This window comes from Solanum dulcamara, chromosome 2, assembly GCF_947179165.1.
Source record: "Solanum dulcamara chromosome 2, daSolDulc1.2, whole genome shotgun sequence".
NCBI classification, from domain to species: Eukaryota; Viridiplantae; Streptophyta; class Magnoliopsida; order Solanales; family Solanaceae; genus Solanum; species Solanum dulcamara.
In genome coordinates this window covers 16,512,832-16,584,920 of record NC_077238.1, presented here as the reverse complement: position 1 = coordinate 16,584,920, position 72,089 = coordinate 16,512,832, and the positions used below count along the sequence as shown (strand labels likewise).

The following is a 72,089-nucleotide window of genomic DNA, read 5'->3' as shown; positions in this document are numbered from 1 at the left end:
TTTCTAATCAAGCTATTCAATCATTTCAGTGAGAGTAACCAAGCAAGTTCTAACTTACATATGCATTGTTCGAACTAGGTAATTCAGCTCACACACACATGGCACATATGTTACACTACTTGGCACCAATCAACATAATCATGTTCTAGCTTGCATTAGATTGACAAGTCAATAAGTACAATGTCCTATAAAGATCCTAATAATTCAGTTTTCTCTGTTAAGATTCAATCACATAACATTTCAAATTTTTCAACTGATGTCATTTTTTTCCAGTTCAAAGCATTCAAACTTCACAGGCTACTACATACTTCTATAGACTCTTGTATTTGCAACAAAAAAAACCTAAACATGTCAGTTCTACTAGATATTACTTGAAAGAAAAAAAACATGGCAAGAAAAACTCTCAAGAAGCTAGGATGCCCCATTCCCCATTAAAAAGTTGTGTATTGTCCCCAATGCATGCCAAAATATCAAAAAGTAAATACAAGGGAGACGATCGTACTTACGATGCCCTAGGAGTCATTCTATGGCTCTATCATGGACGGTATAATGTAGGTCACTTAACTAGTGAGACTTCATCAAGTTTCTACATGGGTTACCTCCCATTAAGCACCTTATTTAATGTTGCGGCACGACATCATTAATTTTCACTAGTTTTCCAGCCTTGGGTTCTGAATGGTGTCATTGGGAAGTGTACCATTCTTTTTCTAAGTCAAAATGACTAACAATTGTCCCATTTGATGCTCCAACTGTTTGCTAGAAGTAAAGTGTGAATCCACCGACTAACTCATTTTGGACATGTAACTCTTTGACACAAGCTTTTGTAGATTCAACCTTTTATATCACCTTAACCAGCATCTCTTCCATTCTTGAGCTTCTTATTCTAGTTCAAACCTGATCTCTATTTCCAAGAGGCACTGAATACCTCTTTGATCATTTTTTGTAGTTATCCTTCTTATGCCAATTTGCTTGATCGCGGTTTTCTGCCCTATCATAGTATCCATCCCTCTGATAGTTCCTACCTTGGTTACTTAAATTGTAATTTTGAAAACCTCCCTGGTTATTCAAGTACTTGTCTTGCTCATCGAGGTCAAACTCTGGCTCATCATACCTATTTACACTTCAACTACATTCACCTTCTTAGCACCTCTAGATAATAAGTCTTTGGTCAGTAAATCCATTTGGGTTTTGATGTGGGCCATATCCTTATCTCACTTTTCTTCTCTCTTTCTCTGCTCTGCCAATATCTGAATGTATAGCCTGGACCTCTTGTCTCAAAATCTCTTGTGTGCCATGCCCTGCTGGTCTTTGAAACCCATTCCTAGATAATTAATGCTTCAGTGAAGATTTTAGACATGAATAATTAATCACAAGCTTGATCAACAATCAGTTTAGTTACAAAGCTGCAAGATTGGTAGAATTGATCCATCAAGTGCTCATCTGTGAGATTATTATTTAGGAACAGTTTCAACTTCTGACTGAAATGTGCTTCATGAAGTAGGTGCTTGTGTGCATTGATCTCATCTTTAATTTGTAGCCTTTGAAGATAGGAAGAATCGCTCCAGAAATACTTCCTTTAGCTCTCTCCTATTAGTGATTGAATTATGTGAGAGCTCATTTAGCCACTTGATTGCCTCTCAGATAGAGACAATGGAAACAAACTAGATGGATCATTATTTGGCTAACTCTAGGGATATGAGAAAATTTGCATATAGAAATGAATTTCATTAAGTGTTGATGAGCATCATCTCTATATTCTTCTTTAAAAAGTCCTTTCAGGTTCATGAGTTGAAGCATGGTACTAGTAATGGTGAATTTCACAGCTGGTGGTAGTAGAGGAAGAACTATAGCCCAGTGGCTCCAACTCCTCCATATCCGGATCATCATCCTCCAAAGTAAAGTCAATGGGCCATTGTTGAACTTTACCTCTTGGCACTGACAGAGGATATTGAGATTCATATTTCACATCTTCTTGATCATCCCCTAAATTATCATTATTACCATTATTGGCTCCAGATTGAGCCTCTACAAGTTATGTATCTTAGGATCATACGCAATCAGAGGTTCACCCTTACTTCAGGTATTTGGCATGCACAAACCTGTACCCTACAAAAAAAATAAGAAACAAAAATAAAATTAGGAAATAAAACTATGAACCAAGATAACCATTGATAGAGTATTTCAAAACTGTATTCCCTATCAATGATTCCAAATTTGATACGCCCAACTTACACTCCAATTAAGAAGTCTATATCGATCGTTGTCAAATATAAAAACCAACTAGGTTGGGGTCGAACCTATAGAGAATGCGGTGGAAATAAGTCTACTAGCAATTATGTTCAGTTGTAGTCACTAGTTTTTGAAAGTAAATATACATAAAGTAACCTTGGGGTTTAGTTGTTTGATTAGTAAAAATTATCAATATTTGCAGTAACAAAGTAAACTAGACTTTAGGTTTTAAAAAATATGAGAAGGTAGCTAGGACTGCGTTTCCCATGACATGTAACTCAGTAGTCGTCTTGTATTGATGATATCGTTTCAATGCGTCACATGAAAAATGTAGCAAGTTATGTACATTTAAACATCTTATGGTCCGATCTTTGAATGTTTATCTAACTAACTCTTGCTTTTGACCTTAAAAAACTATCCCCTCCTTAAGTTTTTAGACGAAGGTTTGGAACTTCAAATCTCCATTGTAGTTTTTTTTCTAATCACTACACCTCTCTCGAGAAAGTAATGAATATAAGTGTGTTTTAACTCGTGCACTCTCAGTCCTTTCTTCACAAGCAACATACATGAACCATGGCACTTTGCCCGTTCCATTGTTAGGCTCATGGGAATCTCCTTGGCTATCTCCTGAATCCTTCTCATCTCCTCATTCACGCACACATTTCATGGCTCGTACAATCCTTCACGCCCCGTGAAAGGTGTCATGGGGACTCACTTAGCAAAATGCTTCAGTAAAAATTCATAGCAATCGTTTAATGTCTAGTTTCCACGAAGTATGAAATTGTTCATGAACCATGGAGGCTTTCGTAAATCCACAACTATAGCCAATCTTCATTCCAAAATCACCTTTTAGCTTGACCTTGTGGAAAATCGAGTTTTTCTATAAAATAAACACTAATGCACATCATATTTACAAACACATGATTGAAACCTACACGAATTCATAGTTTTGAGAGTTAAAAGTGTTGTAAATACGTGATACATCAGTTATATGTGCATGTTAACTGCAGATGATAGTATTGCATGCATATATATGACTAGGGAAGATGTAATGGAATTGATAAAATGATTATTTATGAATTATTGCATGAGATAAACTTGTTACTTGATTGTATAATTATGTAAACTATTCATTACGACTGTGATAGTGATATTAGATTGGGTGTCACATTTCGACACATATACTGGATTTGGTGTCATATTCCAACACATATATTAGATCGAGTGTCATATTATGACACATATATTGGATCAGGTAACACGCTAGGATTGTGAGATCCCATGTATTTCTTTCTCTTCTTTTACATAATATATGTAGCGTGGAGTTGTTATATTAGGTATATAGGATTTGGTATAGTATAATGGGAGAATAAGACTGAAAATATATGGTAATATCAAGTAACTAAACTAAAGTTTTTGGTCAAAGGAATTCCTTAAAATAAAGGTTCGTGGTTAAAGAAATGGCTCAGGTAGCACCTCGCCCTCTTGGAAGGTTTAAAATAACTTGCACCTTCGGGATAAGACTAAGGGTGTCTAATATGATAAGAATAATGTGTTATGGGGTATTATAATATCACAATGGTCGTATGTTATATTTTGAAGTCAAGCTAGCTGTGCAATAAATATCGGAAAAAGTTATCATAAGTTTCTCTTATAATTTTTTTAAACTTTGGGGAAAATGTATCAGATCATTTCTCACAATATATAAAATTTTATGGGTCTCGCAACCTATCAAATCGAAGCTCTACAAGTCTAATTTTCAACCAAAAAAATAGCATGTCAAACCGACAGCAGAGTAAAATTGTTTTACCTCAGACTGTCCGGGCTAAAACTAGGTCATGAATCAGGTCAGATAAAAAAAAATGGTATAAGTCGGCAATTCGACTTTTAAGACACCAAAACATTTCCTTTTCATTTGAAAATAGTGATAGAGGTTAAGACAGGGTTTTAATGAAGTTCTTGGGTGATTAAGATTCATTTTTAGCAATTTTTACTGTTAAAGTTTGCCCCCGTGCCTAGAAATGCAATCTCCACTCTTTGCAATCATTTTCCCTTTCTATTAGTTGTGTTTGGAGCCATTTTTGGGAGATAGGAATTTGATTTTCTTTCTGGTTATTCAAGATTTACACTTGGTTTTTCAAGGCAATTATCTTAGGACTCTTTTATGAGTGTTTCCACGAAGTTCTACGGATATTTCATCAAGTTAGGATTATATGGCAAATTTTTCGATTCAATCTTACTTATAAACTATTTATTGTGCATATAAGATGCGCATATATATATATATATATATACATTGTTTTGGAAGGTATGTTGAGGATAAGCTTTGTCCTTCCTTTTAACATGAATTCTGAGATATTCCTAAAATGCAAAATGTGATATTTTACTATTCTATTTCTAGAAAGACTGTCTCTGAAAGGCAAAAGGATCGCAACTGAAGTATTTTCATGATGCTATTAGGTCGACATTTCACTCATTTGATTAAATAGAGTATTCGACATCTACATATGTCATTTTGTTGGCGTTCTTGAACATATGCCCATGTGTATGAGTTCTTATTTTCTTTTGGGTGGTGTGACTTAAAAAAATATTATGAAAGATATTTAGTAATTGCGAACAGTCCTTCTTCCTCATTAAAGTGTATTTTAAAAACTTTAAAGTAACACGTCAATTTCCAAAATTCTAAACTACTAATTTGAAAATACTTTCTTTTACTAATTATCAAGGAATCGGGTATAATAACTAAGTGAAGCACCTTAAGCTCCTTATGAATATCTTCAGGGTTAAGTTATCTTTTTTTTTAAAAAGTCGAGTTAACTTTTCAACCTTATTTGAAAAATATATGAGGTTCCACGAGACATTTGTATGTGATATGAAAGTGATTATGAGATTATGAGAATAAGAGTACTTAATGAGCTACGATTGACGAATTCCTTTTTATGGCCTAATATGTGCATTCAAAGTTCATTTCATACACGGCATGTTATGCATGGACTTCGAGCTATAATACGAGGTAAGGGGGCTATTTGTCCGAAAGACTACATATGTTGTACATATATTAAAATGCATGACATACCCATGTATGTTTGATTAATATGGGGTTGGATCTTGGCCATGGAGGCTATCAGAGTTTCAGTGTCGGGTGGTTTCTCGATTACCCTTTTTATAATAGATATTTATGATTCTACTTTCTACCTTACATACCAGTACATTTTTATTCGTACTGATGTCTCCATTTCCTGGGGACACTAAATTTTTGTTTCGTGTATGCAAGTCAAGGTAGGGATTCTAATCGACCCCTTTTCTAGAATTCAGGGTTCAGTTGTGAGTTGGTAAGCTCCATTTCTTCTTGGAGCTTTCACCGAATATTTACTTTTATTGTACAGTTTGGGTATAGTTAAGGATTTGTCCCGACAGTGCTTATAACACTCTTAGAGGCTATTGTGGATACAATATTCTGGGTTTCCTTCTTCCCACTTTCATCTCCAACCCATAGGCTTGGCATGTATATATGTGTGTATGCATGTATGTCTTAAGTTGCGGCCATGTTGGATAGCTAATACTTTATCATTTTGGCTTATCTACTTTTGTTTATATGACTTATTATAATTTAGGTTATGACCCTAACGATCCAGGATTAGTATTTTAGATATTGTAACCCAATCTTTTAGACCCCCCGTTTAGTTATCTAGTATGTTTTAGTGGCTAACTCGATCAAAAACTATATCGAGTGCCTGTTGCGCTCCCTTAGTTCTGTGGCATAATAAAAACAAACTAATAGTTTAAGTATAGGTCCCATGAAAGGACTATTATTGACTATTGTACTGAGATTGACACTGTGAAACTGTATAATGCTTATGAAATGATAATTGGTAATGTGTTTCCATATATGTTTGTCTTTACTATGTTATTGTTACTTTTGCATGTTTCACTTACATCGATGACCGCATGATCCTACCAGTACACCATTCTTTATGTGTACCGATACTATACTTGCTCTTTCCTTATTGACTGAAGGGTATCTTCAGGCGGCTACTGACAGACCTCAGCTAGGAGACCAGTGATCGTTTGAGTTCCAGGGTGCACCAACTCTTTCAGGCTATCGTGGATTCTTCTAGGATCATAGTCGACCTTTCAAACTTTATTTTAGATTATTGTTTTAGTGATTGTATTGCCTTACTATTAGACTTTCTATGAGTAGTTTTGGTACAATGATTTTTGGGTTCTAGGGGGTTGACTTTCGCATATTTTGACCATATTATGCTTGTGTTTGAATTTATTTCCTAATTTTATTTAAAATCTACTTAAACCTTATATAAAAACTGTTTCCATATCTTTTTATGCCTACTGTTATGTTAGGATTCTATTTTTGGGTGTAGTTTTGGTTTTACCACTGAAGAGTTAGTATGGGTGGCATTCACAACCCACTTTAGGTCGTGATAATATTGGTATTAGAGGCCTAGGTTCGGTGATCTAGTTGCACCAAAATGAGTCTATTAGAGTCTTACAGAATGGTACAAAGACATTTACTTTTCTTCGAGAGGCTATAGGACTTTGGGAAATCTCTCTATCGTTTTCTCTCTTCGTGTTATAACGTAATTCTAATTGGTATCTGGTGATCCAAATTGGTATCTAACCCAATTCACTCTTTTGTACACAAATGGTTAACATGCAGTATAATGATATCCAGCCCGTAGCTCCCCTTAATAAGCATGAAGAGGAGCCAATAATGAGAGGATATAGCCGAGGCAGGGATAGAAGAAGAAAATAGGACAGAGGATAAAGAAGGGCATCACCTACTAGGGGTGAAGCTCAAGCTAAGAATGTACCAATAGAAGAGACCCTTCCCTCACCCTCGAATGGAGTGGAAGAGACTGTAGAGGTAGATGTGGAGGAACATTCTGGGTAGGAGGAGCATGTAGAGGCTGAGACTGCAGAACTTCCCCCTTTAGACCCAACTATAGCTCAGCAGATTGTGACATTCCTGAGTGGGTTGGTCGTTACTATAGCCATTCCCACACTGCTTATTACTCAAGCTTCAATTGCATGTCTCGCTGCTGATAAGTTTTCTCAGATGGATGGAGCATTGGGCACTGATGTCTTATTCTATCCATTTCTAGGCCCAGTGATGTTTAGCACTAAGCATGAAATGCGGACCAAGTCTTTAAAAATAAAGCCTCCAGTATTCCAAGGGTTTGAGAGTGAGGATGCCTACAAGTTCATCCTAGATTTCTTTCAGAAACTTCACAAGTTGGGCATAGTTCACTAGCATGGAGTTGAGTTTGTGACCTTCCAACTTCAAGGTGAAGCTAAGCAGATGGGTAGAGCATTTGTGGAATGTTGAATGCTAGTTGTGCCTCCACTCACTTGGGTTCAGTTCCATGCCCTATTTTTAGAGAAGTATGAGCCCATAACATTGCCAGATCGTAAGAAAGATGAGTTTATGACTCTTGAGCATAGTGGCATGACTGTAGCAGCCTATGAGGCTAAGTTCCATGCATTGTCTAGATATGCTATGTAATTGGCGACTAGAGAGGAGGAGAGGATCCATTTGTTCGTCAAGGGATTGAATACCAAGTTATAGATATTGTAATTTCATATGACTTCTATAGTAAAAGCTTTAACGAAGTGATAGACTTTGTGAAGAAGGTAGAAGGAGTTCGACAGGATGGGTATGCCAAGGCTTTTTCTAAGAAGCCCAAGAATACAAGTAAGTTCAATGGATCTTACTCCTACTCTAGAGGTTCAGATAGGCCGGTATTTTCATTCCAGCTAATTTAGTCAGCCATGCCCGCTTCTACGGGTATAATCCTACTCAGGATGGTCAGGAAGCTTCTTTTGCATTCGGCAGAAGGCCATCCCTTGACCACAGTGGTTATATCTATGGGGATTTAGGACACATAAGGAGAAATTATATGCACCCCCACATGATTGATCCTGTGCAATAATAAACTAGAGTAGTGGTACTAATGGGTGGAGGTAATTATTATAGAGGACATCACTAAGGTGGCCAAAGAGGAAATCAAAGAGGTTGTGGAGGCCATGGAAATGGTAATACAGGTAGAAAAGCAGTGCATCCAGGTAGCCAGGTTTCCCATCAAGATGATAGGGCATAGTTTTCTGCTCTTCTCGGTAGAACAGAGGCTGAGGCATCTGATGTAGTGATCACAGATACTATTCTTATCTATGATCGGATGGCTACTATCTTGTTTGATCCTGGTTCTATTGACTCCTATGTGTTAATACAATTTTCCTTGGGTTTTGATGTGATTTTTGATATGGTTGATGCCCCATCTATGTTTCTACTCCAGTTGGAGAGTCTGTTGTAGTTACCCATGTCTGTTGTGCTTGTTCTGTAACATTTATGGGTTTGCAGACTTGGACTAATTTGGTGATCTTTGATATGACTGATTTTGATGTGATCCTAGGCGTGACTTACTTTTCCTCCTTTTTTGTTGTGCTTAACTGTAATGCTAAAACTATGACTCTAGATATCCCGAATAGGAAAAGGTTAGAGTGGAAAAGGGTGTACAAGTCTAAGCCAACTAAGGTCATATCTTTTATCAGGGCTAGAAGAGTGGTGGGGTGGGGTTGTTTATTATACTTGACTCATATTCGGGATGTTGAAGACGAATTCTTTTCTATTGAGTCTATTCCTTTAGTGTCTAAGTTTAAGGAGGTGTTTTCTACTGATTTGTCTGGTATGCCTTCAAATAGAGATATAGATTTTTTTATTAACTTTGAGTCAGGAACACGTCTAATCGGTGTCCCTCCCTATCGCATTGCTCTGGTAGAATTAATGAAGCTGAAAGCTCAAATCCAAGAACTCATTGATAAAGGTTTTGTCCATACTAGTACTTACTAAGGGGTGCTTTGGTCTTGTTTGTTAAGAAAAAGAATAGTAGTATGAGGATGTGCATAGACTACCAACAGTTGAATAATGTCACCATTCGAAATAAGTACCACTTGCCTTATATAAATGATCTCTTTGACCAGTTGTAGGGTGCATCTGTATTTTTTAAAATTAATTTAAGGTCTGGTTACCATCAGCTGAAAATTAGATCTGAGGATGTATCTAAACGACATTCAAAACTCGGTATGAGCACTATGAGTTCTTAGTAATGTTGTTTGGATTGACAAATGCATCTACTGCCTTCATGAGTTTAATGAATGGGGTGTTCAAACAGTTTCTGTATTCGTTTGTAATTATGTTTATAGATGATATTTTGGTGTATTCAAATAGTTAAAAAAAAGCATACAGACCATCTTCATTTTGTTTTAGGTATCTGGGGAAACATAAATTGTACGTGAAATTTTTAAGTGTGAATTCTAGTTGTCTTGTATAGCCTTTTTGGTGCATTTAGTTTCAAATGAAGTGGTAATGATAGATCTCCAAAAGATTCAAGCAGTGAAGAACTAGGTCTAGCCTAGTTCTTTGACTAAATTTACAAGTTTTGTGGGGCTTACCAGTTATTACAGGTAGTTTGTAAAGAAGTTTGCTTCTATTGCCACACACTTGACAAGGTTGACTTAAAAAGAGGTACCATTTGAGTGGATTGACAAATTTCAAGAAAGCTTCCAAAATCTCAAGACTCTTCTAGCCACGACACATAATCTAACATTGCCAATTGAACATAAGGATTTCATTATTTATTGTGATGATTCACATTCGAGCTTGGGTGTTGTGTTGATGTAGGAAAATAATGTTATAACCTATGCCTTACAACAGTTGAAGGTTCATGAGAGAAACTACCCGACACATGATTTGGAGTTGACAGTGGTAGTATTTGCTCTCAAGATTTGGTGAGATTACCTTTACGGTGTTAAGTTTGAAGTGTTTATTGATCATCACAGTCTACAACATGTGTTTACTTAAAAAGACTTGAATCTAATATAATGAAAGTGGATGAAATTGCTTAAATATTATGATGTCACCATCCAGTATCATCTAGATAAGGCTAAAGTGGTGGCAAATGCATTGAGCTGGAAACCGATTAATATGGGTAGTTTAGCTTATTTTGGTTGTCTTTAAATAATCCCTGGCTAGAGAGATTCAGGCATTGGAGACACATTTTATGAAGCTAGGCATCTCAGATAAAGGTAGAGTGCTGGCCAGTATTGAGGTTAGGCCAACCTTCATTGAAGAGATTAAAGACAAACAGTTTGAAGATAAGAAATTGAATGAACTTAGAAAGATGACATTGTCTGGAAAAGAACAAAATGTAACTCTTGATGCAGGTAGGGTGCTCAGTTTTAGGGGAAGATTTTGTGTTCCCTGAGTAGATGACTTGATTCAGAAAGTGTTAATGGAGTCTCATGGTTCACATTACTCTATCTATCCGGGTGTGACCAAGATTTGAAATGGCTCTACTAGTGGCCTAGCATGAAGAAAGACATAGTCGAGTTTGTGTCTAAGTGTCAAAACTATCAACACGTGAAGTATGAGCATCAAAAGCCTGCAGGTTAAATTTAGAGATTATCCATTCTAGAATGGAAATGGAAACGTATAGTCATGGATTTCGTGGTTAGCCTTTCTAAGACCTTGGGAAAGTTTGATTCCATCTGGGTTGTGGTTGACAGACTGACGAAGTTAACCTACTTTATTTCAGTTAGAGTGGATTATAATATTTAGCAGATGGCAAGGATTTATGCGAAGGAGATAGTAAGATTGCACAAGGTGCCCCTTTCTATCATCTCAGACCGTGGTACGTATTTTACATCCATATTTTGGGGAAATTACATAAGGAGTTGGGCACTCAACATATTTTCAATAAAATCTTCCATCCATAGACTAATGGAAAGTTGAAAAGAACAATTCAAGTGTTGGAAGATATATTGAGGGAATCTGTAATCGATTTTGGAGGACATTGGGATAAATTCCTACCTTGTGTGAGTTTTCCTACAATAATAGTTATCACTCCGATATTGATATGGCACCATTTGAGGCACTTTATAGGAGGGGACATAGATCACCTATAGGGTAGTTTGACGCTGAAGATGTGAAACCTTTAGAAGTTAATTAATTTGGTAAGGGTTCTTAGGATAAGGTAGGGAGTATCCAAGATAAGCTTTTAGTAGCCAGAGTCGACAAAAAGAAGTATGCAGATTGCAAGGAGAGGGATATGATATTCCAGATAGGTGAACAGGTTCTCCTAAAGGTGTCACCCATAAAGGATGTAATGAGATTTGGGAAGAGGGGCAAGCTTAGTCCTTACTATATTGACCTATTTGTGATTCTTGATTGTGTAGGGCCAGTGGCTTATAGGTTGGCTCTAAGACCTAGTTTATCTTGAGTTTATCTAATGTTCTATGTATCTATGCTAACGAAGTATCATGGGGATGGAGATTATATCATTATGTGGGACTCAACATTCCTAGACAAATATCTTCAGTATGAGGAAGAACCGATTGTAATTCTTGATCGTGATGTCCGTAAGCAGAGGAACAAAGATATTAAGTCAGTAAAGGTTAAATGGTGGCATCATCCTATTGAGAAATTGTTATATCCCGTACTTTTGTACCTTGGAAGGTTCCTAAGTTACATAAGTTTCTTAAGCTCTTAAGTTTCTTGAAAGGATCTTAAGCTTCTTAGAAGTCACCATGTGAGCCGGATAATCCATAACGTCATCAAATAACTTTAAGGAAGGGAGAATGAGATACCCTATAAAAGAGAAGATTGGAAATAGGGTCGTAAGAATTCGGAAGAAGTTGGAGACCAATTAATGATTCATAGGACTCGACTTACTTACTTAAGCTACCAACTTGAAAATCTTACATACTTAAACTACTTGAGTACACACAAAGCTTACATAGCAAGGATTACATAGGTTCGTAAAGTAAGACAAGATTACGAACCCACGAGGGGGAAAAAAGGTTACATGTGGCAGCAACTGGAGGTGCCACATGGCAGAAACTGGTGAAAGGGGTGGTCCCCCACATACCACATGGTAGCTCATAGTTGGAGGAGGTGGTGTGTTGGCCCAATGAGGGCTTGACATGTGTCACCACTTAGGGTTTGACACGTGTCACACCTAAAGTAGCCTATATATATATTTATATATATATATATATGTTATGACTTTTAGGTCATATTTATCCAAACAATTCATTCTTATCCAAGAAAATTCTAGAAAAAAAAAGAAGAGAAATCCTTAAGCTAGAGAGAAAGAGAGCTACGGATTTGGGGAGAAAAAAAGGTAAGTTATCCAATTTCGTTCCATGAATTAATTATATAGGGTATAACATGAGATTATGAACGTGTTATTAATGTAAATTTATGGTTTGGAGCAGCACCAAAAGGATAACAAACAACCATGAAGTTTCAGTTGCGCTGGAAGAACTGTTGTGGCGAGTTTTGGCATATTTTGGTGAGTTTCGGGCAAGGTAAGGCTTTCCCTTTCAAATCGGAGTTTATGATATTGTTATAAAGTATAATACATGTATTAAATGAGGCTAAAAGTAGAAAAATTGCATAAGGATGCTTGAAGTTAGAAATAAACTAAATTGAAGTCGTTACAGTTATATCGGAGTCGAGTAGTGTGCTGTGATTGTGGTGCTGCAGCTGAAGCTGGGTTGATTGTGTGTTGCAGGGATGGAAATTTTTCTAAAATGGGTGTGGGTACTGCTGGTTGTAGCCACATGACCCTCCATTTCGTATTGTTAAAGGTTTACGAAATAAAGGTTAAAAACTCTATTTTGGTATCGTAGTTTTGAGCTAGTTGTTTGGAGTTGTATTGAGTAATGTTGAAGTGATCTAATTTTATATAGAGCTTCTGGTTGTTGTTGGTAATATGGCTGCGAAAATTAGCAGTTGGATAGGGCAAGTTATAGGGAAGATGTTGCCCGATTTCCATCAACCTTGGAACTAGTAATAAACTAGTCGAGAGAAGTGGATAAGGAAACAATTTCTATGGATACTTGGCTGTGGAGTTGGAAAATGGAAAATGAAAGGATATTAAACTTAGTATTTCATTCATGTTAAATAGGTTCAAAAGAAGATGAGGCGAACGTGGTTAAGAGTAATCTGTAAGAGGTATGTGAAGCTACCTTCTTTCTTTTGGCATGTTTTTGGTATAAGTATGTGAAGCCACCTTCTTTCTCTTGGCATTTTTTTGGCATAAGTATGTGAAGCTACCTTCTTTCTCTTGGCATATTTTGGCATAAGTATGTGAAGCTATCTCCTTTCTCTTGGCATGTCTTTGGCATGAGTAAATAGAGCTATCCTTCTTTTCTCTTGGTATGCTTTTGACATAAGTATGATGCTATTATGCTATAATTATTCACCGAGCCTTGATGGGCCAGGTATAATATATGTATATGATGACTCCATGAGGGAAAGTAGAGAGTATGTAAAGCTTATTCTTTCTCTTCTTTTGGCATGTCCTAGATGTACGTAAAAGATGATACAATCTCGGAGGTTACTCCATTCCTAAGTGTTTCTCACTCATCCTCTAATGTTGAAACTCTTAAAATAATTGAGCTATTGATTCTCGAGTTTTTCTATACATTGGGAAGTAGTAAGTATGTAAAGTTAATCTTCCTTTCTGTTTGACATGATCTTTATGAAACAAATAGATGAAGTTTATACGATTCCAGGGAAGTTCCTCTTGTTAAAGACAATAAGATAGCCAACTTCTTGATTCCCAAAAGATATTTGATGAGGACTTAATACGGGAATATGATTCCAAAAGTTCCATTTTGACCTAATTCATAGTGGCAATCAAAAGGTACTTGATATGACTCTTGTCTTGGTTTTTGAATGATAGCACATTTTAAGTATTCCATTGAGTCTCAAATACGATCTAAAATGCATATGGTTACTCACTACTCTAATCGTGTATACGGTAACCCTTCTATCACCAAGTCCCGGGTCGAGTACGTTATCATACATAGTTCACTATATTATCTACCGAGTCCCTCACTAGAGGGTCGGGTACGCTATATGAGAACATGATAATGCAATGACATGAATAGCTCACCGAGTCCCTCACTAGAGGGCCAGGTACGTATGTATATATAATATATGGATTGGGTCGGACATTCCTTGGCATTACTATATAATATATAGATCGGGCTGAATATTCCTCAGTATTACTATATAATATATGGATCAGGCTGAACGTTCCTTGGTATTACTATATAATATATGGATCAGGCCAAACATTCCTCGATATTATTATATGATATCTGGATCGGGCCGAACATTCCTCGGCATTACTATATGGTATATAGATCGGGTCATATGTTCCTCGGCATTATTATATGAGATAGCACTAATAGTATATAGATGCTTATGATAACAGAGTGATATAGTTGTTATACCAAGTCCCCGAATGGGCCGGATACGGTACGGGATGATAGTATGTACGACTTTATGTTCTAAGAGATAGGTATAGTAATTTGTTAATTGTTATACTTGTCCCCTGCATTCCTATGCCAACTGTAATTTCCTTATGATATTTGTGGTGATATACTCAGTACATATGTCGTACTGACCCCTCTTTCTTAGGGGGTTGCATTTCATGCCCGCAGGTACAGATACACACTTTGGGCACCCATTATGACCTATAGGGTTGGGTCGTGACAGAAATGGTATTAGAGCGGTTTGGTCCTCAGAATGTCTACAGATCGTGTCTAGTAGAGTCTTGTTTATTGGTGTGTTGTGCACCACATCTATAAACAAGAGGTTACAGGACATTTAGGATGTTACCTTTCTTTCTTGTCTTAGATAGTGCGTTAGAGCGGTCCATCAGGATAATCCCTCCCTAGCAGACTACTATGTATGCGGCCATACCTATAAAGGAAGCTTGTTTTTTACCTCCTTTCTTGCAGGTAGGTACAGGCTGTGGTGGAAAATGAAGAGACCAGCTCTAGACAGTAGAGGGGGTGCAGAGAAGGCCCCAAGGGTACACATGGGACCTCAGGCTCTAGGACCAAGCAGGTGGATCCCCAGTTATTCAATTGAGACTGATCCCTCCGAAGACCCTGATTATGTTATGGAGACCAATTCCTCGGAAGGCCCAATGACAGGTTCCCTAAAGCATCTGATGACCAGGGAAGTGGTTCTGGAAGCTACGCGAATGGTTCTTATGATCAAGCACTATGTCAGGACGGCTCCTACGGTAAGTGTTACGGCATATTCGAGCTCTCTATCTTGGTCATTAGTGAACAAGGAATTACCTGGCTATTGATTTCTTTTGGATTCAAGCAAGGAAGACGATGAGGAATAGATAAGCAAATGGCAACCAGATAGAGACAAGGAGCGTACTTCACCTCTTAGGTCACCAAGTCAAATTAGGAACTGATCGACTACAAGTAGGAGAGTGATAGGTATAGTTTTCTTGGCTATATGAGGCAATTTGTTAGTTTGGTTTCGGCTTAATGTAGAAAGCCTGACGTGGCTGTAATATGAGATTCTATAAACATATATATATATTGGCCCTTTGAGGCATTTTGGCTATGATATGATATGATATGGATGTATATATACGTCGTCCTTGCATGGTGTTATTGGTATTTCTTGAGTGCAGGTTCGGGATAGTAAGGAATATATAGGAAACTCTGCCGAAATTTTCTAGAAAAAAAAGGGGAATGAACTATAAGTTTATCATACGGCTTGGAAGTTGATAACGAGTACCCCTATTTTGATGAACTAAAGCTATTGGGGTACCCTCCGTGTTGTTGGTAAGGGGGCCCCATGTTTACTTAGAAAGTTTTAGGTCGGAGGAAAACTCTTGTTGAAGGGCAAGGTGTCCAGCATTTGGGTTCCACTTTGGTGGGAAAGTACAGAACCCTCAACCAATTAGTGGTGAACTAGATAAGTTGTTCACAACTCAAGAATGAACCTAGAGGGAAACCATACGAGTTAGGTACTAAACAGTATCGTGGTTCTTATTGGATCTTAATTTCCTTCTGGTAGTGGTTAAAGGATGCTTTATGGTAACCTTTTATTGGTTATTAAGCGACTAAAATAACTTGTGGATGGAAGACATAAACTTATGGCTGTCCAGAATCATGTGCTTCATACATTGGATAACATACTAGAAGGATTCATAAGGGTCGGTGATACCAAGGAATGATTGGGGGTAACATGAAACTCCTCGGGCACCAAAAATGGCCATGGACTGGAAGAATAGAAGGACTACTACAGGGAGAACTCAAGATAGACGTGATCAATTAAGTACGAGTATAGGGCGAAAAAATAAATAGATACTACAAACTGAAGGTGTAGTATGAAAAGGCGAGAAGATAAGACCATTATTAGAGTAAAATTGACATGAGGCTGAGAAGAATTGGAAGTTAACTTCAGGTACCTGACAAGGATAAAAGCTTATGAGATATAAAGAAGTATTTTGGATATGTGATTCCGCCATGGAAAATATAAAGACCTCTCAAGGATGAGGGAGGTAGCTCTGCAAAATCATTGATGCATTGCGAGTCTTGCGAGTCCATTAAGAGGAACAAGTTGTATCCACTGGGATGAAGATAGTGTTATAGCATAGCTAGAAATACGGGTCACTAGAGTACAAGTACTTCCGAATGGAGAAGTTAAAATAATTAGAGGCACTAGCTAATCGCTGGTAGGGAAGAAAGGAATGTGGCTATGGATAAACTACTATATTAATTGTACGACTCGAGTACCAGTACTTGGACTAGATTGGGTACTAGTTATCAAGAATTCTAAGCACCCCATGTTTGTATTAAGGTTTCTTACAGGGGCAACCTAAAGTATAGGTGATCTAACAGAAGGTATACATATGGTGCCATTTGTCAAATGTGTTGGAACAGAATCATATGCGTATGAACAGTTGAAAATAAACAAAGGATGACATGGGTACACCCTAAAGGGGGGAAGTGGACAAGAGAAGTACAAATGTGAGATGAAGTCAACCGACACTATTACATGTTAACGGGAACGCTTAAACTTCAAGCGAGATCCCATGCAAGCATGAGTTAGCAAGGGCTAATGGAGAGCGATAAATGGACAGAAGCCATGATATCTAAGACCGTACGGAGAACTATTAGCAGAGACCCTAATGGATGGGTTCATACAAAAAGGGGTGAACATAATAAGAGAGTAAGACTGAGTGATCTAAGGACCGTGTAAAGGGTAGTAAGGCCATGGTTGAGTAAAGATTAAGATATAGAAACAGAGTTGTTGGCTACTGAGATATGACATACAAGTAGCAAGGAGAAAGAATAGAAAATCTCCTACGGTAGGGAATGATAAGACCAAGAAGTACCCGAAGGAAGGAAAAGAAAAAGATAGGACAGAATAGCGTTAGCATGAGGAAGTTCTAGTGTGAAAGTGATATGTAAAGCAAGATGGACCAAGAAACGAAAAGACTGCGTCTACCTCATACTAGTTGTATAAAAATAGTTGTGCAACGTACGAATATATATATATATATATATATATATATATATATAGCATAAGACCAAGTAGAGATGTGCATGAGGAAAAGGGGGTTATGACATTTTGGATACGTTACAGAGAAATGCAAAGAGAAGTTAAATAAAATGACCAAAAAGGACATGGTCATGGTTGAACTAAAGATCTACCCCGTTACCGGTTGTAAGATAAAAGGGAAGAGGGCAAGGCGGAACCTGAAGACTAGCAAGACAACGCTAAGGTAAATCTTGGGCTAAGTTGAGTGCCTTCGCACATTGTTGTAAGAATTGCAATGTAACGTGTGACAGAAAAATCGAAGCCAAGTCTGAGAAAAAGGACCATGGAAGAATCTGAACAAACGATGAAGCAACAACACGAGATTATGTACCTAGAAGTGTTATAAATAGGGTTAAGGGAGTTGTAAAAGGGATTAAGCAAAACCCAAAAGGTAAGGGTACTAGTTGATGTCATCTAAAGAAGACAAGAAGTAAAACACGAGGTCGAAGATTCCATAACACGACCTTGGCTATTAGACTCATTTTGTACTCCATGGACGGATGATTTTATATGGAATGTCATCCGTAGATTAATAATATCAGGCCGTATTCCTTCAATCAAGAACTACTTTTTCAGCCGAGATTGTGTAAAATTATATATCAAGAGAATGGTGAGACTTTACGGAGTTCCCATACTTATTGTCTCAGATGAAAGAGCCCGAGTTACAGTTAACTACTGAAAATCATCCCATAAAGAGATTGGGAACACAGACAGGTCTTCATATACCATTGTACCCTCAGACCAATGGACAGACTAAGCTTATTAGCTAAACGCTAGAAGATATGTTGTGGGCCTATACGGTTGAGTCCATAGGTAGCTCGGATAATTGCCTACTACCTTTCAATATTACTTACGATATTAACTATCATTATAGTCTCTAGATGGCCCTGTATAAGACTTTGTATGGCAGAAAATGTAGATCGCCATTAGTTAGTCTGATATTAGCAAAACACAACTAATAGGCCTAGACATGGTTTAATAAGCAGTGGAGGAGGTAAAGCTTATTGAGGAGAGATTATTAGTTTCCCAAAGTCAACAGAAGTCATATACAGATAATCGATGTCGACCTTTGGAATTTCAAGTGAGCGATTGGGTGTTTTTAATGGTGTCTCCCATGGAAGGAGTAATGAGGTTTGGCAAGAAGGGGGAAGCGGAGTCCGAGATATATTGGCCCTTACCTGATCCTTCGCCGAATAGGCAAGGTTGCCTACGAGCTAGACCTACCGGTGGATATGGAAGCAATGCATCCAGTCTTTCATGTATCAATTCTTTGCAAATGCATTGGTGATCCATCCCGAGTATATTCCGTAGATGATATCCAGGCCACATAGGAGCTATCCTACAAAGAGAAACCTATCGCCATCCTGGATTGGCAAATTAGAAGGTTGCGTACTAAGGATGTAGCTTCTGTCAAGGTGCTGTGGCAAAATAAGAATCACGAAGAAATGACCTGGGAAGCTGAAAAGGAAATGAAACACAAATACCCGTACCTATTCCCTACATCTACAGGTAATCCCAAATTCCGAACTCTTATATTAGTTATGTGAGGAAAGTATGTGCTATTATAATAGAAGGAAATTTCCCTGTAATCTGTATAAGATCTTGAGGAAGGGTCTTAGTTCACATTCAAGGATGAATGTTCTAAAGGGGGGAAGGATGTTATACCCCGTACTTTTATACCTTGGAAGGTTCCTAAGTTACGTAAGCTTCTTAAGCTCTTAAGTTTCTTGAAAGGCTCTTAAGCTTCTTGGAAGTCACCATGTGAGCTGGATAATCCATGATGTAATCAAATAACTCTAAGGAAGAGAGAATGAGATACCCTATAATAGAGAAGATTGGAAATAGGGTCATAAGAATCCGGAAGAAGTTGGAGACCAAGTAATGAGTCGTAGGACTCGACTTACATACTTAAGATAACAACTTGGAAATCTTACATACTTAAACTACTTGAGTACATACCAAGCTTACGTAGCAAGGATTACATAGGTTCATAAAGTAAGACGAGATTACAAACCCACGAAGGGGGAAAAAAGGTGACACATGGAATCATGGGATATTTCCACGTGGCAGCAGCTGGAGGTGCCATGTGGCAGAAACTGGAGAAAGGGGTGGGCCCCCACATACCATATGGTAGCTCATAGTTGGAGGAGGTGGTGTGTTGGCCCAATGAGGGCTTGACATGTATCACCACTTAGGGTTTGACACGTGTCACCCCTAAAGTAGCCTATATATATATATTATGACTTTTAGGTCATATTTATCCAAACAATTCATTCTTATCCAAGAAAATTCTAAGAAAAAAGAGAAGAGAAATCCTTAAGCTAGAGAGAAAGAGAGCTACGGATTTGGGGAGAAAAAAAGGTAAGTTATCCAATTTTGTTCTGTGAATTAATTATATAGGGTATAACATGAGTTTATGAACATCTTATTAATGTAAATTTATGGTTTGGAGTAGCATCAAAAGGATAACAAATAGCCATGATGTTTCAGCTGCGCTAGGAGAACTTTTAAGGCAAGTTTTGGCATGTTTTGGTGAGTTTTGGGAAAGGTAAGGCTTTTCCTTTCAAATCAGAGTTTATGATATTGTTATGAAGTATAATACATGTATTAAATGAGGCTGAAAATAGAAAAATTGCATAAGAATGCTTGAAGTTAGAAATAAACTAAATTGAAGTCGTTACAGTTATATCGGAGTCGAGTAGTGTGCTGTGATTGTGGTGCTGCAGCTGAAGCTGGGTTGATTGTGTGTTGCAGGGATGGAAAGTTTTCTAAAATGGGTATGGGTAATACTGGTTGCAGCCACATGACCCTCCGTTTCGTATTGTTAAAGGTTTACGAAATAAAGGTTAAAAACTCTATTTTGGTATTGTAGTTTTGAGCTAGTTGTTTGGAGTTGTAGTGATTAATGTTGAAGTGATATAATTTTATATATATATGCTGGTTGTTTTTGGTAATATGGCTACGAAAATTAGCAGTTGGATAGGGCAAGTTATAGGGAAGATGTTGCCCGATTTCCATCAACCTTGGAACTAGTAATAAACTAGTCGAGAGAAGTGGATAAGAAAACAATTTCTATGGATACTTGGTTGTGGAGTTGGAAAATGGAAAATGAAAGGGTATTAAACTTATTATTTCATTCATGTTTAATAGGTTCAAAAGAAGACGAAGTATGTGAAGCTACCTTCTTTCTTTTGGCATGTTTTTGGTATAAGTATGTGAAGCCACCTTCTTTCTCTTGGCATGTTTTTGGAATAAGTATGTGAATCTACCTTCTTTATCTTGGTATATTTTGGCATAAGTATGTGAAGCTATCTCCTTTCTCTTGGCATGTCTTTGGCATGAGTAAATAGAGCTATCCTTCTTTCCTCTTGGTATGCTTTTTACATAAGTATGATGCTATTATGCTATAATTATTCACCGAGCCATGACAGGCCAGGTATAATATATGTATATGTTGACTCCATGAGGGAAAGTAGAGAGTATGTAAAGCTTATTCTTTCTCTTCTTTTGACATGTCCTAGATGTACGTAAAACATGATACAATCTCGGAGGTGACTCTATTCCTAAGTGTTTCTAACTCATTCTCTAATGTTGGAACTCTTACAATAATTGAGCTATTTCTTCTCGAGTTTTTCTATACATTGGAAAGTAGTAAGTATGTAAAGCTAATCTTCCTTTCTATTTGACATGATCTTTATAAAATAAATAGATGAAGTGTATACGATTCCAAGGAAGTTCCTCTTGTTAAAGCCACTAGGATAGCCAACTTCTTGATTCCCAAAAGATATTTGATGATGACTTAATACAGGAATATGATTTCAAAAGTTCCATTTTGACCTAATCCATAGTGGCAATCAAAAGGTACTTGATACGACTCTTGTCTTGGTTTTTGAATGATAGCACATTTTGACTAATCCATCGAGTCTCAAATATGATCTAAAATACATATGGTTACTCACTACTCTACTCGTGTATACTGTAACCCTTCTATCACCGAGTCCCAGATTGGGTATGTTATCATGCATAGTTTACTGCATTATCTATCGAGTCCCTCACTAGAGGGCCGGGTACGCTATATGAGGACATGATAATGAAATGACATGAACATCTCACTGAGTCCCTCACTAGAGGGCCGGATATGTATATATATATAATATATGGATCAGACCAAACGTTCCTCGGCATTACTATATAATATATGGATCTAGCCGAACGTTCCTCGGCATTACTATATAATATATAGATCAGGCCAAATGTTCCTCGATATTAGTATATAATATATGGATCGGGCCAAACATTCCTCAGTATTATTATATGATATTTGGATATGGCCAAACATTTCTCGGCATTACTATATGGTATATGGATCAGGACGTATGTTCCTAGGCATTATTATATGAGATAGCACTAATAGTATATAGATGCTTATGATAAGAGAGTGATGTAGTTGTTACACCAAGTCTCCGAACGAGTCGAGTACGGTACAGGATGATAGTATGTACGACTTTATGTTCTAAGCAATAGGTACAGTAATTTGTTAATTGTTATACTTGTCCCCTGCATCCCTATGTCAACTATAATTTCCTTATAATGTCTATGCTTATATACTCAGTACATATGTCGTACTGACCCCCCTTTTCTCGGAGGGTTACGTTTTATGCCCGCAGGTTCAGATATACACTTTAGAGATCCGCCAGCATAGGAATTCCACTCAGTAGTTTAGAAGCGCTTTATTGTGCCGGAGCCTAGTTTTGGTACTAACCCTCAATGTATATATTTATTTTTTTACGGATACAGTGGGGGCCCTGTCCCGCCTTATGTTAATGTTCTTACTCTTAGAGATCTGTGGACATGTATACAGATTGTATATGTTTGTGTGTACAATGGTGCCTATAAGACTTATGTTTTGAGATGTTCCCTTTGTCATGGCAGCCTTGTCGGCTTATATGTTATCGTGCCTGTTGATTCCTTATGATGCAAATAGGAGATAGGGTTACTTACAGTTAGTAGGGAAACACGTGAGTGTTCAGTTTGGGCACCCTTCACAACCTACGGGGTTGGTTCGTGATAGAAATCTACTTGAAAAATTGATAAGGACATGTGAGACAAGTATCCCAAGTTGTTTGATGATTTAGGCACTACTTTATCCTTGTTTTAGCCAAGTTCTTCCTTTTTTGATCACTCAGGGTTAAGTAATGGGTAAATTAGTATTTATTGTGACGACTTGCTCCCATCATTATTGATAAGTAGATGGGGAAGAAATTTGGTCTAGAGAGCTTCTGAGTAGTAACTGGAAAATTTGAGCCTAGGCTAGACTTGGATGAAACTTGAGTCAGGTGAGGTTAGGGATAATTCGGTAAAGTATGGGTGATTTAATTTTGAGTTTAATAGTTTGAGTTAATATTTAAGATATTAAGGAGCCTGTAGTGCTTTACAAAATCTAATTTGGGTGAGTAGAACTCCCAAAATGGATCTTGGCGTGAAGGGTTGAATTTAGAACATCATGGTTTGAGGGTGTGTTGTGAAATGAGAATTTGGGATGCGCGTTATGAGTTTCTCTTCCCATGAAACCTGCTAAGTCAGGATTATAACTGCAATAGCGGGGCCGCTATGGTGGTGTAAGTGGCGACATGGTGAGGCAGTTGCAGTTTTAAATAGAAAAATCCCCAAAAATGTTATTTTCTGCAATTCTCATTTTTCGAGAGCAAAGGGACGACCTAGGGCTATTCCTTTTAGTTTTCCACTCATTGTTACATCAAATGTAAGTTAAATATTCCTCTAACTTGTTTTTTGATTCTTAGAACCTAGAATTCATGGTAAATATCTTAGGGAAGGATTTTTGGCCTAAATTCAATTGTGGAAAATAGTCCTAGTTGGGTGATAGGATCATGAAAGTTTCAAGGTTAGGATTTTGATGTAATCCGAGTATTGTAGGCCATATTTCATTGATTCTTTGTATTTCTTGTTGTTTGTAAACCAAGAATGGGCTAAGACTTTGAAAAAAGGGAAAGTTCCAGTTCTTTAGAGTTCCCAAGGCTCGTTTCGAGGTAAGTGATGATTTATTTTCCCGTCTGTGTTATATGTGCCTATTAACAAAATATGATTGTATTGCATGCATTTACATGACTAGGGAAAATATAATGAACTTGATGAAATGACTATTCGTGAGCAATTGCATATAATGAATCTGTTACTTGATTATTGCAAATATGTGAACTATTCATTGTGCCTGTGATTGTGATAGTGATATTGGATCAGGTGTCATGTTTTGACACACATACTGTATTGGGTGTCACGTTCCGACATATATACTGGATTCAATGTCACATTCCGATACATATATTGGATCTACCACGCCGGTATACACTAACAGTTTGAGTATGGGTCCCATGAGAGGACTATTATTGACTATTATATTGAGATTGACACTGTGAAACTATATAATGCTCATGAAATGATAATTGGTAATGTTTTTGCATATATTCCTCTCTTTACTATATTGTAGTTACTTGCGCATGTTTTACTTACTAAGCTGGGCTTGTGATTCTACCAGCACATCATTGTTTATGTGTACTGATACTGTACTTACTCTTTTCTTGTTGAGTACATGGCATCTTGAGGCGGCTGTTGACAGACCTTAGCTAGGAGAGCAGCGATCGTTCGAATTCAAGGGTGAGCCAGCTTCTTCAGGTTGTCATGGATTCTTCTAGGATCTTAGTCCAATCTTTTCGGACTTAGACATTTCAGACTTCATTTTAGATTATTGTTTTTTGGGTTTTATCCCCTTAATCTTAGACTTGCTATGTAGTAGCTTTGGTACAATGATTTTCAGGTTCTAGAGGGTTGACTTATACAGGTTTTGATCATATTATGTTTGTATTTGAATTTATTTCCTAAGTTTATGTGAACTCAGCTTAAACCTTATATAAAAATTGTTTCCACATCTTTTATGCTACTTTTGTGTTAGGATGCTAGTTTAGGGTGTAGTTTTCACTCTCCCACAGGAGGATTAGTATGGGTGTCACTCACAGTCCGGTTTGGATCGTGACATGTACTCAATTATATCTTGATTTTTTTATAGGAAAAATTATCTCATTACACATCTTATTTTACCATAATCTCTAAAATTTCCTACCATTTAAAAAAAATTCAAAAATCCCCTCTCGAATACATTACTCCGCTCTTGGTGATACATCCATATCCTCCTCTCATATACATTCCTCCCCTCTCGGATACATCCCTCCCCTATGTATCCGGATGTTCTATCCCCTCTCTGATACATCTATCTTCTCTCTGATACATCTATCTTCTCTCTGATACATCCCTCCTCTATTTACCAGGTATCTACTGATGTATCCAAATGTCTAGTGATGTATCCGAAATCCATAAATTTTAAGAATTTTTTGTCATTTGAAAAAGAGTAGGGAAATAATGTAATTAACTTTTAACACTGTGAGAATTATGTAAATTATAATTTTTTAAATGACACTTATTTGGGACTATCAATATTTAGTAAGGATAATAAATGATATAGTCTGAAGAGTAATATCACAAGGCACAAAGAGAATGAAAGACGTAGATAAATATTAAGCTCACCTTATAATATATTTAAAAATTCCACTCTTATAAAATATCTTAAGGGCTTATATAGGTGTTAATAGAGTATGGTAGAATCACACTTATTAAGTACTTTCACACACTTAAATCTAAGTATTTAACCACATGAATATCATAAAACTCACTTAGATAATATAAAAGATCATACACCTAGAATAACTAAATGAGATGAATTTAGATACTATTTAAGTTCACTATTTTTAACAGACGTAATGCAAAGATTAATGGTCATCTTATTTAGAAGGAACACGACATTTTTAAGGCTTAGAAGAGTTAAGTTTAATACGGTTGTATATTTTAAAATATTCTATATAAGTGAAAGGAATGGAGGGTTGACTTCAAACAATTAACGACAAATAAAAAAAAAGACAAAACAGTACTGATATATTGAGGTAGGCCACATTGTTCTCCAAAGAGCAACATACTTCTTTTGTGATGTGGTCAAATACTTTTAACTTTTCCTTCACTTGATAATGTAAGAGAGGAAAAAAGGCAAAAGCACAAAATAAAAAAAGGAAAATTTAAAGGCAATACCTTTTTCACTTTTTAGGGTTGTCACTTGTCGAATATTTTACATATTTTTTTTTAATTTCATATCTAAGTTATTGGAGTGTGAATTTCATATTTGAATTATTATTCATTAATTTGAGAAACTCATATAAATGATGTGTATAAAATACTCTTTCTTTTATTTAAAAAGTTTACACATATGGCATTCCATATGGATAAAATAATACACTTTGACAAAAATTAAATAAACTATTAGTATTAGTTAAAAATTAAAGATTAAAGCATCACTAATCCATAAAAAAAGAAATTAATTTTTTAAAAAAAAACATAAAATTTAGCATATTTTTCTTGCCCCACTCCACCACCTCATCCCCGTACCCCCAGACTATCCCCCCCCCCCCCCCGAACCAATTTTTTTTAAATGTTTTTTTAAAAAATCTTATTTCAACCCCCACCCCCCAAACCACCCGCTCCTTCCCCCAAAAAAATAGATATTATTTTTATTTAAAAAAAAAAAATTCAAACCATTCGCCCTGATTTTTTTTCCATTTTGTGTTAGATATATACATATGTTTTTAGGAAAGTATTTTTTTCTACTTTCTACTTGCTTGTCGAATATAATAGAAGTGAAAATTCTATTTTTAAAAAGATCTTGCGTCAAGTAGAATATACTTTTCTAAAAACATACGTATATATCTAACACAAAACGAGAAAAACGAAAAAAAATGGGACCGGAGGATTAAGTGGAGTGAGGTTGGATTTCATTTTTTTCAAAAATAAAAATAATATTTGATTGTTTTTTTTCCGAAGGGAGTGGGGGTGAAGTAAGCAAAATTTTTAAAAAAATTATAAAAGAAAATAAAAAAAATATTCGTGGTGGTGGTGGGAGGAAATGGGATCACGACCCAATTGACCGCGTTGTGCCGACACCTACTCTAATACCTAGATAGGAGAACCCTCAACCCCCAATTGATTATAACTTGCGGAAAGGAAACGAATCGTAAGACAACATCCTAAATGTTTATGAAATTACCATAGCATAATTTAAGCTTTCAATTTAATTTACTAAAAAAAACATACTAACTCCCTCAAAGAACTAGTCTAAACATGTACAAGAGCTTCTAAGAATACAATTTATATAGAAAATAAGACACAACTCCCACCATAAAGAAGGAAGAGTAGAAGTTGTTGGAAATCATCATCGTCTTCACCTAATAAATATCACTAACTCTGCAACCAGACAATGCCAAGTGACATAGCAAGAGCAGTATCATATAGATTACACATACTAATAAGCATCTGTCATGACCCAAACTGGACCATAGTGGCATCTACACTAACTCTCCGATGGGAGAACCATTACTATAACCCAACAAAGCAATACTAATGAAAGACGGGCATTTAAAGATGTGGAAACATGTTTAAATTATAGTTTAAACAGAGTTCCCATAAACTCAGAAAATTAACCAAACAATCATAACATGCGGAAGTTAACCCCTAAAACCTAAAAATCATTGTACCAAAACTCTATCAAAGGTCTAGAGTAAGGGAATGCACCCTCGGAAAAAAATATAAAATGGTCTGAAAGGAATAGTCTAAGTCCGAAAGAAAAGGACTAAAACTGAGATGAATCCACGGTAACCTGAAAGAACTGGCTCACCCTTGAACTCTGCTAATGAACGATCTCCTAACTGATGTCTATCAGTAGCCACCTGAAGATGCACAGTACTCAACAAAGAAAGAGCAAGAACAGTATTAGTACACACAACAACAGTTTACTAATATGATCTTGAGGCTATTCCAACAAGTAAATATATAGAAATAACCGCAATATAGTAAAAGCAGGCATCTACAGAAACACAGTACCAAATTACCAATTCATGAGCAATATATAATTTCACAGTGTCAATCTCAAATACAATAGTCAAAAATGGTCCTCTCATAGAACTCATATCCAAAACTGTTAGTGTGCCAGTGTGACATCTGATCCAATAGTTAGTGTGTCGGTGTGACATCTATTCCAATATATACCGGCGTAGTACTCAATCCAATATGTATCAGCATGATACCCGATCCAATATATATCGGCGTGGTACCCTATCCAATATGTGTATGTGTGACACCTGATCCAATATATATTGGCGTTGTACCCGATCTACCATCCACACTCATAATCACAATCAACAATGAATTGTTCACACACCTACACAATCAATTAACAGGTTCATTACATCTAATTGGTCACAATAGTCATTTCATTAGATTCATTCCATCTTCCCATATTTACATACATACATGCAATACTATCAATGCAGATAACATGCACATATTACACAAACGAGAAACTAAAACATCACCAACCTCGAAATCAAGCCTGAATACTCTTAATGAACTTGATTTTTCCTTTCCAGAGTCTCTTGGTTGTTCTTTATCTAAAATAATTAAAGAATATAAAAAATCAATGAACAATGACCTAAATAACCCGAATTATATCAAAATACTAACCCTTATCCAAGTTCATAATCCTATCATCCAAGTAGGGTTTTTTCCACCATTAATTTTAAGTCAAAACCTCCCCCTTCCCCTCTCCAAGTTAATTCCTATAGATTCTAATAACTAAGAATCAAATTACACGTTAGAGGAATGGATTAGTTACTTTTACCGATGAGATTAGTGGAAAACTAAAAACAAAATGCCCTAGGTCACCCCATAGCTCTCAAAAATAAAATTGTAGAAATAATCCCTTTTTTGGAAATTTTACTTGTTAAATCTGCGACTGGCCCGTCGTTAAATCTACACCTGGCCTGCCATAGCGGGACCAACCTGCCATAACAGGAATCATCCCACCATGATGGATTGCATGGAAAAAGAGACTTAAAATTTAATTCCTAAGCCCCCATTTTGCAACAACCCTCAATCCTTGATGTTCCAAAATAAATCTTTCATTCCAAGATCAATTACGAGAGTACTACTCACCTAAAATTCAATTTCATAAAGCCATAAAAGCTCCTTAATGTCTTGATTATCAGTTCAAATAGACAAACTCATAATTTAATCCCCCATTCATTACCAAATTATCTCAGACCTCACCTGACTCAGATTTCATCCAAGTCTGGCCTAGGCTCTATAAGATCCCGTAAGTCAGAAAGTTGAAACCAAGGAGAAAATTCTCAAAATCTTGAACTAACCCATGTGAACGAGTAACTTTATGGCTTGTAAAGCTTTCTACGGCTCATAAAGTTGAGTTGTAGAGTGACCCCTTCGAACAAAATGGGATGTTGCCTCAAGAGAGGTTCGATGACTCAACAGGACGAGTCGTCCTGTTGACGGGTCATAGAAACCCCTCGTAACCCAAATTCAAAGGCCTTGATTCAAAGATTCCTCAAGGCCAAGTCTATGACTTGCTAGGATGGGTCGTAGAAATAATGATGGGTTGTAAGAACCACCCATCACAAAACTTCAAGGACCCTAGAATTTGCAGGTTTTTGGGACCTATAGGATGAGCCTTATGAACGATCCGTAAACAAGTTGTCAGGCCATAAACCTTACCTGTTCCAAAACTTTAGAGACTCAATTTGATAATCCTTTCTTATACCTGCAGGATGATTCATTTAGATGACTCGTCATCCCATCGACCACCCATAGGAATGGTTTTGTAGGCATAAAATCTGAAGTTTAAATGAAGGGCAATTGTACCTTTTTCAAAGTTTGGTTCAATGAACGTAGACACTTTGATGGCTAAGTTCAGAGTCTATAAATATTCCATTCTTCAAATTCCTCTTCTGTTCAATTCATTCTCCCAAAATTTTCTAAGGCAAAGACAGAGTCTCTCAAGGTTTCTTCTTCAAGCTCAAGCTAGGGTTTTGATATTTTTTCAAGGTTCTTATTCAATTCTTAGTGGATTCAAGCAAGGTATGTGGGGATTGATTTATAGGCTCTTTTCACCCATGAAGTCTCAAAGATTCCTCAAGTTTTCATTTAATCTACAATCAATTATGAACCCTAATTTTCATGAATTGCATTGGGCTGATTTGATTTCAATTTTAGATGTTATTAATGATCATTATATGTATGTTCTCATATGAATTGCATGATTTCAAGTTAAATTATAGATGCCCATGCATAAAGTTGTTTTCAATATAAGATTATGAGTTGAATGATTTTCAATGAAAGTTTCTATAAGCTAAAGTTGTGGATATGATAATGATCAAAGGTAACATCAAAGATGTTTTAAAGATTGTGGTAAGGACAATTCTCACCAAAGTTATAGATTCTTATGAATCACTAAGTTAGATGAGCTATTCCTAAATATTTTAGAGATGGATTGATAGGCAATTACTATTTTTCCCCATTATGCTATGATCATGTTTTATGAGTTTTCCATTGGGATATTGACTAAGCACTAAGAGGACTTCTAGGTGGGGTTCGGTCTGATAACGCAGTTAGTTACCCAAGGAAATATTATTAGCAACCTAAAGTCCCAAACTACATTGCCCGCGTAGGTTGCCTTCATGGTCTAGCTAGTAGATCCATATATAGCACAGTTGAGTTGAGTTGAGATGAGTTACCTATGGAGTATGACCTGGAAATGTAGCCTCCCCTATCTTGATGCAGGAGTTATCAAATTCCATGTAATAGATTTCATGGTCTTATATATCGATTAAAGGTCTTATCCCACACTAGTTAAAGTTAAGTATAAGTTCGAAGTTAAAGTAGATTGATATGCATTAACCATGAATTTCATATGTTTTGCCTATATTGTCTCATAATGTATGAACGGACGACTCTCACGACCATCCTATTTGTGGCTAGAGATTGCCCTAGATTCTCAATGAGTTGGTGAGTCCTCATTGTATTGAGGACATGACTTTTATTCATATTCCTATTGTTTTGACTTTATTTTTTATTAGGGTGAGCTAGGAGATTGTCCTAAGCCCCCATTAAAGACTAGATTTTACGCATGTTTAGACAATTTATGATGTAGTCTATACTGATCCCTTAGAGCCATTCTCGTATATTGATTACTTCTGCTTATATTATCATGTTTCTTTACCTTATGTATGCGATGTATGCTAAGATGACTTATGGTTGGGTTCCCTTGCATACCTATTGCCGTGTAGTGGCTTGGCCTTAGATCGGGTCATGACAAACTTGGTATCAAAGCACAATGTTTAGAAGAGTCCTAGAGAGTCTAACATACCGCGTTAAGTAAAGTCTTATTCATTGGTGTGAAGTGCGCCACATACATGAATAGGAGGCTACAAAATGTCTTAGGAAAATCTCACTTCTTTCATGATCTATGTTGTGCGGTAGAGTGGTTAAGTCTTTTCCTTCTAACTCTTATTCTTTGCAATTTTCAGAAGATGCCTCTACAGAGATACCCTGCTAGAAGGAACGTGGTTGAAGATGAGCGAGAAGCTCCAAATAATCTTATGAATGATCAAGTTTCCAATGTTGAGTTTTTAGCGGCCTTTCAAGTGCTTACTCAGGCCATTACGGCTCAAGTAAATCGTGAGGTGATGGCTCCCATGAACCCAATTATGGGTACAATGGTGACAAGAGTTCGTGATTTTATGAGGATGAATCCTCTGGAGTTTTGGGGTTATAAAGTTGATAAGGATCCCTAAGAGTTCGTTGATGCCATCCATAAGATTGTTAAGATCATGGGGATTTGCCAAATTGAAAGGTAAGAGTTGGCCATGTATCAATTGAGGGGTGTTGCTCAAATTTTGTTTGATCAATGGAAAAGTGAGAGGCCTAGAGAGGTAGAGCTTGTGACTTAGGATAAGTTAAACAAGGTGTTTCTTGATCACTTTTTCCTATTAGAATTGAGAGAGGCCAAAGTAAAAAAGTTTATCAACCTTAAGAAAGGAGGTATGAGTGTGAGAGAATATGCCCTCAAAGTTACTCAATTTTTAAAATATGCCCCATTCATGGTTGCCGACTCAAGGGCTTGTATGAGCAAGTTGGTATCGGGTGTGTTGGATATGGATGCGACGGAGTGCAAAATGGCTATGTTAGTTTGGGAGATAGATATATCTAGACTCATGACCTATGTGGAGCAAGTAGAGAGTGAGAAGCTAAAGGCAAAGAATAGGGTGTCCAAAAGGGCAAGGACCGATGATAGTGACTTCTTCCATGCCATGTCCGAAAGTGGTGGACATCCTCATTTTTGCCAAAAGTACTTCGGCCAAGGGTCTTCTAATGCCACTACACCAAGATTTGACAAGGATAGGGTTCCCAACCCTAAATCTCAATAAGGTACTCCTATAGGCCAAGTTAGTCCCACATGCAAGAAGTGTGGTAGGAACCACAAGGGTGAATGTCTAGCCGGGTTGAATGTGTGCTACCAGTATGGTAAGTCGGGTCATCATGCCAAGGAATGCAAGTTCAAGTATGTTCGTCCTCAAGGACAAGTTATTCAAGGTGCTCAAATGCAACCAAATGGTAGTCAACGCAATGATGTGGAGAAGACTCCCGATGTCGTTACCAGTATATTATGGGTCTTTCACTATGATGTTTGTGCTTTGCTTGATCTAGGTGAAAACTTGTCTTTTATTTCCCCTTATGTGACCATGAGATTTGATATTAGTCCCGAGACATTGTTAGATCTTTCCTCTGTTTATACTCCCATAGATTAATCGATTGTGGCTAAAAGAGTTTATAGAAGTTGTCTGGTTATGCTTCCATAAAGTTACTTTATGTGATCTAGTTGAGCTTGAGATGATTGATTTTGATGTTAGCCTTGGTATGGATTGGCTATATGCATGTTATGCTTCTATTGATTGTAGAACCTAAGTGGTTAAGTTCCAATTTCCAAATAAGCCAACCCTAAAATAGAAGGGTAGTAATTTCGTGTTTAAAGGTCAATTCATTTCCTGCCTTAAATATCGAAAAATGATTTTTAAGGATTGTATTTACCATCTTGTGAGGGTTAGGGATGAGAATTCTAAAGCCCCTATCTTAGAGTCGGTCCCCATTGTTAATGAGTTTTTAAATATGTTTCCCGATGATTTACCCAGTGTTTCTCCTGAAAGGAGAATTAACTTTGGTATAGACCTTCTTCCAAATACCCAACCATTTTTTATTCCTCCATACCAGATGGGTCCAACGAAGTTAAAGGAGTTGAAGAATCAATTGAAAGACTTTTTAGACAAGGATTTCATTATACCAAGTAAATCTCCATGGGGTACTCCCGTATTGTTTGTTAGAAAGAAGGATGGGTCATTGTGTATGTGCATTAACTACCTGTAATTGAACAAGGTAACCGTCAAGAATAAATACCCAATTTCAAGGATAGATGACTTATTTGACCAACTCTAAGGGGCAAGTTACTTCTCCAAATTAGATCTTAATTCCATTTATCACCAATTGAGGGTGAGGAGTGTGACATTCCCAAAAGTCATTTCGGATGACGTATGTCTATTATGAGTTTCTAGTCATGTCATTCAGTTTGACCAATGCTCCCTCAATATTCATGGATTTGATGAATAGGGTGTTCAAATAATATTTGGACATATTTGTAATTGTGTTTATTGATGTTATACTAGTTTACTCCCACAATAAGGAAGAGCATACTAATCAATTCAGGATTGTGTTGCAAACTCGAAAGGACAAAGAATTGTTCGTCAAATTCAATAAATGTGAGTTTTGGATAAGATAGGTGGCTTTTCTTAGTCACATTATATCCGGTGAAGGGATTATGGTCGATTCTAAGAAAATTGAAGCGGTGAAGAATTAACCTAGACCATTATCTTCTTCAGATATTAGGAGTTTCTTTGGCCTAGCCGAATAATATAGGAGATTTTTTCAAAGATTTTCATCAATCTCGTCACCTTTGACCAAGATGAATCAAAATAAGGTGAAGTTTCTGTAACACCCCTCAAAAATTTTCCCTAAGATTCGGACCCTTCTTGTATTCGGGTAGGGTCGAACTCGAGTATTGTGGAGCATTTGCAGGAGTTAAGATGAGTCCTTGAGAAATTGAGAAGTGCTAGAGGTGATGTGGGGTCACGAAGGACCCCTAGGACCAAGCTAAGTCCAAAAGATTCATCGTGGCTAAGTTTTAGGATGAGTTCATATATAGGGTCGACTTCTAACGACCCTATCTTTTGAAAGACGACAATTTGGGTGGCCCACGACCTATCAAATTAAAGGTCATCGAGTCTTCTTTCCAACACTACCAAGAATATAATTTTTGGAGTTCGGAGTCAAAAGATATGACGATCCTAAGATGAACTAGCACAGTAGAGTTTTTAGGCCTGGGTTACATTTGCGGGAAAACTGGGCCTGGCGCCGCAGTGGCGCAATGCGCCACTATCATGCCAGAAACATGCCTCAGTAGTTTGGGCTCTGGCGCGGCACGCCACTAAAAAGTGTGAAGGGTTTTTCAAGCCAAATTTCCAGAACCCAAGAACAATGGCTTTGGCGCTGTAAGGACGCGACGCGCCACTATCGCACCAGAAATATACCTCAGTAGTTTGGTCTCTGGCGCGGCACGCCACTACGAGGTGTGCAGGTTTTAGGCGTAATCGGCCTGGCGCTGCAATGGCGCGATGTGCCACTATCGTGCCAGGTACATTTTTGCCTATTTTTCAGAACTTTGAGAAGGGGCAATTTGGGAATTATCCCAAATTATATATGTATCCTTCTTGAGCATTTGGAGATATATTTTTCGGCCCCCACTCTCTCTCTAGAAAAGCCCTAGAGAACTCTCTCCTCTTCATCTTCTTCTTCTTCTCTATTTCCAATAAGAGATTGTTCCAAGAGCTTCAAGACTTCAAGCTTTCTATTGAAGACCCAACAACAAGGTTTCTTCAAGAGTCTATTCTAAGGTATGTAAGGCTATCTAAAACATGGGTTAAGTCCACTCATGTGCCCTATACCTTCTTTGAGGATAAATGCTCATAGAAATGGAGTTTCTTGCTAGGGTTGTGTTCAAATGAGTTTTGTTGTCTATTAGGGTAATTTTTGCTATGTTGATGAGGTTTAGTCAAGAACTTCCAAAAAGAGTCTTTAGGTGAGTATGAGTTGATGAAGATGAGTTGTTAAATATATTTTATTGATTTTCTTAGCTATGTGGATTATGATAAAGGATGCTATTTTCTTTAAAATGATGCTTATCTTGAATTGTAGATTTAAAGCCTTGGAATTGTGATGAGATTCAAAGATTGATTAAATGGATAGAGGAAATGATTGGTTATGTTTACATGTTGCTATAAATGTGCCTTTAAATTTCTCTTGAAAGATGTGATTTAGAGATGATTGATTGAGCTAGAGTGGATGAGTTGACAAGGTTTAAATGAGACTTGTCGATATGATTTGATTGAGTCGATTGGATGGAGTTTTATGAGCATTGAGTCTTGGGAGAAGTATCGAGCACCGAATTGGGTAAGAGTAAAGTCCATACTCGAACCCAATAACTACGTCGCCAAATATAGGAGGGGATTGAACCGTTAAAGTCGGATGTTTCCCCAAATGTTTGTCCTGACATTATAGGACTTGGTTGGATTGGATCCATGATTGGTTGATTCGTTAATGCCCTGGCAAAGTATGAACGGATGCGGCAACAACGTCGGCTTGTTGTACTGTCACTGGCTCATAAGTGATGGTTGTCGGATAAGAGAAACTCCCAAATAGGTCTTGATAGTACTCTGAGTCAGACTGAGTTGAATGATATGTGATTGGTCCCGTCTAAATCATATTCTTGTTTAGACTTAGGACATTTGAGTGAGTTGTCCTGTATATATATATATATGAGTTGAGATTCCGAGTTGACTGATTCTTCCTTGATGTTCATTGTATTCAGCCATTTTACATATTCGTACATTCCATGTACTGACGCCAGTTGGCCTACATCATTTCATGATGCAGAGACAGGTACTAGAGATCATCAACCGGCGCTCCGTTGAAGATCCACATACACTTCCCGCTAGTTGGTGATACCTCCTAGTTCCCGGAGGATGTTGAGCCTTCTTGTACAGTTTTGTTGTCATTTTCCTTATTTTGATTGTTGGTAGCCATGGACTTGTCATTGGCACATTTTAGACTTTGATAGAGGCTTTATAGACTAGAGTGTGGGGAGGTTGAATGGTTATTTTGAGGAGTCTTATTATATTTATTTGTTGAGCTGATGAATATTTGGCCTTCGGCCCCCATATTATGAATAGTATTTCATTAATTGAGTTTCTTTTAAGAGAATGTGATTGAATGAATGTGTGACTAGACCAGGTGGTTCGCTCGGAGGTCAAAAATGGCCTTTGGGTGCCGGTTACGTCTAGGGTACCCTCTGGGGCGTGACAGTTTTAATGGTCAAAAGCTTATGAAAAGAGGTTTCAAGAGTTGAAAGATCACCTTACTACAGCTCCTATCTTGATTCTACTAGAGGGGTTCGATGGTTTTGTAGTGTATTGTGACTCTTCACGGGTTGGCCTTGGTTGTGTATTGATGCCACATAGTAAGGTAATAGCCTATGCTTCAAGGAAACTTAAGTTGCATGAACAAAATTATCCAACTCATGATCTTGAGCTAGCAACAGTTGTGTTTGCATTGAAAATTTGGAGACACTATCTTAATGGTGTCCATATGGATGTGTTTCCTGACCATAAGAGTTTACAATATGTGTTTAAGCAAAAATATTTAAACCTTCGATAAAGGAGATGGCTTAAATTGTTGAAGGACTATGACATGAGTGTATTGTACAATCCGGGCAAAGCTAATATTATCACTGATGCACTAAGTAGATTTTCCATGAGTAGTATGACACATGTTGAAGAAGATAAGAAAGAATTGATTAAAGATGTTCATATATTAACATGTTTAGGTGTGCATTTGGTAGATTCTAATAATTAAGGTGTTCTTGTTCGCAATGGTTCAGAATCGTCTCTTGTAGCGGATGTTAAGGCAAAGCAAGACCAAGAACCAATGTTGGTTGAGTTAATGAATTCGGTTGCCGAAAAAGCCATTAAGGCTTTATCCCAAGGGGGAGATGGTGTGCTATATTACCAAGGTCTTTTGTGTGTACCAAATGTTGATGGGTTGAGAGAGTTGATATTGAATGAAGCCTATAGTTCCTAATATTTGATTTATTTGGGTTTTACCAAGATGTATCGTGACTAGATAGAAGTGTATTGGTGGAATGGCATGGAGAAGGATATAGCAGAGTTTGTAGCTACGTGTCTAAATTGCCAAGAAGTCAAAGTCGAGCATCAAAGATCGAGAGGTCTAGCTCAAGATATTGAAATTCCTACTTAGAAGTGGGAAGATGTGAATATGGATTTTGTAATAGATTTGCCTCGTACTAAGAAGCAACATGATTCCATTTGGATTGTTGTAGATTGGATGGCCAAGTCAGCTCATTTTCTACCGGTTAAGACTTCTTGTATGTGAGGAGATATAGATCCCCGATGGGATGGTTTGAAGTAGGTGAGATGGCCTTGATTGGTCTAGATTTGGTGATGGATTTTATGGAGAAGGTAAGACTAATACGGGGGAGGTTGTATATAGATCAAAGTCATCAAAAGTTCTATTTTGATGTTAGGAAAAGAGAGCTTAAATTTGAGGTGGATTATTGGTCTATTTGAAGGTTTCACCTATGAAAGGTATCGTGCATTTTGGAAAAAAGGGAAATTGAGTCCTAGATACGTTAGACCTTATAAGATATTGAGACGTGTTGGTAAGGTGGCTTATGAGTTGGATTTTCCACTTAAGTTAGCTATGGTTCACCTAGTGTTCCATGTATCTATGTTGAAAAAGTTGGTGGATGATCCAAACTAGGAGGATTTGACTTATGAAGAGATTCCGGTAGAAATCCTAGGCTGGCAAGTTAAGAAGTTAAGAAACAAAGAAATTCTGTTTGTCAAAGTATTATGGAGGAATGAACAAGTAGAAAGTGCAACTTGGGAGGCGGAGGAGGATATGATGAAATGATAACCATACCTCTTTCCCTCTACTCAAGATTAGAGTAGTAAGTTGTTCTTATTCAAGTTAACTAAATTCTTATGTATTCAGTTCATCCTATGTCATTCATATGCATGTATGTTCATAGAAGGTTTGATTTTAAAGTCATGATTCTATGTTAAGTTGAAGTTTTTATTTTACATGCATTTAAGATGTCATATGTTCATGCTGGGTTGCTAGTCCTCTTTTTGTGTCTTTTCTATGATAAGTTAATCTCATTTGAGGATGAATGTTTCTAAGGGGGAGATATTTTAAGACCCCGTAAGTCAGAAAGCTGGAACCAAAGAGAAAATTCTCAAAAACTTGAACTGAACCATGTGAACAAGTCACTCTACGGCTCATAGAGCTTTTTACGGCTCGTAAAGTTGAGTCGTAAAGTGACCATTTTGAACAAGATGGGATGTTGCCTTAGGAGAGGTTCTATGACTCAATAGGATGATTTGTCATCCTGTTGACGGGTCCTACAAACCCCTCATAACCTAAATTCAGAGGCCTTGATTCATAGATTCCTCGATGCCAAGTCTACGACTAGCCAGGATGGGTCGTAGAAGTAATGATGGGTCATAAGAACCACCCATCATAAAATATCAAAGACCCTAGAATTTTCAGATTTTTGGGACCTGCAAGACAAACCTTATGACCGATCTGTAGGCAATTTGATGGGATGTAAACCTTACCCATTCCAAAACTGTAGAGACTTGATTTTATGCTCTTTTCTCAAACCTGCAGGACGAGTCGTTTAGATGACTCGTCATCCCTTTGACGACCCATAGGAACAATTTCGTAGGCTAACATCTGAAGTTTAAATAAATGGCAACTGTGTTTTTTTCAAAGCTCGATTCAATGAACCTAGACACTTTTATGGCCAAGTTCAGAGTCTATAAATATTCCATTCTTCAAATTTCCCTCCTATTCAATTCATTCTCCCAAAATTTTCTAAGGAAAGAACAAAGTCTCTTAATGTTTCTTCTTCAAGCTCAAGTTAGGGTTTCCATATTTCGTCAAGGATTGCATAATTTCAAGTTAAATTATAGATGCCCATGCATAAAGTTGTTTTTAAGCTAAGATCGTGAGTTAAAGATGATTTTATGAGTTGATCATGAGTTGAATAATTTTTAATAAAAGTTTTTATAAGCTAAAATTGAGGATATGATAATGGTCAAACTTAAGATCAAAGATGTTTTAAAGATGGTGATAAGGATAATTCTCACCGAAGTTATAGATTCTTATGAATCACTAATTTAGATGAGCTATTCCAAAATATTTTAGAGATGGATTGATAGGAAGTTACTATTTTTCCCCATTATGATATGATCATGTTTTATAAGTTTTCTGTTGGGCTATTGACTAAGCAAAGAGAGGACTTCTAAGTGGGGATCGATCCGGTAATGCAGATAGTTACCCAAGGGAATCCTAGTAGCAATCTAAAGTCCTAAACTACGTTGCCCGTGTAGGTTGCCTTCATGGCCTAGCTAGTGGATCCACATATAGCACAATTGAGTTGAGTTGAGATGAGTTACCTATGGAGTATGCCCTAGCAAGTTAGCCTACCCTGTCTCGATGCAGGAGTCATCAAATTTCATATAATAACTCGCATGGTCTTAGATGTTGGTTAAAGGTCTTATCCCACACAAGTTGGAGTTAAGTATGAGTTGGAAGTTGAAGTTGTATGATATGCATTGACCATGAGTTTCATATGTTTTAAAATGTTTTTAAGCTTTACTCATGTTCATTATGATTGGTCATGCATCTTAAGACATATTGATTACGTTCTTTTACTTATTCATGCATACCTTACATACTTAGTACATTCAAATGTAATAACGCATATTTTGCCTACATTATCTCTAATGTAGGGACGAACGACTCTCACAACTATTCTATTCGTGGCTAGAGATTTCCCTAGATTCTCAAAGAGTTGGTGAGTCTTCATTCTATTGAGGACATGACTTTTATTTATATTTCTATTGTTTTGACATTCTTCTTTGTTAAGGTGAGCTAGGATGTTGTCTTAAGACCCCATCAAAGACTAGATTACAGGTATGTTTAGACAATTTATGATGTTGTCTGGACTAGACATCTTTTGAGTTGTTATCCCTTAGACCCATTCCCCTATGTTGTTTACTTCTACTTATATTGTCATGTTTCTTTACCTTATGTATATGATGTATGCTAATATGGATTATTCTTGGGGTCCCTCGCATTCCAATCGTCGTGTCGCGGCTTGGCCCTAGATTAGGTCGTGACAGGATCAAAATTTCTAAGTTACTACTCAGACGGTTTCCAGCCCAAATTCCTTTCCCATTATTTTATCCATAATGATGGGAATAGGTCATTACAATAGTTATCAATTTATCCATCACTCATCCCCAAATGATCACAATAGGAAAGTTGGGGTAAGTCAAGAAAAGACCTAAATCATCAAATAATTGCGGATACTTATCTACATGTCCTTCTCGGTTTGCCAAGTAGTTTCCTCAACTGGACGATGCTTTCATTGAATCTTTACCGACTAAATCTCTTTGGTCCTTATCTTTCAAACATCACGATAAAGAATTGCCACCGAATTTTCTACATATTGAAGATTTTTTTCTAATAAGACTGAGTCCTACTTGATGATATAATCTTTATCCCTATGGTACTTTTTCATAATGGACAAATAGAACACTAGATGTACTTCAGATAGGCTAGGTGGTAGAGCCAACCTATAAGCCACTGGCCCTACTCAATCAAGAATCTTTAATGGGCCAATGTAACAAAAAGTAAGCTTACCGTTCTTGCCGAATCACATCACACCCATTGTGGGTGACATCTTCAAAAGAACCTATTCACCCACCTGAAATGTCATATTCCCCACTTGCGATCTGCTTACTCTTTTTGTCGACTTTGGACTGCTAGAAGCTTAGCTTGGATACTTCCTACCTTATCCTGAACATCCCTTACCAAATCAATTCCCAAAGGTTTCATATCTCCAGCCTCAAACCACCCTATGGGCAATCTACATCCCCTCCCATAAAGTGGTTTGAATGATGCCACATCAATGTTGGAGTGATAACACAAACGACATTACCAAGAACTTACAATGCCCATACCGAGTTCTAAATGTCATTTTAGGTACATCCTCAAGCCTAATCTTCAGTTGATGGTAGCCAGATCTTAGATCAATTTTTGAGAATACTGATGCACCCTTCAATTGGTCAAGAAGATCATCTATACAAGGCATCATGTACTTATTTCGAATGGTGTCCCTATTCAACTGTCGATAGTCTATGCATATCCTCATACTACCATCCTTCTTCTTAATAAATAAAACCAGAGCACCTCACAAAGAAGTACTAAGATAGATGAAACCTTTATCAAGGAGCTCTTGGATCGATCTTTAAGCTCCCTTAATTATTTTAGAGCTATTCAATAAGGAGAGATAGAGATTGAGAAAGTTCCCGGCTCCAAGTCAATAAAATATCTACATCTCTATTCGGAGGCATACTAGGCAAATTCGTAGGAAACACATCCTTAAACTCATACACTAAAGGAATAGACTGAATAGAGGGGGATTCGACTTTAACATCCTAAATATGAGCCAAGTATGATAAACAACCCCACCCCATCAGTTTTCTAGCCCTAATAAAAGATATGACCTTAGCCTCAGACTTGTACACCCTTTTCCACTCTAACCTTTTCCTATTTGGGATCTCTAGAGTCACAGCCTTAGTATTATAGTTAAGCACAACAAAATAAGAGGAAAACTAAGTCACTCCTAAGAACACATAAAAATCAATCATATCCAAGATCACCAGATCAACCCAAGTCTGCAAACCTATAAACATAGCAGAACAAGCACGATAGACATGGGTAATGTAACACCCCTCAAAATTTTCCCTAAGATTTGGGCCTTCTTTGTATATGTGTGGGGGCCATCGTATTTATTTCAAAGTATGTGCTTGAGTTAAGATGAGTTCCTGAGAAATTAGGAGCGTTGGAGGTGATGTGGGGTCATTGAGGACCCCTAGGACCGAGCTAAGTCCAAGAGATCCGTTGTGGCTAAGTTTAGGACGAGTTCATGTAAGGGTCGACTTTTAATGACCCTATCTTTTAAAAGGCATCAATCTGGGTGGCCCACGACCTATCAAATTGAAGGTCGTCGAGTCTTCTTTCCAACGCTACCAAGAACGTAAATTTTGGAGTTCGGAGTCAAAAGATATGATGATCCTAAGATGAACTAGCACGACAGGAATTTCATTTTTTAGCCTGAGTTGCAACTGCTGGGGAAATGGCCTTGGCGCTATAAGGGCGCGACGCACCACTATCGCGCCATAAACATGCCTCAGTAGTTTGGTCTCTGGCGCGACGCGCCACTAAAAGTTGTGCAGGGTTTTTCAGGCCAAATTCCCAGAATTCAAAACAATGGGCTTGGCGCTGTAAGGGCGCGACGCACCACTATCGCACCAGAAACATGCCTCAGTAGTTTGGTCCCTGGCACGACGCGCCACTAAAAGTTGTGCAAGTTTTAGGCGTGATTGGCCTTGGCGCTGTAAGGGCGCGATGCGCCACTATCGCGCCAAGGGCATTTTAGCCTATTTTCAGAACTTTTGAGAAGGGGCAATTTGGGAACTTACCCAAATTATATATATGTAACCCTTGGTCTTTTGGGAACCCATTTGACAGCCCCCACTTTCTCTCTAGAAAAGCCCTAGGAGTTCCTCTCTCTTCTTCTTCTTCCCCAAATCCACCTCCAACAAAGGGTGCCTACAAGATTTGAGTCCTCCATTGAAGATCCAACATAAAGGTTTCTTCAAAGTCTTCAAACAAGGTATGTAAGGCTAACCTAAAATATGGATTTATTTCTTCTATATGCCCATAGATGTGTTGGATAGGAGTTGTGAAATAGTTGAACCTCCTAAGAAGGTTTTCTTGAAAGTTTTCCCTAAACTATGGAATGTTTTTAGATACAAATGGTTGATTGATGATTTTAATGACTTGAGTTACTAAATAGTTATTTTTCATATTATTAACTACAAATGTATCTTTGTATATAGATTTATAGGTATTGACGATATTTTTGGACTTGAGTTTTGTTGAGAGTATGAGTTCATGTTTCATTCACATGAACCCAAGATGAGATTTCTTGTCACAAATGTCTTGAGGTTGAGATGGATAGTTGTGTGTATATATGTATTGATTGGAATGAATAGAACGAATTGGTTAGTTAAGAATGTCCATTTGCTTCTATAAAATGAACATAGGACAAAAATAAGGACTTTGGAGTAGATGTTAGATGATTGATGTGATGATGATACTTGACAATGATGTGATGATAATGTTTGATGATGATGTAAATGATAATATATGATGATGATGTTTTGATGACGATGTGAGTGATGACGTGAATGGTGCTTATTTAATATGTGTAGAATGATTGATGTAGAGGTATATTGATGAGGATGTTATTGATGAAGTGGATTGGAGTCTAATGTGATTATGTGATATATGATTTACCTAATTTGATGTGATTGGAGTCTTATGAGCATTTTGAAAATAAATGATTTTGAAACCATTTTTGCATAAACTATTTATACACTATTTTGAGTTTAAAGAGTAATTATTTTCATCTATGATTTGAAAAGAGTTTAAGCATGAGTTGAGTTTGAGAAGTCTTTTAATTATTTTTGAACACGAGTATTTTGAGTATAAGTGAGTTGAGTATTTTTACTTTAAAATGTCGATTTTTGAGATTGTATAGATTTTAAAGAGAAGAGTTTGATGATTTGAGATGAGTCGATTTGAAAGAAGGTCCAATGAGGCCAGATTTGATTGAGTTTTGAAAAGAGTCCAATGAGACTAAATGAGTTGATTTGAAAGAGTCCGATGAGACTGAATGAGCATTTTGAGTATTTTACTCATTTGATAGATATGAGCATATTGAGCCTTGGGAGGAGTATCGAGCACCAAATTGGGTAAGAGTATAGTCCATACTCAAACCAATAAACTACATCGCCAAATGTAGGAGGGGATTGAACCGTTAAAGTCGGATGCTTCTCCAAAATGTTTTTCCTGACATTATAGGACTCGGTTGGATTGGATCCATGATTGGTTGATGCGTTCATACCCTGGCAAGGTATGAACGGATGCGGCAACAACGTCGGCTTGTTGTACTATCACTCGCTCATATGGTGATGGTTGTCGGTTAGAGAAACTCCCAATTGAATGGATTGTGCTTGATCTGATTGGTTTGATTGTGATTGTAGATGATTGAGTTGAATTGTAAGACATTGCATAACTTAATTTGCATATTTATTGAGTTGAGCCCTTTGAGTTGATTGTGAGTTGATTGCATTGATCGGATTTGATTAGATGAATTGTGATTTGATAGTGTATGATTAGACTGGATTAGATTAGATGATAGGTTGATTGGGTTGAATGGAAGGATATATGATTGGAATGGATCGGATCGTATATGACCGGGTTGAACCGATTGGATACGATTGGATTGAATCGGATAATATATGATTTGATTGAACTGTATCGTGTATGATTGGATTGGATTGTATGATGTGTGATTGGTCTTTGTCTTGAAATGTATTCTTACTTTAGACTTATGACATCTTATGTGAGTCTCGCCTACCTTTCTGATTCGAGATAGTTGATCCGATGTTATTCTTCCTTGAGGTATGTTTCATTCTGCCATATTACATACTCGTACATTCCACGTACTAACGTCCATTTGGACCTGCATCGTTTCATGATGCAGAGACAGGTTTAAGAGATCGTCAATAGGAGCACCATTGAGGATCTATACACACTCAGCGTATTGGTGAGTCCTCCTCTATATTCGGAGGACATCGTCTGTGTATTCTTGCATCGAGTTAGCCCTTTTTATTTTGATTTGAGGTAGCCATGAACATGTCATTGGCACCAATTAGATAGTAGTGATAGAGGCTTCATAAACTAGATAGGAGTCGATTGAGTATTTTTATCCTTGAGTTATTCTTGTCAAACTACTTTTAAATGACAAATATTTTAGTTGATATGTCGGCCCATGGCCTTTATTCTTTGAGTTGGATGGATGATTTGAGTTGCCCGCTAATTTATTCTTTATTTTTAAACTTTCCGCTGAATGAATGAATGAACGGATGTGTGATCAGGCTATGTGATTCGCTTGGGAGCCAGAAATGGTTTCTGAGTGCTGGTTACGTCTAGGGTACCCTCCCGGGGCGTGACAGGTAACTACAACAGACTCTCCAACTAGGGTAGAAACATGGATGGGGAATCAAGCATATCACATATCACATCAAAACCCAAGGCAAATTGTATAGACACATAGGATTCAATAGAACTCGGATCAAACAAGAAAGTAGTCATCCGATCACAAACAAGAATAGTACTTATGATTACTGCATTAGACACCTCAACCTCTATCCTGCCCAGAAAAACATAAAATTCTACTCTATCATTCTGATGGATAACCTTCTTGCACTGCTCTTCTACCTGCATTACCATTTACACGACCTCTACAACCTCTCTGATTTTCTTCTTCCCCACCTTGTGGACATTCTCTACATTATTACCTCCGCCTGTCAATACCACTACTCTGGTTTGCTGTTATGTGGGATCAGTCATCTAGGGTGTAGACAATTTTTCCTCATGTGCTCTAAATCCCTATAGTTATAACAACTGCGGTCAAGAGACGGCATTCTGCCAGATGAAACAAAAGCTCCTTGACTATCCTAAGTATGATTCTATTATGGTGTCCCTAAGTCACAACTCGAAGAAGCAGGCATGACTGACTGAATTGGCTGGATTGCAAATGTCGGCCTACTTAAACCTTTGGAGTATGGAGTAAGAACCATTGAAGTTACTTGTATTCTTTATTTCTTAGCAAAAACCTTGGCATTCCCATCCCGCCGAACTCCTTCTACCTTCTTCACAAAGTCTATCAGTTAGTCATGTGAAAAGATAATATATGAAACTTGGGATTCAATCCCTTGATGAACAAATGGATCCTCTTCTTCTCTTAGTCACTAAGTGCATAGCATATCTAGACAAGGCATGAAACTTAGCCTCATAAGTAGCTATAGTCATACCATCACACTCGATAGTCATAAAATCATCCTTATTACGATCTCTCAGTGTTTTGGCACATATTTATCCAAAAATAGGGCATGGAACTGAACCTAAGTGAGGGTAGGCAAAACTGGCAATCGGCATTCCACAAAGGCTCTCTACCACTGCTTTGCTTAACCTTGAAGTTGGAAGTTCACGAACTCAACTCCATGCTGGTGGACTATGACCAACTTGTGAAGTCTCTCATAGAAATCCAGGATTAACTTATAGGCATCCTCACTCTCATAGCCTTGGAATACCGGAGGCTTTAGCTTCAAAGACTTAGTCATTATTTCATGCTCAGTGCTTCATCACTGGGCCTAGAAGTGAATGGAAGAAGGCATCAGTGCCAAATGTTCCATCCATCTAAGGGACTTCAACAACAAAGGATCCAATTGGAGCTTGAGAAACTAGCACTGTAAGAATGGCTATAGTGTTGACTAGCCCACTCAGGAAAGTCATGATCTGCTGAGCTATAGCTGGGTCTAAAGGGGGAAGTCTTGCAGCCTCTATCTCTTATGATCCTCCTACACAACATCTTCTTCCACCTCTACCTCTACATTCTCTTCCACTTCATCTTCAGGTGTAGGAGGGGCCTCATTTATTGGTACATTCTCAGCTTGAGCTTCACCCCTGGCAAGTGATGACCTTCCTCGGTCTCAGCCCCGTCCTCTTCTTCTATCCCTATATCAGCCACTTTCTCTCACTATTGGCTCCTCTTTATTCTTATTAAGAGGAGCTACGAGCCGAATGGGGTATAAACATATATGGGAGCAACAATCATATCAAAAATTATATCAAAACCCTAGGCAAATTTTACTAACACATAATAGTATGTATAACCCAAATCAAATAGGACAGTAGCCATCTGGTCAAATACAAGAATAGTATACGTGATCACTGTATTAGATGCCTCACCATCTATCCTACCTAGAAAAGTATAAAATTATGCCTTGTCATCTTGACGAGCAACGTCTTTGCCTGGCTGTACTACTCCTCTACCTTCATTGCCATTTCCTCGAGCTACATGGCCTCTCTTATTTCCTCCTCTCCCATAGTGTGGATGTTTTCTACCATTATTATATCCTTCTATTGGTACCACTTATCTTGTTTGCTATTGCATTGGATCAGTCATGCGAGGGTGGGGAGAACAACTCGTTATGTGTCCTGGTTCCCCATAATTATAACAATGGTGCTCAAGGGATGACCTTCTGCATAGCGTGAAAGAATCTCCCTGACTATCCTATGTAGGATTCTTCTAAGCGGGCATAGTTGACCGAATTGGTCAGGCTGTAATTGCCAACCTACCTGAACATCTAGAGTAGGAGCTATTAAAATTACCTAAATTCTTAGGCTTCTTAGATAAAGCCTTGGCCTGCCTATCCCGTCTAACTCCTTCTACCTTCTTCATAAAGTCTGTCACTTCATTAAAGAGTTTTACTTGCAGAGGTTAGGTGGACAAACAATAACTGTAACTCAGAATTCAACTCCTTGACGAACAAACAGATCCTTTTCTCCTCTATAGTTACTAACTATGTAGCATATCTAAATAAGGCATGGAACCTTGCCTCATTAAAGGCTAAAGTCATGCTACCCTATCACTTCATTAAAACTTTTACCTGCGGAGGTCAGGTGGATAGACAATAACTATAACTCAGAATTCACCCCTTGACAAACAAACAAATCCTTTTCTCCTCTATAGTCACTAACTGTGTAGCATATCTGGATAAGGAATGTAACTTTGCCTCATTAGAGGCTATAGTCATGCCACCCTATTCAAGAGCCATAAACTCATTCTTATAGAGATCACTCAGAGTTCAAGGCAGATACTTCTGCAAAAACAAGGCATGGAACTGAACCTAAGTGGGTGGAGATACAAATGGCGATAGACACTCTACAAAGGCTCTCCACCACTTCTTAGCTTCACCTTGAATCTAAAAGGTCACAAATTCAAGTCAATACTGATGTACAATGACCAACATGTGAAGTGTCTCAAAGCAGTCCAGGATGATTCATAGGCATCCTCACTCTCAGAACCATGAAACACCGGAGACTTCAACTTTAAAAACATTGTCAGTATCTCGTGCTTAGTTCCAATCAACATGGGGCCCAAAAGTGGAAAGAAAAAGACATTAGTCTCAATGCTCTATTCATCTCAAGGACCATAGCTGCAATGGGATGAGTGACTGGAGCTTAAGCGTCATGCATTGTGGGAATGGATCTAGAGCCAACCAATCCACTTAGAAAAGTCATAATCTGCTGAGCTATAGCTGGATCCAAAAGGGGAAGTCCTGTAATCTCAGCCTTTGCATCCTCCTCTGATTCAACATCCTCGTTAACCTCAACATCCATATCTCTTCCATCTCGGCCTAGTGTACGGGAGGGGCCTCCTTTCTTGGAATATTCTCAGCTTGAGCTTCACACTTGGCAGTGCTGCCCTTTCTTAACCTCTGCCCTATCATCTTCCTCTACCCCTTCCTCGGCCACGTCTTCTTATTTCTCGCTCCTCTTCTGGCTCATTGATTGGAGCTACTAGCATCCATACTAACTCTCCGGTTGGAGAACCAATACTACAACCTAACTAAGAAATACTAATACAAATGGGCATTTAATGATGTGGAAACACATTTAAATTATAATTTAAACTGAGTTTCCATAACTTTAGGAAATTAACCAAACAATCATAACATGTGGAAGTTAACCACTAGAACCAGAAAGTCATTGTACCAAAACTCTACTAAAGGTTTAAAGTAAGGGGATTAAACCCCCCCCCCCCAAAAAAAAAAAAATATAACATGGTTTGAAAGGAATAGTCTAAGTCCAAAAGAAAAGGACTAAAATTGAGAAGAATCGATGATAGCCTGAAAGAACTGGCTCACCCTTGAACTCTGCAAATCAACGATCTCCTAACTTAGCTCTATTAGTAGCCATCTGAAAATACCCTGTACTCAACAAGATAGAGCAAGTGCAATATCAGTACACACAACAACAGTGTACTGGTAGGATCATGCAACCATTCCAGCAACTAAAATATATACAAGTAACCACAACGTAGTAAAAACTGGCATATACAGAAACATATTACCAAATTACCAATTCATGAGCAATATACAGTTTTACAGTGTCAATCACAAATACAAAAGTCAAAAATAGTCCTCTCATGAAACCCATACCAAAACTGTGAGTGTGTAGGCGTGACACCCAATCCAATAGTTAGTGTATCGCATGACACCCATTCTAATATGTACTGGCGTGGTACCCGATCTAATATGTATCGGCGTAACACTCGATCCAATATATATCGGTGTGGTACCTTATCCAATATGTGTAGGCGTGACACTTGATCCAATATATACTGGTATGGTACCTAATCTAATATCCACAATCACAATCACAATCACAATCAACAATGAATAGTTCACATACTTGCACAATCAAGTAATAGGTTTGTTGCATGTAATTAATCTCAATAGTCATTTCATTAAGTTCATTCCATCTTCCCCTATTCACATACATGTATGCAATACTTTCAATGAAATTAATAGGCACATATAACACAGATGGGAAAATAAACCATCACCTACCTCGAAACCAAGCTTGAATCCTCTTAAAGAACCTGAGTTTTTCCTTTTCGGAGTCTCTTCGCTTGTTATTGGTCTAAAACAATTGAAAAATAAAAAAAATCAATAAACAGTGGGCCTGAATTACCCTGATTATATAAAAATTCTAACCCTTGGCTAAGTTCATGATCCCATCACCCAACTAGGGCTTTTTCCACTATTAATTTTAGGCCAAAACCTTCCCCCAAGTTAATTTCTATAGATTGTAATGAATAAGGATCAAATTACACATTAGAGGAATTGTTTACTTACCTTTACCGAATATATTGGTGGAAAACTGAAAAGAATCTACCCTAGGTCTCCCCTTAGCTCTCAAAAACAAAACCGCAAAACTAATTCCTTTTTGGAACTTATACAAGTTAAATCTGGGGAGGATAAAGTGTACGCAGACCTTACTCCTACCAAGGTAGGACGGCTGTTTCCGAGAGACCCTCAGCTCAATAGAAGCATTTTACTGGGTTGTTGTTGTTGTATACAAGTTAAATCTGCGACTAGCCCTCCATAGTGGGACCAACCCGCCATAACAGGAATCATCCCGTCGTGGTAGGTTGCATGGAAATAGAGACTCAGAATTTGAGTCCCAAGCCCCATTTAGTAACACACCCTCAATCCTTGACGTTCCAAAATAACTCTTTCATGTCAAGATCAATTATGGGAGTTCTACTCGCTCGAATTTAATTTTGTAAATTTATACAGGCTCCTTAATGTATTGAATATCAATTCAAATGATTAAATTCATAATTTAATCCCCCATATATTACCGTATTACTCCAAACCTCACCTGACTCGGATTTTGTCCAAGTTTGGACTAGATCAAAAATTTCAAAGTTTCTACTCAGAAGTTTTCTGGATCAAATTCCTTCCCTATTATTTTATTCATAATGAAGGAATAGGTCGTTACATCATCATCAGTCAACACGAAGCCTACCACATAATATAAAGTAAATATTCAGACGAATGCATGCAATAACAAAATGCACCACCCAAATCTTTATCCATATACTTCTACCATCCCAATTACCTGAACTATAACTAGTACACTTGATTCCATCCTCCAACCATATTCCACTGCCAAATCTACCATTGATCAAAGCCTAGTCCTTCTATCACATAGAGGAGTTCCCGAATATGCACCACCCCTACATCTGTTTATCTAGTCTACTGCTCTTACTCAAGCTCTCACGCCAACACCCTGGCCCTTTACCATTTAGTAACCCACTTGCAAAACTGTTGACCTAGAAAAGTTTGGCTTCTCTACATTGAATCAACTACTGGCCCACTATGGCGGGACCTAACCTGCTATAGTGTTCCACTCATAGCGGCATTCACGGAGTCAGAAGCTCCGAAATTATCCCTCAGACCCTCATTATCATTTATAAAAACAGGACCACAACATAATCAAACTCTAAGTCACCAAATCTCAACTTAACAACACAACAACTACTCTCCACTTGATCATCCACAATCTTATACCTAATTATATAAAATAAAATAGACAACCACAATGTAGTCAAACAACTAATACACAATCACATCACGAATATAGCATCACTCGGACTTGCATTTCTTAACTTGAATTAGTTTACATAATGGGCATGATTAATCACAGTTACAACAATCAATTGATTCTCTCAAGAAACCATAACACATACTTGGTTCTCTCATGTCCCCATACCTAAACTGTCAGTGTGTTGGCATGACACTCGTTCTAATAGTTAGTGTGTTGGCGTGACACCCATTCCAATATATACCGACTTGGTACCCGATTCAATATGCACTAGTGTGATACCCGATTTAATGTGTTAGTATGTCAGTGTGACACACTTTCTAATAGTTAGTGTACCGGCGTGATATCCATTTCAATATATACCGGGGTGGTACCCGATCTACAAAAAATCACATATCACAATTACAAACCACAATACAACCACCACACTTGAAGCCACAAGTAAATCAGTAAGTTCATTGTGTGAGATTATCAACATGAAGTATTACGATTAACAATCAAGAACTAGACTATCACCGCTAATCATAAAATAATATACTAATCATAAAATAATCATAATCCACATAGTATATTCCTGCCCTAAACAATAATAATAACACATTAGCTTACCAAACTCAGTGCTCGAAGGCCTAGACATGAATTCTTCCATCAATCTACAATATATTATGCAAAGAGGACAGGTATATAACTACTTGGTTAAGAAAATCTAACCTACCTGGGCGCCAAACTGATGCAGCAAGTAAGTTGTGCCGCTGATGATCTTCCTTCTTCTTCACATTTCTGAAGGATAAATCATCTACTAATAATAATTGTAAGAGTAATTAATAAATTACTCTTCAAACAAATACGTTGGAATTCAAACCCATTAGTTCTACCCTCCAATCTACTCAAAACTCTATATTTTGGAATGGTTAGATCAATTTCTTGCCCCAAAGACATAATCTATCAATACTAATTCAATTTCAAGAGATTTTCAACCTATTGATTTCCCTTTACACCAAAAATTTCATCTAGGTTGACTTTCTACCCCCACCATGATCAATCTAATGTTATTCTAAGAATTAAAGAATTAAATGAGGATTAGATTGATGGAATGACTTACCTTTAAGGAGTAAATCGATGGAAAACTGAAGAAATCGCTCCTCCCTTGCCCTAGCCTAACCTTGGAAGACTTTTGAGAATAAAATAACGTTTTAGATTTGAAAATAGCATTTAACTGCAAGTAGCCCATTATAGTGATCCCGCTATGGCGGCCTAAATCCCGACACAGCGGCCTCAACTCGGACAGTGTTTAATAAAATGGTCATAACTTTTTATTTCAAACTCCAAATGAGGCAAACTTGGTGGCGTTGGAAAAAAGATTCATAGACCTTTAATTTGATAGATCATAGGTCACCTAATTCTTTATAGGCTGAGAGGTATAGTTATTGCAGTTGACCCTAGTTTAAACTTAAGCATGAAACTAAATCGGAAAGATACTTTCAGCTTAACTTTGTGATAGGGCATTGTACGATATGCACTCGCATACCAAGGAATTTGTCCTAACCTTATGACGAATGAGACTCATATAGCTTTATCGCAGATATTTTTAGTAACAACGAAATAGGTCGTTACAAGTGAGTGTTGAGGGTACAATGGGAGGAGGTGGTGAAGTGGGGCAAAAAATATATTTTAAATTTATTTTTTTGACTCAAATCATATAATATTAAACTAATTCTATATCAATTTTATATATGAGGGGTTTAATTTCCAGCTTCCGAAATATGAATAATTTTGTGCAAAAGTACCTTACAATGCTCAATAAGTCAATAGATATTGCGCTGCAGCAGCGTTACATTGAGCAGTCCAAAAGCAACTCAAATTGCCAAAAATTTTGTCACATACATTTGATGGACTTAATTAATGCAATGACTTCCAAGTCAAAGTTTATTTCTCTACATCATTTGCTGGTTCCCCTCCCCACATTTTTATCCTTGCTGCTGCAATAGAAGCCTGCAATTTTCATACTTTGTGTTACAAAACTTGGATAGATAGTGAAGAAGACCAATTAAGCCCAAATAGTGAATGGAAAAGTGGTAGTAGTGAGTCCACTAAATATCAATGTCTAGTATGACTTGTAAAATTTGAGTTTAATTTATATACATTAACAGTATAAAGTTCTATTGTGATGCGTCATTACTACATTCTATTGTAACATGTAATTACTTACCTCTTTGTTCCAGTTGGTTTTGTAAACTATCCGAAAGAGCGCGAATGTCTGAATTACAGTTCCGGTAACCATTCCGTACCAAATTCCCTAACATCATGAACAAAATTGTAAATACGTAGTATAAATAGTTTAAATATTAAAAGGTCTCTACTATGAAACAAAATTGAAATGTTGGACTTACTTGGACACCCATGTTGAGTTTATAGCCAAGAATTAAACCCAATGGAATGCCAAACAAATAGTAACAAGCAATATTGACATAAGCAACCAAAGCTTGCCATCCAGCTCCAATAGCAACACCAGATAGAGCTGGTTGAATATTGTTAACCACTATACAAAATGCTAGTAATGGTGTCAAATCATAAACAAGACGCTTCACTGATTCACTCTCCGTGAATAAGCTAGGGTATTGACTTCGAAAGACAAGTAGAAACACCGATAACAGAAGCCCAATTAAGAATGAAGAGAACACAACCACCACCACTGAAAATTTAGCTGTTCTTGGATGAGCTGCCCCAAGTTCATTTGACACTCGAACGCTGAAACATTTTTTTTCTCATCATCTTAGATGTATGTATAAGACAAGTACTATCGAGTCGTTTGGTAGCTGGTTATAGTTATGCATATAATATTATTTATTTTACATTTTATACTTCATAAAATAATAAGTAGATTCTCTCATAACTTATACGTGTATTAGTTATGTGAGTTTATAAATCGTCAACCAAACGTCCTGTTAATTTTATACATGAATAACTTATTCCTATTTACCTACCAAACGTCATTTAATTAGTTATACGAAAATTAATACATGAATAAGTTGTTTTTTATCCAGCTACCAATAAACGACCCCTATATAATTAATATAGTCATGATTTTGGATTTGCAGCAAACCTTATAGCTGCATTGCATCCAATAGCTGCCATCACTGCCCATCCCAGTATGTTCATGCTGCAATTCCACAACTTTTAGACCAACATGAACTATAAATAAAAAGTTCGTAGTGAAAGGGCAAGAATAAATTTAGGGGTCTAGAGCCTTGGTAAATACTTCTTACCTATTATCCTAAATTTACATCATATTAATTTCACATAATTTAACTTTAGAAGTTAAAAAAATCATATAAAAATGCATAGTTGTTAACTAGAAGCACCTGCTGTAAACAAAATTTTATTATTGCTTGAAGTGTTAATAGTGATCTTTCTAGCACCAATAAAGGTCGTAGTGGAGTGGTAAGTATTCTTTCATCTTTAATCAAATGTTTCGGGTTCGAGACCCCCTAGATATTAATTTGCCTTTTTAGGGAGTGTTTTACCCCATAATGTTGGACTTCCCAATGCGAATCTGAATTTAGTCGATGTCCAATCAGGTACCATGAAAAAAATGATCTATTTGTGACATCCAATAAATTAAATTATTACTTCTAGGAGTATAGTACTTGTAATAATTAATTAAGGTAAGTACTTGAGCAACAACCTCTGGATATTGACATTTAAACTTTCGTCTAAATGGTTGATATATACAAGTACTTATAACAATTAGGTATATTAAATTTCTTGTCGCTCTGCCGTATCAAAGTTTGTTTTTTCCTCTTAACGTTAGTTAGCTGTAAAAGACGACTGATGAAAATGACATTTATTAATGGAGTAATTCTCTGGCAAATACTTACCAATTGAATTTCTCAAACATGTGGGCTATTAGAATTATTAATTCTTTATCTTTAATTACTTTCCACCTACTCCAAAGTAAAGGACAAAGTGTGGGACTGTCAAACAATAATTTATTTGTCTAATCTAGCCACTAAAATAGAATAGTTTAGTATAGCATAAACTATAAACAATATGAAAAAAGAAATATATTATATTATGACAAATAACAATAAATAAATATTATAAAGGGTTCAACTCTATTATGAGGAGACAAGATATATCAAGTGATTTTGTGTGCACTCACCAAATGGACAAGGCATCAACAGCGACTTCTGCGTTCTTTAAATAACCAGCGAACAGGACTAACGCCATAAAGTACCAAGTCTCCAAGCTGCAAAAGTATATTTATTACTATTATAATTAGTACTAATCAGAAAGTTAGAAGGAAAAAACTATAATTTTATTAAATTAAGCCCCTTAGTGGTCGTTCGGCAATTGATTATAGTTATGTAAATATTAATAATGTAGAAATTAGTTATGAGTGAATCTATATATTATTTTATAAATATATTCGTTACGTAGAGATTTGTTATTCATGTATTAGTTATTTTATCTTCTATCATGCATAAAATAATACATAAATTCTCTCGTAACTTATACATGTATTAGTTATACGGATTTCTAAGTTGTCAACCAAACATCATATTAATTTTATACATAAATAATTTATTTATTATCTACTTGGTTATACAAAAATTAATAAATGAATAACACAAACGTACTGCTGGGCGGCGGGCGAGGTTCATGATATTATCTCATTTGAACATTTTTAAAAGGAGTATACTTTTCATGTAAGGAAAGCAAATAGAATAAAGAAAATTTATGGTAGATTGATTTTGTGCATAATTGCTCTTGTCATTCTCTCAAAGATAATATAAATTGCAAAAAAAAAAAAAAAAGATTCCCAAATACATGTTCAAATTTGGACTCTACTACAAAATATGTGTCTTGGTCTTACATGTCTATCAGCTATATGTATATGGATGATAAACTTCTCTTTCATAAGAGTATTTTATATTTATATTTTATAATTATAAAAAATCCATCTTGGTCGACCAAGGATAGAATTGTCATTTTACACTTATTTTAAACATATTTTTTGAGTAGAGTGACTATTGAAAACAACTTTTCTGTTGTATGAATTAAAAATAAAATCTGCGTATTACCTTTCTTAGACTCAACTTATTGAGATTATATTTAATATATTTTTATGTTAATCTTAAAAACAAGATAAGTAAGTTTTAAGTCATCAAATTGTGGGAGAATAAAGGAGAAAATGAAATGTCGATAATATTACTAACCATAGCATGACAGCAGAGGCAAGAGATAACCTAACAAATTCCCATAGATTAAGGAAAGCCTTCCATGAGAAACCTGACCATGCTTGTCCACAAGTCCCACTAACTATATATACCATTTGCGCCACCACTATAAACCACCACGATGAATTCAACACCACCGCAGCACCGACGAGTCCCCACCCAAGTTTTATCATAAACAACCAACTAAAAAATGTATGCAAAACCAAAGCTATTGCTGCAATCCATGCCATCACCATAATCTTGCTTTGTGCCTAAAAATCACAAAAAAATAAATTTTTCAACTCATAATGGTATACAACAACAACAACAAATTCAGTAAAATCCCACAAGTAGAGTCTGAAAATGATAAAATGTACGCATATCTTTATCACTCCAACCCATAATGGTATATCTATTAAATCTAAATTGTGAATTCGTCTCGTTAATTTTAATTACCTGCAAGAATTTGGCTATTGGAAAATTCATGGCATATGCAAATAATTGAGGTATCATATATAAAGCCATTTTCCCTGCTTCTCGTGATATGTCCTCTGTTTGTCCAATCAATCGAAGAAATTGGGCAGCAAAAATGTAAAGTAACATCAAGATTACTGCTGTTGTATTGAGAATAACCCATGATCTTTGCATGTACACTCCTAGCATGTCAATTTGTCCTGCTCCAAATGCTTGTCCACATAGTGTTTCTAGTGCACTTCCCATACCCAACTGTCCATACAAAACAAGAAAAAAAAAATCGAACACAGATTGAATGAATATCGAGTGTAACTCAATCCGAAAACCTAATTAATAAGGTAAAGATTTCTTAAGATCGGAAACAACTATTCAATGAATATCCAACGCTCAATACTCTGCACATCGAGGATTGGATATCTGATACATGATGGCCCAACATTAGAGGCGGAGCTAGTGTATCTGTTACAAATTATGCCGAATCTAATAACTTTGGTTCAAATATTGTATTTGTATTGAAACTTTATTAAATATGTACAAATTATTAATTTAAAATTTAATAAGTTATATATATATATATATATATATATATATATTTCAAACTCTTATCCCGCATTTGCAACATAATATGGGCGCCTAACATGATAAACTATGTGAGGTATGAAATTTATAGTCAATATTTGTCTCTCAAGTAACTTCCAAGCCACTAGCATGTAGAATAAAATAAGGATTTAATATAATAATACAAAAACAAAATTGTATTTTGTTTAGAAAACAAAAAAGTTTTGGTACCTATTCAAACAAGATATACAAATCAATAGGTTGAATGAAATCTCAAAGAATCCTGTGAAAGAGGTAAAAAGGGAATCTTTGTTTAAGGACAAATCTCTTATTGCTATCTATTGAACATGAGATAACTATTCATTTTAGATCTGTCCTCAGAATTCATTGAATATATACTTGCTATCAATTTAAACTAAATAAATTAAAAATTCATAAATTTTAATTCATGATTTTCTGCATCTACAATAATAATATGGGGCTCTAATATGATAAATTGGTCCAAAATTAGATGAAACTTGTATTCAATCTCTGTCGTTTCAAGTAACTTTCTTTTTCAACAATTAATTTTAAGATGAACAAAATATTCCAATAACTAAGACATGTAATTTGTGCTATAAATCTTACTGATTCAATCAAAATATCAGTGAGAATAAGTACCGAACATTTTCCAATAATGAGCATAGTCAAAATAAAGAATTACATACCATGACACCAAAAGAGAAACCGGCGATGACAGAGTTTTCAACAGAAACTGCAGCAAGTTCAAGAGTGCCAACATGTCCAGCAAATGTTTGTGTAACAGCTCCAAGAGAGTACTGACAAATTGAGGTGAAAATAGCTGGACCAGCAAGGTACCATAATTTTTTAGATTCAACACTAAACTCTCTAAAGAAATCTTGAATTCCAGTGATGGGAGGAATATCATCAGCATCAGCAACAAAAGAACCAAAAGAAGTTCTTATGAGATAATTACTATTATTATGATCAGCTGTACTGATTTCTGTTGGTGAAAGAAGAGGTTCATTTTGCTTAGAGTTGTGGTTTTCCATTGGAGGGATAAAATAAAACAGACTGATTGTTGTATGGGGATATTATTTGTAAATAAATATATATATATATATATATGGATGGATATACACCTAAGGATGAATAATGAATTGCATGAAGTTTCTTAACTTATATGACACTATATATCTTTTGTATTTTATTGTTTCCTATCGTACTCTTTTATTTTACTTTTGAAAAGGATTTATTCTATATTCATTGATATTTAGTGTAAAAAAGTCCTACACCATTTCTGATTTTTACTATGGTGTTCAAGAAAAAAATATAGTACTTAAGATTTGAAATTGAAATTTGAATGTGAATTTTGAACACCACAACTAATGAATCAATCTCTAATCTTATATTTTGGGGATTCAAAATTTTTATATATACATGATTTTAAAAAAAGATGTATCTTATATTCACTGTAATTTATTGTCGTGGGTGTAACGACATATTTTCGTCGTTATGGATAAGCCAATGGAGGAGGAGTTTGAGCCAAAAAACTTCTAAGTAGTAACTTGGAAATTTTGAGCCTAGGTCAGACTTAGATGAAATCTAAGTCAGGTGAGGTCTGGGGTAATCTAGTAATGGATTCATGTTAATTTTTGAGTTTTGATTATTTGATTTGATAGACGAGACATTAAGGAGCTTGAACGACTTTACATAATTGAATTCGGGCAACTAGAACTCGCATAGTTGATCTTGGCGTGAAAGAGTTATTTTGGAACATCAAGGATTGAGGGTGTGTTCCGAAATAGGGGTTTGAGACTCAATTTTGAAGTTTCTATCTCGGTGCAACTCGCCACGGCAGGATTATTTCCACATGGCGGGGACTTCTATGGCTAGATGGACCCGTTGTGGTTGGCTCATCACGTATTTTACAGGTAAAAGTTTCAAAATGGAATTCTTTCTACAATTTCTTTTTTGAGAGCTAAGGGGCGACCTAGGGCAGTTTTCTTTCAGTTTTCCACCAATCTCTTCGGTAAAGATAATCAATCCATTCCTCTAACATGTGATTCGATTCTTAGTCATTAGAATCTATAGAAATTAACTTGGGGGAAGGTTTTGGCCTGAATTTAATGGTGGAAAATACCCTAGTAGGAGGATAGGATCACGAAGTTGGATAAGGGGTAGAGCTTGTGTTTAATCTGAGTAAATTAGACCATTGTTATTGATTTCTTTCATTGATTGTTTGTTTTAGACCAAGAAGCCAAGAGACTCCGAAAAAGGAAAGCTCAAGTTCTTTAAAAGCATTTAAGCTTAGTTTCGATGTAGGTGATGGTTTGCTTTTTTGTACGCGCTATGTATGCTTGTTAACTGCATCATGTATTGCCTACATGTATGTAAATAGGTGTAACATCCCTCAAAAATTTTCCCCTAAGATTCAGGCCTTCCTTGTACACGTGTGGGGCCCATCGTATTTATTTCGAAGTATGTGCTTGAGTTAAGATGAGTCCCTGCGAAATTAAAGAGCGTTGGAGGTGATGTGGGGTCATAGAGTTAGGATGAGTTCGTGTATGGGGTCGACTTCTAATGGCCCTATCTTTTGAAAAATGACAATCTGGGTGGCCCACGACCCATCAAATTAAAGGTCGTCGAGTCTTCTTTCCAATGCCGCCAAGAATGTAAATTTTTGAGTTCGGAGTCAAAAGATATGACGATCCTAAGGCGAACTAGCACAGCAGGGATTTTCAGGCCTGGGGTGCAATGGCTGGAAAACTGGACTTGGCGCCACAGTGGCGCGATGCGCCACTATCACGTCAGAAACATGCCTCAGTAGTTTGGGCTCTGGTGCGGCGCGCCACTAAAAGGTGTGCAGGGTTTTTCAAGCCAATTTCCAGAACCCAGAAAATATTGGCCTTGGCGCTGTAAGGGCGCGACGCGCCACTATCGCGCCAAGAATGTGCCTCAGTAGTTTGGTCCTTGGCGCGGCGCGCCACTACGAGGTGTGCAGATTTTAGGCGTAATCAGCTTGGCGCTGCAATGGCGCGATGCGCCCCTATCGCGCCAGGTGCATTTTTGCCTATTTTTCAGAACTTTTGAGGAAGGGTAATTTAGGAATTCCCCCAAATTATATATGTATCATCCTTGGCCAATTTGGGGACATATTTTCAGCCCCCACTCTCTCTCTAGAAAAGCCCTAGGAGTTCCTCTCTCTCTCTCTCTCTTCTTCTTCTCTATTTCCAACAAGAAGAGTTCCAAGAGCTTCAACATTTGAGTCCTCCATTGAAGACCCAACATCAAGGTTTTCTTCAAGTCTTCACTAAGGTATGTAAGGCTATCTAAAACATGGGTTGAGTCCACCCATGTGCCCTACTCTTGCTTTGAGGTTAGATGTTCATGAAAATAGAGTTTCTTGGTATAGTTTATATTTGTATGAACTTTGTCCCCTATTTATTTGACCCTATATGTGTTGATGTTGTTGAGCTAAGGAGTTCCCAAAATGAGCCTATATGTGAATATGTGTTGATGAAGATGAGTTGTTAAATATGTTTTATTGATCTTCTTAACTATGTGGATTATGATAAAAGAGGTTATTTTCCTAAGAAGTGTTTGCCTATTTTAGAGTGTGATTTAAAGTCTTGAGTTGTGATGAGTCTCAAGGATTTCTCAAATGGATAGAGTAAATGATTGGTTATGTCTATATGTTGCTATAATTGTGCATTTAAATTTCTTTTGAAGAGATGATTGAGATTGATTGGATAGTACGATTGGAAGATATTCGATTGTGATAGAGCTTATGAGTTAACAAGGTTGTAATTAGACTTGTCGATATGAGTTGATTGAGTTGATTGGATAGAGTTTTATGAGCATTGAGTCTTGGAAGGAGTATCGAGCACCGAATTGGGCAAGAGTATAGTCCATACTCGAACCCAATATCTGTGTTGCCAAACGTAGGGGGGATTGAACCGTTAAAGTCGGATGCTTCCCCGAGAGTTTTGTCCTCAAATTATAGGACTTGGTTGGATTGGATCCATGATTGATTGACTAGTTCATGCCCTGGCAAAGTATGAACGGACGCGGCAACAACGTTGGCTTGTTGTACTGTCACTGGCTCATAAGTGATGGTTGTCGGTTAAGAGAAAATACCAGATAGGTCTTGATAGTACTCTGAGTCAGACTGAGTTGAATGATATGTGATTGGTCCCGTCTAAATTATATTCTTGTTTAGACTTAGGATATTTGAGTGAGTTGTCCTGTATATATATATATATGAGTTGAGATTCTGAGTTGACTGATTCTTCCTTGATGTTTATTGCATTCGGCCATTTTACATATTCGTATATTTTATGTACTGACGCCATTTGGCCTACATCGTTTCATGATGCAGACACAGGTACTAGAAATCATCGACCGGCGCCCCGTTGAAGATCCACATACACTCTCAGCTAGTTGGTGAGTCCTCCTAGTTTCCGGAGGATGTTGAACCTTATTGTATAATTTTGTTGTAGCTTCCTTTACTTTGATTTCTTGGTAGCCATGGACTTGTCATTGGCACTTTTTAGACTTTGATAGAGGCTTCATAGACTAGAGTGTGGGAAGGTTGAATGGTTATTGTGAGGAGTTTTATTATATTTATTTTGTCAAGTTAAACATGTATGGCCTTCGGCCCCCATATTGTGAATAGTACTTCATTAATTAAGTTCTACTAAGAGAATGTGATAGAACGAATGAGTGACTGGACCAGGTGGTTCGCTCGGAGGTCAGAAATGGCCTTCGGGTGACGGTTACGTCTAGGGTACCCTCCTGGGGCGTGACAAATATGGTATCAGAGCCGAGAGTTCAAGTGTCGTAGGGAGTCTATGAAGTCATGTCTAGTAGAGTATTGCTTATGAGTGTGTTGAGCACCACACTTATAAGCAGGAGGTTATAGGACCTTAGGAATTGTTTCACTTCTTTCATACTCTGACTTCGTGTGATAGAGTTAAAACTTTATAAAACTCCTTTCTAATTCGTGCGTTTATACATTACAGATAATGCCTCCTAAACGTACCGCTAGCCAGAGAAATGTTGATAACGCCAAGATGCCCCAATCAAAGGTACGTCCATCAAGGGCTAGAGGCCGACCTGCGAGGTATGCGGAGGCACCTTAAATGCCTGCTACTCCACCTGCACCCACATCTGAGGCAGAATTCCGAGGGGCAATTGCAATGCTCACGCAGTTGATAGCTGCCCGAAATGGTAATCAGAGCTCGCCCACTCTTTGCTCTAGTTCCCAAGAGCCATTTCCTGCCACTAGAATTAGAGACTTTCTGAGGATGAATCCGCCGGCATTCATGGGTTCTAAGGTCGATGAAGATCCCCAAAATTTTATTGATGAGATGTGGAAAATTCTGAAAGCTATGCATGCTACAGAAATTAAGGGGGTTGAATTGGTGTCTTATCAACTCAAAGACGTGGCAAACATTTGGTATAACCAATGGGAACAAAGTAGAGGTGAGGATGTTGAACCTACTAGGTGGGAGGAATTTGAGGAAGCCTTTCTTGACCACTTCTTTCCCCAAGAATTGAGGGAAGCGAAGGTGGAGGAGTTTGTAAATTTGAAAAAGGAAGGCATGACAGTTAAGGAGTATGTCCTGAAGTTCATCCAGTTGTCCAGGTATGCTCCAGAAATGATCCCAGGTGGGAGGTCAAAGATGAGGAAGTTCGTCTCCGGATTAGGGAGGCATCTGAAGAAGGAGTGTAAAGCAGCATTGTTGATCTCATATATGGATATTTCCAGAATAATGGTGTATGCTCAACAGGTGGAGGAGGAGAAAAGAAAAGACAGAGAAGAGCACTTAAGCAAAAAGGTAAAATCAGCGGGCCATGAGAATGAACAGAGGCAAAACAAGGGCAACAGGTCCTTCTTCCGGAAGAGGCCTTCCAACTATGCCTCATCTACTGCCAGTGCACCTATGCCGCAGGACAGGTATGATCGGCAGGGGCAGAGTTGCCAGAATTTCAGACCCCAGGGTTTTTAATCCCAAACTAGCGTGGGTCAAGGTTCGCAAGGGAAGCCACCATGCGTTAAATGCGGTGAGCTTTACTTGGGAGTGTGTAGAGAGGGAAGGATTGGTTGTTATAAATGCGGCCAAATAGACCATTTTCAGAAGGAGTGTCCAGTATGGGGGAACAGAGCCCAGTTCTCTACCACCGCACCACCGGCGAGGGGTAATCAGAGGGGCACTACTTCAAGTACGAGTTGAGGTATAAACCGCCTATATGCCATGGGTAGTCGCCAAGATCAGGAGAACTCTCCAAACGTCGTGACAGGTATGATTCGAGTCTCTTCTCTTGACTGTTATGTTTTGATGGATCCGGGTGCCACATTATCTTTTGTGACTCCTTACGTGGCTAGTAAGTTTAATAAAATCCCTGAATGTCTTAGTGAGCCTTTCTACGTAGCTACCCCTGTTGGTGATTCTGTCGTAGCTGAAAAAGTCTATAGAGATTGCACTGTGTCAATTCATCACAAAGATACTTTGGCTGACTTGGTTGAGTTAGACATGGTTGATTTTGATGTGATCCTTGGCATGGACTGGCTTTATGTCTGTTATGCCTCCATTGATTATAGAACTCAGGTTGTCAAATTCAAATTCCCGAATGAAGCTGTCATAGAGTGGAGGGGTAGTCCTGTTATGCCTAAGGGTAAGTTTATTTCATACCTTAGGGCCAGGAAGCAAATCTCAAAAGGGTGTGTTTATCACATTGTCCGAGTAAAAGATGACAGTATTGAGTCCCCATCCCTTGAGTCGATTCCGATTGTCAACGAGTTTTCAGATGTCTTTCCTGAAGATCTGCCTGGAGTCCCTCCTAATAGGGAGATTGACTTTGGGATCGATATTCTTCCTGATACCCAGTCTATCTCAATCCCTCCATATAGAATGGCCCCAGCTGAGTTGAGAGAGTTGAAGAAGCAGTTGAAGGACTTATTAGATAAGGGATTTATTAGGCCGAGTGTCTCACCATGGGGAGCTCCAGTTCTATTTGTTTGAAAGAAAAATGGGTCCCTTAGAATGTGTATTGACTACAGGCAGCTGAATAAGGTCACCATAAAGAACAAATACCCCCTCCCCAGAATAGATGATTTATTTGATCAACTTCAGGGTGCCACGTGTTTCTCAAAGATAGACTTGAGATCCGGTTACCACCAGTTGAAGGTGAGAGAATGTGATATTCCGAAGACTGCTTTCCGGACTCGTTATAGCCACCTTGAATTTTTGGTCATGTCCTTTGGATTGATAAATGCCCCCGCGGCTTTTATGGATCTCATAAACCGAGTGTTTAAACCATATCTTGATATGTTTGTGATTGTATTCATAGATGATATTCTGGTCTACTCCAAGAATGAAAAGCAGCACACTTATCATCTTAGAGTCGTTTTACAAACTTTGAGGGACCAGGTATTGTATGCAAAGTTCTCTAAATGTGAAGTTTGGCTTGCATCAGTGGACTTCTTAGGCCACATTATATCTGGAGATGGCATTTAGGTTGACGCTCAGAAGGTTGAAACGGTGAAGAATTGGCCTAGACCCACATCCCCGACAGAGATAAGAAGCTTCTTGGGTTTGGCTGGCTATTATCGAAGGTTTGTAGAGGGATTCTCATCCATATCATCACCATTGACTAAGCTGACTCAAAAGAAAGCTAAGTTCCAATGGTCCGATACTTGTGAGGAGAGTTTCCAAAAATTGAAGGCCAAGCTAACCACTGCTTCTGTTCTAGCATTGCCCGATGGAACAGAGGGCTTTGTGGTCTATTGTGATGCATCCAGAATTGTCTTGGGTTGTGTGTTGATGTAAAGGGGGAAGGTGATAGCCTATGCTTCGAGACAGCTTAAGGTTCATGAGCGAAATTACCCAACTTATGACCTTGAGTTGGCAGCTGTAGTGTTTGCGCTTAAAATATGGTGCCACTACTTGTATGGAGAGCATGTTGATGTATTCACCAATCACAAGAGCTTATAATATGTCTTCAGCCAGAAGGAACTCAACCTGAGGCAAAGAAGATGGCTTGAGCTACTCAAGGACTACAACATGAGCATCCTCTACCATCCAGGTAAAGCTAATGTTTTTGCTGATGCTCTTAGCAGGTTGTCCATGGGTAGCACTGCCCATGTGGAAAAGGGAAGGAGGAAATTGGTGAAGGAGGTACATCGATTAGCCCAATTGGGAGTTCGACTTGAAAAGAACAATGAAGGCAGAGTAAACGTTCGAGATGGGGCTACGTCCTCACTTGTAGCGGAGGTAAAGGAGAAACAAGATCAGGATCCCATCCTCTTCCGGTTGAAGGAAGTTGTTCACAAACAAGGGGTGATGATTTTCACCAAAGGGGGAGATGGTGTGTTGAGGTACCGAAGTAGATTGTGTGTACCTGATGTCAATGATGTTCGAGAGAGGATTATGGCCGAAGTGCATAGTTCCAGATACTCTATTCATCCAGGCTCCACAAAAATATACCATGACTTGAGGGAAATCTATTGGTGGAGTGGGATGAAGAGGGATATTGCGGAATTTGTTTCCAAGTGCCCGAATTGCCAACAGGTGAAGGTTGAGCATCAAAGGCCATGTGGTTTAGCCCAAAACATAGGAATTCCAGAATGGAAGTGGGAGATGATCAACATGGACTTTATTACAGGCTTGCCGAAGTCCCGAAAGCAACATGATTCCATTTGGGTGAGTATGGATAGAATGACGAAATCAGCTCACTTCTTGGTGGTTAAGACTACTGACATCGCAGAAGATTATGCAAAGTTGTATATACAGGAGATCTTCAGATTGCATGGGGTCCCTTCGTCTATCATCTCAGATAGAGGAGATTAATTTACTTCCCAATTTTGGAAATCCTTTAAGAAGGGATTAGGTTCGACGGTGAACTTGAGTACAACCTTCCATCCCCAGACAGATGGCCAAGCATAGCGCACCATCCAAACATTGGAAGATATGTTGAGGGCATGTGTGCTCCACTTCAAGGGAAATTAGGATGATCACTTACCTCTCATAGAGTTTGCATACAATAATAGCTATCATGCAAGCATTCAAATGGCTCCTTATGAAGCTTTGTATGGGAGGAGGTGTAGATCTCCCATTGGGTGGTTTGAAGTTGGTGAAGCCGAGCTGATTGGGCCTGACCTTGTTCACCAAGCCATAGAGAAGGTGAGAGTTATCCAAGATAGGCTAAAGACAACCCAAAGTCGCCAAAAATCTTACACCAATGTAAGGAGGAGAGACTTGGAGTTTGAGGTGGGTGATTGGGTGTACTTGAAAGTATCACCCATGAAGGGTGTCATGAGGTTTGGAAGGAAAGGGAAGCTCAGTCTTCGATATATTGGTCCTTACCATATTTTGAGGCAAATTAGGAGTGTTGCTTATGAGTTAGAGTTACCCTCGGAGTTAGCTTCTATTCATCCGGTATTCCACGTTTTGATGTTGAATAAGTGCTTGGGTGATCCCTCATTGGTAGTCCCCATTGACAGCGTTCGAATTAAGGATAGCTTGTCTTATGAAAAGGTCCCGGTCCAAATTCTTGATCGCTAAATTCACAAACTGAGGAACAAAGAGATCACCTCGGTCAAAGTCCTGTGAAGGAACCAAATTGTTGAGGAAGAAACATGGGAAGCAGATGAAGCCATGAAGTCTAAATATCCACATTTATTCGTGCCTACCGAGGAGAATGTTGAAGGTAATGTCCATTTCCTTAACTTGAATTCATTTGTGCGTTTTGAGTTTTGATTAATAATTGTTTGAGAAGTTGATTGGTTGAATGACTAAAATTTCGATTGTGATTTGTACCCCGAGTCCATTCTTGGTTGCTCGTCATTCGAGGATGAATGATCCCAAGAGGGAGATAATGTAACACCCCTCAAAAATTTTCCCCTAAGATTTAGGCTTTCCTTGTACACGTGTGGGGCCCATCGTATTTATTTCAAAGTATGTGCTTGAGTTAAGATGAGTCTCTGAGAAATTAAAGAGTGTTGGAGGTGATGTGGGGTCATAGAGGACCCCTAGGACTGAGCTAAGTCCCAAAAAGTTTCGTCGTGGCTAAGTTAGGATGAGTTCGTGTATGGGGTCGACTTCTAATGGCCCTATCTTTTGAAAGACAATTTGGGTGGCCCACGACCCATCAAATTAAAGGTCGTCGAGTCTTCTTTCTAATGCCGCCAAGAATGTAAATTTTGGAGTTCGGAGTCAAAAGATATGACTATCCTAAGGAGAACTAGCACAACAGGGATTTTCAGGCCTGGGGTGCAATGGCTGGAAAACTGGGCTTGGCGCCACAATAGTGCGATGCGCCACTATCGCGCCAGAAACATGCCTCAGTAGTTTGGGCTCTGGCGCGGCGCGCCACTAAAAGGTGTGCAGGATTTTTCAAGCCAATTTCTAGAACCCAGAAAATATTGGCCTTGGCGCTGTAAGGGCGCGACGCGCCACTATCGCGCCAAGAATGTGCCTCAGTAGTTTGGTCCTTGGTGCGGTGCGCCACTACAAGGTATGCAGGTTTTAGGCGTAATCAACTTGGCGCTGCAATGGCGCGATGCGCCCCTATCGCGCCAGGTGCATTTTCCTATTTTTCAGAACTTTTGAGGAAGGGTAATTTGGGAATTCCCCCAAATTATATATGTATCATTCTTGGCAAATTTAGGGACATATTTTCAGCCCCCACTTTTAGGACTTCCTCTCTCTCTCTCTCTCTTCTTCTTCTCTATTTCTAACAAGAAGAGTTCTAAGAGCTTCAAGATTTGAGTCCTCCATTGAAGACCCAACATCAAGGTTTTCTTCAAGTCTTCCCTAAGGTATGCAAGGCTATCTAAAACATGGGTTGAGTCCATCCATGTGCCCTACTCTTGCTTTGAGGTTAGATGTTCATGAAAATAGAGTTTCTTGGTATAGTTTATATTTGTATGAACTTTGTCCCCTATTTATTTGACCCTATATGTGTTGATGTTGTTGAGCCAAGGAGTTCCCAAAATGAGCCTATATGTGAATATGAGTTGATGAAGATGAGTTGTTAAATATGTTTTATTGATCTTCTTAACTATGTGGATTATGATAAAAGAGGTTATTTTCCTAAGAAGTGTTGCCTATTTTAGAGTGTGATTTAAAGTCTTGAGTTTTGATGAGTCTCAAGGATTTCTCAAATGGATAGAGTAAATGATTGGTTATGTCTATATGTTGCTATAATTGTGCATTTAAATTTCTTTTGAAGAGATGATTGAGATTGATTGGATAGTACGATTGGAAGATATTCGATTGTGATAGAGCTTATGAGTTAACAAGGTTGTAATTAGACTTGTCGATATGAGTTGATTGAGTTGATTGGATAGAGTTTTATGAGCATTGAGTCTTGGAAGGAGTATCGAGCACCGAATTGGGCAAGAGTATAGTCCATACTCGAACCCAATATCTGTGTTGCCAAACGTAGGGGGGATTGAACCGTTAAAGTCGGATGCTTCCCCGAGAGTTTTGTCCTCAAATTATAGGACTTGGTTGGATTGGATCCATGATTGATTGACTAGTTCATGCCCTGGCAAAGTATGAACGGACGCGGCAACAACGTTGGCTTGTTGTACTGTCACTGGCTCATAAGTGATGGTTGTCGGTTAAGAGAAAATACCAGATAGGTCTTGATAGTACTCTGAGTCAGACTGAGTTGAATGATATGTGATTGGTCCCGTCTAAATTATATTCTTGTTTAGACTTAGGATATTTGAGTGAGTTGTCCTGTATATATATATATATGAGTTGAGATTCTGAGTTGACTGATTCTTCCTTGATGTTTATTGCATTCGGCCATTTTACATATTCGTATATTTTATGTACTGACGCCATTTGGCCTACATCGTTTCATGATGCAGACACAGGTACTAGAAATCATCGACCGGCGCCCCGTTGAAGATCCACATACACTCCCAGCTAGTTGGTGAGTCCTCCTAGTTTCCGGAGGATGTTGAACCTTATTGTATAATTTTGTTGTAGCTTCCTTTACTTTGATTTCTTGGTAGCCATGGGCTTGTCATTGACACTTTTTAGACTTTGATAGAGGCTTCATAGACTAGAGTGTGGGAATGTTGAATGGTTATTGTGAGGAGTTTTATTATATTTATTTTTTCAAGTTAAACATGTATGGCCTTCGGCCCCCATATTGTGAATAGTACTTCATTAATTAAGTTCTACTAAGAGAATGTGATAGAACGAATGTGTGACTGGACCAGGTGGTTCGCTCGGAGGTCAGAAATGGCCTTCGGGTGACGGTTACGTCTAGGGTACCCTCGTGGGGCGTGACAATAGGGAAGGCTGGAATGAACTTGTTATTTGATTATGCAAATATGTGAACTATTCATTGTGATTGTGATTGTGGTTATTGGATTGGATACCACGTTGGTATATATTGGATTAGGTACTATGTTGGTACATATTGGATTGGGTACCACACTAATACACATTGGATCGGATATCACGTCGGTATATATTGGATTGGGTACTACACCAATACATATTAAAACGAGTGTCATGCTGAAACTCTAACAATTAGAATGAGTATCATGCCGACACACTAACAGTTGGGTATGGGTTCCATAAGAGGACCCTGTCAACCATGATGACTGAAATGACACGAAAAATCCAGACCCATAAAGGAGAGGACCATCTTTGAATGTGTGTTTGTTATTGACATTGTGAAACTGTGTAGTGATCATGAATTGAAGACTGAATAATGTATTCTATATATGTATGGTTTACTATGTTGTGGTAACTTGTATATATTTCATTTACTGGAATGGACAAGTGATCCTACCAGTATAATGTTATTTTGTGTACTGATATTGCATTTCTTTTTTCTTGTTGAGTACAGGGCATCTTCAGGCAGCTACTGATAGACCTCAGGTAAGACATTATTTACTTATGAATTCAAGGGTGAGTCAATTCTTTCAGGCTACCGTGGATCCATCTTAGCTCTTAGTCCATCCTTTCAAACTTATACTATTTCTTTAAAAGTTTATTATTTTGGGGTTGCGTCCCCTTATCTTAGATTTGTTACTTAGTAGTTTTGGTACGTTGACTTTCAGGTTCTAGGGGTTAACTTCCGCATGTTTGTTTTGTTTGGTTAGTTTCCTGACTTTAGGGGAACTCAGTTTTAAAACTATTATTTAAACTTGTTCCACATCTTTAAACGTCTGTTTCTGTATTAAGATGGTTAGTTTGGGGTATAATATTAGTTCTCCCACTGGAGGGTTATGTGGGTGTCACTTATGGTTGATTTGCGTAGTGACAAAGTTGGTATCAGAGCTCTAGGTTCATTGATATTGTTGTACCAAAATGAGTCTAGTTGAGTTTTTGCAGAACGGTACAAAAACATCTTTACTTCTTATTAGTATCTAACCTCTTCCACTCTTCTGCCCTCAGATGGTTAAGATGTGGTATAATGTTGTCATAGTAGTAGCTCCAATCAATGAGCCAACAAAGAACCCAACAATGAGAGGACGTGGCCGAGGCAGGGCTAGAGGAAAAGGACCAGGTAGAGGTCAAGAAAGGGAAGCACCCACCAAGCGTGAAGCTCAAGCTGAGAATATTCTGAGAGAAGAGCCCCCTCCCAAACCCTAGGGTAATATGAAAGGAAATATAGAGATTGAGATTGAGGAGGATGCAGAGGCTATAACTGTAGGACTTCCCCCTTTGGACCCACTTATAGCTCAATAGATTTTGATTTTTTTGAGTGGCTTGGTCAACTCTGGTGCCATTCCCTCAGTGCAAGCCTCTCTAGCTCCAGTCACTTATCTCATTATTGCTACAGTCCCTAAGATGGATGGAGCATTGGATGCTGATGACTTCTTCCATCCACCTTTGGGCCCTATGATGACTGAAACTGAGCACGAGATACTAACCAAATTTTTGAAGTTCAAGCCTCCAGTATTCCATGGTTCTGAGAGTGAGGATGCCAATGAGTTCATCCTGAATAACTATAAGAGACTTCACAAGTTGGGCATGGTTTATTAGCATGGAGTTGAGTTTGTGACTTTTCAACTTTTATGAGGCTAAGTTCCATGACTTGTCCAGATATGCTACAAAGTTGGTGATCACAGAAGAGGAGAGGATTTATTGGTTTGTCAAAGGATTGAATTCTGAGTTACATATATTTTTTGTCCACATACCCTCTTCAGGTAAAAGTTTAAATGAAGTGAGAGACTTTGTGAAGAAGGTAGAAGAAGTTTGAAAGATGGGCAGGCTAAGGCTTTGTCTAAGAAGCCTAAGAATGCAAGTAATTTTAATGGCTCCTATTCTAGAGGTTCAGGTACGCCAACCATTGCATTTTGAAAAATTCAGTCAGCTATGCCCATTTTTATGGGTGGTTACTTGGGGATTCCACAACAGGATTCTTGACACCAGGTAGCAGGTCATCTCTTGACCGCAGTTGTTATAATTATAGGGAACTAAGGCATATGAGGAGAGGTTGTCCCTACCCTCGCATGTCTGATCTCATGCAGTAGTAGACCAGAGTAGTGGTACCAGTAGACAGAGGTAATAATGGTAGAGGATGTCCACAAGTTGGGAAGGAGGAAACTATAGAGGCCGTGGAGGCCGGAGAAATGGCAATGTAGGTAGAAGAGCAGTACATCTAGGTAGAGAGGTTTCCAGCTAGGATGAAAGATCATAATTATATGCTTGTCTGTGATCGGATGGCTACTGTCTTGTTTGATCTGGGTTCTACATTCTTGTATGTGACCAGATGGTTTCTGTCTTATTTGATCTGGGTTCTACATTCTTGTGTGTGATCGAATGATTACTGTCTTGTTTGATCTGGGTTCTTCTTACTCTTATCTG

The 72,089-nt window shown here is 37.7% G+C and overlaps 1 protein-coding gene across 1 annotated transcript; it reads right to left on the bottom strand.

The window, feature by feature from the left end:
* Positions 1 to 52,689: 52,689 nt before the first annotated feature.
* LOC129880385 (protein DETOXIFICATION 29-like) lies at positions 52,690 to 58,343 on the bottom strand. Its single transcript, XM_055954389.1, has 8 exons — positions 57,948 to 58,343; positions 56,665 to 56,934; positions 56,209 to 56,480; positions 55,152 to 55,238; positions 54,093 to 54,149; positions 53,380 to 53,737; positions 53,199 to 53,285; positions 52,690 to 52,981 (listed from the first exon to the last, which is right to left on the bottom strand). Exons 1-8 carry the CDS (start codon positions 58,290 to 58,292, stop codon positions 52,916 to 52,918), a joined length of 1,542 nt encoding a protein of 513 aa, XP_055810364.1. The 5' UTR covers positions 58,293 to 58,343; the 3' UTR covers positions 52,690 to 52,915.
* Between the last annotated feature and the right edge of the window lie 13,746 nt (positions 58,344 to 72,089).

What these genes read in the sequence shown, in the direction of transcription:
- LOC129880385 (XM_055954389.1), bottom strand. Translation starts at nt 58,292, where the DNA reads ATGGAAAACCACAACTCTAAGCAAAATGAACCTCTTCTTTCACCAACA. An exon ending in GCCTCTGCTGTCATGCTATG is followed by an intron (nt 55,239 to 56,208) that starts GTTAGTAATATT and finishes ATACTTTTGCAG; the next exon opens with CTTGGAGACTTGGTACTTTA. An exon ending in AAACCAACTGGAACAAAGAG is followed by an intron (nt 52,982 to 53,198) that starts GTAAGTAATTAC and finishes TGAAAATTGCAG; the next exon opens with GCTTCTATTGCAGCAGCAAG.